The sequence below is a fragment of the Schistocerca piceifrons genome, chromosome 8 (genome assembly GCF_021461385.2).
Source record: "Schistocerca piceifrons isolate TAMUIC-IGC-003096 chromosome 8, iqSchPice1.1, whole genome shotgun sequence".
In the NCBI taxonomy this organism is placed as follows: domain Eukaryota; kingdom Metazoa; phylum Arthropoda; class Insecta; order Orthoptera; family Acrididae; genus Schistocerca; species Schistocerca piceifrons.
This window is the reverse complement of record NC_060145.1, coordinates 86,026,052-86,098,140: the sequence shown is the minus strand read 5'-3', so window position 1 is coordinate 86,098,140 and position 72,089 is coordinate 86,026,052. Positions and strand designations below refer to the sequence as shown.

General features: G+C 41.5%; 1 protein-coding gene across 1 annotated transcript; it reads left to right on the top strand.

Annotated features, from left to right (window-relative positions):
- Positions 1 to 48,489: 48,489 nt before the first annotated feature.
- On the top strand, positions 48,490 to 64,433 carry LOC124712089 (cytochrome P450 6k1-like). Its single transcript, XM_047242385.1, has 3 exons — positions 48,490 to 48,679; positions 57,573 to 57,824; positions 64,261 to 64,433. The coding sequence occupies exons 1-3, from the start codon at positions 48,490 to 48,492 to the stop codon at positions 64,431 to 64,433; spliced, it is 615 nt and encodes a 204-aa protein (XP_047098341.1).
- Positions 64,434 to 72,089: the final 7,656 nt, after the last annotated feature.

The following is a 72,089-nucleotide window of genomic DNA, read 5'->3' as shown; positions in this document are numbered from 1 at the left end:
TGCATGTATACTCTTTTCCTTTCTAACTGCTTGAGCTTTATTGGGGACACCTTCAGTGAGGTGTCTGAATGTCTGAACTATGGGAGGTGATGATACTGGGACACAGGGAAGGCCATTTCAGGAATTTTGCTCTCCACAAACCCTTGTCTCAGAGATGGTGCATTTGTTACAACACTGTACCTTGTCATGCTCTGAAGAGTTCCTCCACAGCACGCACTACACAGTGTTGTAAAATACGTTCATATCCTTCCAAAATTACAAGTTTCTTAGCCGCTGTAAGGGGAACCACACTTCCCTGTTGGGACTCCAGAGCATGACAGGTAACGTTATCTAGGCATTCGCAAACCCAAACATTTCCCTCGGATTGTAACATGGTATAGCGTGATTCTTCATCCTAAATCATTCTTTTTCAGTCATCCACTGACCAGTGGTGTCCACATCAAGCATCAGTAAGTATTTGTGAGACTCCCCCATCCTTTCAGGCTTGTCACCTGGCTGATCTGACCTTTATAATTACTTACTATTAAAAACAGTCTTGATCACGATTTATTTTATAAGGTGACCGGTTTCGACCACTACTGTGGTCATCTTCAGACCATTGAGTGGAAACCCCTTTCTGTTGTGATTCTCCAACAGAAAGAGGTTTCCACTCAATGGTCTGAAGATGACCACAGTAGTGGTCGAAACCGGTCACCTTATAAAATAAATCGTGATCAAGACTGTTTTTAATAGTAATTATTTACAAGACATTGATCACTGCTGTTCCCATAATGCATTCAAAAGTAATTCTTTAAAATTACGGCTAGAGATCACTCCTCAAGAACCAGTGCTGATTAAAAAAGTTACGCAATGGAATGTAATAAAAACGAGATCCGTTACAGACAGCCCTAAGCACTGTATCCTGAGTGTCACACTGAACTTTCTGTCATACCTGCCTCTGGACAAGGGATTCGTGTGTTATAACACAACTCAAGCCACTTATAACACCACTAAAGAAACTTGTTCTCCAGCATCTTCATTCGTTCAACCGTATTCTTCAAATTTCCTAAATGAAATGGAACCTCCACAAAATTTGTTCGTGTGCCCCTCTCCAGACAACCGCAACAAGACCACAGAAACCTCTATGCGCAACATGGTTTTGCAGTTTTCTCATGAAACAAGTTCGCCAGTTTCGACTTGCAGTAGTGATTTTCTTGATGTATCTGATCAGTCACCCCCATGAACCATGGACCTTGCCGTTGGTGGGGAGGCTTGCGTGCCTCAGCGATACAGATAGCCGTACCGTAGGTGCAACCACAACGGAGGGGTATCTGTTGAGAGGCCAGACAAACGTGTGGTTCCTGAAGAGGGGCAGCAGCCTTTTCAGTAGTTGCAGGGGCAACAGTCCGGATGATTGACTGATCTGACCTTGTAACAATAACCAAAACGGCCTTGCCGTGCTGGTACTGCGAACGGCTGAAAGCAAGGGGAAACTACAGCCGTAATTCTTCCCGAGGGCATGCAGCTTTACTGTATGATTAAATGATGATGGCGTCCTCTTGGGTAAAATATTCCGGAGGTAAAATAGTCCCCCAATCGGATCTCCGGGCGGGGACTACTCAAGAGGATGTCGTTATCAGGAGAAAGAAAACTGGCGTTCTACGGATCGGAGCGTGGAATGTTAGATCCCTTAATCGGGCAGATAGGTTAGAAAAACTAAAAATGGAAATGGATAGGTTGAAGTTAGATATAGTGGGAATTAGTGAAGTTCGGTGGCAGGAGGAACAAGACTTCTGGTCAGGTGACTACAGGGTTATAAACACAAAATCAAACAGGGGTAATGCAGCAGTAGGTTTAATAATGAATAGGAAAATAGGAATGCGGGTAAGCTACTACAAACAGCATAGTGAACGCATTATTGTGACCAAGATACATACGAAGCCCACACTTACTACAGTAGTACAAGTTTATATGCCAACTGGCTCTGCAGATGACGAAGAAATTGAAGAAATGTATGATGAAATAAAAGAAATTATTCATGTAGTGAAGGGAGACGAAAATTTAATAGTCATGGGTGACTGGAATTCGAGAGTAGGAAAAGGGAGAGAAGGAAACATAGTAGGTGAATATGGATTGGGGCGAAGAAATGAAAGAGGAAGCCGCCTGGTAGAATTTTGCACAGAGCACAACATAATCATAACTAACACTTGGTTTAAGAATCATGAAAGAAGGTTGTATACATGGAAGAACCCTGGAGATACTAAAAGGTATCAGATAGATTATATAATGGTAAGAAAGAGATTTAGGAACCATGTTTTAAATTGTAAGACATTTCCAGGGGCAGATGTGGACTCTAACAACAATCTATTGGTTTTGACCTGTAGATTAAATCTGAAGAAACTGCGAAAAGGCGGGAGTTTAAGGAGATGGGACCTGGATAAACTGAAAGAACCAGAGGTTGTACAGAGTTTCAGGGAGAGCATAAGGGAACAATTGACAGGAATGGGGGAAAGAAATACAGTAGAAGTAGAATGGGTAGCTTTGAGGGATGAAGTAGCGAAGGCAGCAGAGGATTAAGTAGGTAAAAAGACGAGGGCTAGCAGAAATCCTTGGGTAACAGAAGAAATATTGAATTTAATTGATGAAAGGAGAAAATATAAAAATGCTGTAAATGTAGCAGGCAAAAAGGAATACAAACGTCTCAAAAATGAGATCGACAGGAAGTGCAAAATGGCTAAGCAGGGATGGCTAGAGGACAAATGTACTGATGTAGAGGCCTATCTCGCTAGGGGTAAGATAGATACTGCCTACAGGAAAATTAAAGAGACCTTTGGAGAGAAGAGAACCATGTGTATGAACATCAAGAGCTCAGATGGAGACCCAGTTCTAAGCAAAGAAGGGAAAGCAGAAAGGTGGAAGTATATACAGGGTCTATACAAGGGCGATGTACTTGAGGACAATATTATGGAAATGGAAGAGGATGTAGAGGAAGATGAAATGGGAGATATGATACTGCGTGAAGAGTTTAACAGAGCACTGAAAGACTTGAGTCGAAACAAGGCCCCCGGAGTAGACAACATTCCACTGGAACTACTGACGGCCTTGGGAGAGCCAGTCCTGACAAAACTCTACCATCTGGTGAGCAAGATGTATGAAACAGGCGAACTACCCTCAGATTTCTAGAAGAATATACTAATTCCAATCCCAAAGAAAGCAGGTGTTGACAGATGTGAAAATTACCGAACTATCAGTTTAATAAGTCACAGCTACAAAATACTAACACGAATTCTTTACAGACGAATGGAAAAACTAGTAGAAGCCAACCTCGGGGCAGATAAGTTTGGATTCCGTAGAAACACTGGAGCACGTGAGGCAGTACTGACCTTACGACTTATCTTAGAAGAAAGATTAAGGAAAGGCAAACCTACGTTTCTAGCATTAGTAGACTTAGAGAAAGCTTTTGACAATGTTGACTGGAATACTCTCTTTCAAATTCTAAAGGTGGCAGGGGTAAAATAAAGGGAGCGAAAGGCTATTTACAATTTGTACAGAAACCAGATGGCAGTTATAAGAGTCGAGGGACATGAAAGGGAAGCAGTGGTTGGGAAGGGAGTAAAACAGGATTGTAACCTCTCCCCGATGTTGTTCAATCTGTATATTGAACAAGCAGTAAAGAAAACAAAAGAAAAATTCGGAGTAGGTATTAAAATTTACGGAGAAGAAATAAAAACTTTGAGGTTCGCCGATGACATTGTAATTCTGTCAGAGACAGCAAAGGACTTGGAAGAGCAGTTGAATGGAATGGACAGTGTCTTGAAAGGAGGATATAAGATGAACATCAACAAAAGCAAAACAAGGATAATGGAATGTAGTCTAATTAAGTCGGGTGATGCTGAGGGAATTAGATTAGGAAATGAGGCACTGAAAGTAGTAAAGGAGTTTTGCTATTTGGGGAGCAAAATAACTGATGATGGTCGAAGTAGAGAGGATATAAAATGTAGGCTGGCAATGGCAAGGAAAGCGTTTCTGAAGAAGAGAAATTTGTTAACATCCAGTATTGATTTAAGTGTCAGGAAGTCGTTTCTGAAAGTATTCGTATGGAGTGTAGCCATGTATGGAAGTGAAACATGGACGATATATAGTTTGGACAGGAAGAGAATAGAAGCTTTCGAAATGTGGTGCTACAGAAGAATGCTGAAGATTAGATGGGTAGATCACATAACTAATGAGGAAGTATTGAATAGGATTGGGGAGAAGAGAAGTTTGTGGCACAACTTGACCAGAAGAAGGGATGGGTTGGTAGGACATGTTCTGAGGCATCAAGGGATCACCAATTTAGTATTGGAGGGCGGCGTGGAGGGTAAAAATCATAGACGGAGACCAAGAGATGAATACACTAAGCAGATTCAGAAGGATGTAGGTTGCAGTAGGTACTGGGAGGTGAAAAAGCTTGCACAGGATAGAGTAGCATGGAGAGCTGCATCAAACCAGTCTCAGGACTGAAGACCGCAACAACAACAACATCTGATCAGTAATGTAAAATGGCAACAACAATTGTTGAATGAAATGATTCTCTTTATGTATCTAATCAATAATGTAAAGGGCAATAAAAACTGTTGAATGACATAATGTGTGCTCACCTCAAAATCACTGATAAGCGCTCCTAAGGTGGTGTACACTTCCTCCATGTCGTATCTTGTTTTGTTATATTCGGTCTTACTGTCTGAAGCAGTGTATCATCACTATTCTTACTCATTAGATAGTATTGAAAGAATTTATGTGGGTGATTTTGTAACTCTTCGTGTAATTTGTAAAACTGCCCTTTCACTAGTCTTCGACTTACAATCGGATGCACCCAGTAACGACATTTGCGCTGTTTTCTCGCTCTTCTTCGTAGTAAAAGCGCCACCAAACAAACTGTTTCGATGAAATCCATGTTGGTACTGAGAGTAGTTGCGATTTTCCTGCCGCTGTGTGCGCACTACAGTGTACTTCCGCGACAGTAATTGTTAAGTCGCGCCGACTGAAAAATCGCCTGTGCGCGCGTAGCCTCAGTTTGTAAACGTTTTTCTGAAGCAGCCATGCAACAGCTTGAAACTGACTTTTCCGTGAATTCCGAATTTGTGATTAGAGCTGCAGCGTCCTGTCAGCACATGCGACAGTTTCGTAAGACAGTAACTTCTCCGTAAGAGAGCCATCTGTTTAATGTTCAAAAAAGTAAGTCCTAGGTTCTGAAAACCGTAACTTCTCCTAAACTGCCTTTTTATGTGACACGGTAGGGAATTCGTGAAACGATTTACTGATCTGAGATACTATCTTTCACGCAGCGTTGTAAGCACTTCTAGTATGATAAAAAAATTATTAGGTTAAATATATTTCAATTCTTTCAGTTTAAATCTGTGTTTCATACTAGAATGTCGTGTTCCCAGTTTGGCACAGCTTTGCCACAGGAGACACGAAAGCGGTCGAAGATGTCCGTCTTCCGGTCGGCTCCTGATCGTTGTCAAAAGGAGGCTAGTTTTTGATTACGCAAAGACTTACATTATTTGGAAAAGAACAACCCGGATTTCTTTACGTAATCAGTATGAATTTTATAATTACCTAAGGGACCTTTAACAATGAACAGTAAAAAAAATTGCATTTGCAAATGAAATCATTAATAACTCCACCACTGCCGGTCCCAAGTCCGGGGCCTCATTTCGCAAGTTATGAGGAAGGAGGAGGGGGAGGAATAACACCTCGTTAAAAAAAACCTGGGTCCATCTGGCTCCGGATGGTAGCACCCTGTAAGGGCCCATGCCTAGGGTTACTAGGTGAAACCTGGTCAACGGTCTCAAAGGCGGAAGAGGAAGTTCAGATTTCCAACGGCGGAGACAGCGGAAGAACTACCTCCAGGACTCACAATCGTGGTTGCACATTTTGTGGCCTTTGGGCCACACCCAAAATAACTTTCATCAATCATGGAAGTGTGTGATGTAAACTATTTTACCCCAGGTGGACGATCCACCGTACGCCAGTACGTCAGCAGACATTCGGATTCTGGGGAGTCTGCAACATTGCACAAAGACAAGTCGGAGTGTCTTGGTATCTCATCCAAATTTCAATATAGGCAATCAACGTACCTAGCAACTTTCAATGCAAACTCATTGTTGAAAACCGGAAAACTAAAACATCTAACAGATACGCTAAAGAACCACAACATACTCATAACAGCCATTCAAGAAACACGATACATGGATACAGATACCTTCGATTCCGAAGGTTTTAGGATATTCAAAAGGGAAGTGGGACCGAGAGTAATGAAAAATGTACCACATCTTGGTACAGCCTTTATAATCAACAAACAAATCTTGAACTCAATAGTTGGCTTTGATTCCCAATCAGAAAGAATCTCAAGTCTTACATTCACAAGCACAAACAAAATCTACACAATTATCAATGCACATGCCCCTATAAACGAGGATAACAGGAAAAACAAAGAAAAAGTGGAGGCCTTTTGGAATCATCTAGATGACATTATTCAGAAAATTCCAGATAAAAACATCATCATTCTTCTTGGAGACTTTAATGCACAGATTGGTAAAGAAAAAAGATATAAGAAAATAGTTGGAAAATATCCTGCACACAAGAGAACAAACAGAAATGGTGTGAGACTAATAGAACTTTGCCAAGCACACAATTTAATTCTTAAATCCACAGCTTTCAAGAAACTACCACGAAGACAAAAAACATGGGTATCCCCAAATCCTAGCCTTGGGGAATTTCAACTTGATCATGTGGCAATTAAGAAGATTTCTAGCAACGAAATCATGAACGTTAGGGTACTCAGGGGTGCAAACTTGGATTCACACCATTACCTTTCTAAAATTAAGTTCAAAGTCATCCCAAACAGGAAACGCAGCGTGAAACAAATTAAGGGTCAGAAGTATAGCACAGAAAAGATATTAATATCAGATGAATTCACAAAAGCAACAGAAACCATTCAGACACAAAGCTGGGGGGATATCAAGGAAAACCTCATTACTACAGCTGAACGGATAGCATCTAACAAAAAAAGTAAAAAACATGCCTGGTGGTCGCTGGAATGTGATGCCCTCATTGAAACGAGAAAACAGGCATGGCAAAACTGGCAATCACAGAAAACAGAAGAAAGTAGACTGAATTTCATTACAGTTAGAAAACTGGTAGGTAAAAATATAAAAAGGATTAAGAAGACACATGAAAACAAAACTCTCCTCCAAATAGGTGAAGAATTTGCTAAAAACAACACAAGGAGCTTTTACAGAACTTTCAGACAAAGGTTATCAAGATACAAAGCACCCACCCTCCAATTTCGAGATGTAAATGGGACCATCGCTCACAACAACACGGAAAACTGCAAAATACTAGCAGGCTACTTTGAGAAACTCTTGAATTGTGAACCCATCCTTGAAAAATTTGAATCCATTCCAAACAACCGTGAGAAGCCGGATTCAGAACCACCGACGACTGAAGAACTACAGAAGGTCATCTCAGAACTTAAAAACAACAAGGCGTCCGGAGAAAATCAAATAGTGGCCGAACTATGGAAAAAGGCTGACAAAAATGCAGTTACGTCCCTAAAGTGTGTTTTCGATCAAATCTGGAAAGAAGAAGAGATCCCCACAGAATGAAGAACAGCTCTCATCCACCCTATCCACAAGAAGGGTTTGAAGACAGACCCCAACAATTACAGAGGAATATCACTGCTGGATATAACGTACAAGATTCTTTCTAAAGTCCTTTTGAACAGGGCAGAGCCGCAATTGGATCCGCAAATCGGGGAATACCAGGGAGGTTTTAGAAAGGGTAGATCATGTTCGGAACAAATACTAAACCTCAAAAACATCATGGCTTACCAAAAATCAAGGGCAAAGACATACGTAATCTCCTTCATTGATTTCAAAAAAGCATATGATTCGATTGATAGAGAATCTCTGTTATCAGTCCTGGAAGAAATGGGTTTGGATAAGAAAACAACTAATATTATAAAAGCGACCCTTACAAATACATTTTCGAAAGTAAAATATATGGGCGAACTATCGGAACCCTTTGAAATAAAAACGGGAGTGCGACAGGGCGATGGGCTCTCACCGTTGCTGTTCAATTGTGCTCTTGAGAAAGTAGTCAGAGAATGGAACACAAATATTAAGAGTGGTATAAGACTGGGTTGCAAATAGAAGAACCTTAAAGTAAATTGCATTGCTTTTGCAGATGATATGGCCCTGTTTGCTGAAACAATGGAAGAAGCATGGGAGCAAATCCTTGAACTAAAGAAACAAGCAGCTAAAATTGGTCTTCACATCTCCTCTGAAAAAACTAAGATATTGACAAACATCAAGCACTCATGTAAATACCTCAAAGTTCAAGAACAGAAGATTGAAATAGTAAAAGAATTCAAATATCTCGGAGAATGGATTACTTGGAATGCTGGGGAAAGTAAAGCAATGGAATCCAGAAAAAATAAACTTGAATTGGCCTTCCAACTAACAAAAAATACATACAACAAAAAATCCCTTTCATGGGGGTCCAAAATTACACATTACAAGACAGTGATTAAGCCATAAGCACTGTATGCAGCAGAAACACTTAACATGAATTTCAAAGGCCAATTGGAGAAACTTGAGATAAAGGAAAGAAAAATTTTAAGAAAAATCATTGGGCCAAAATTTCAAGACAATAAGATTATATACATCAAAAATGAAACTCTCTACAAGAAAATTGAAAAACTTTCAGATCCTATGCGAAAAAGGAGAATAAATTTTTATTGTCATCTTCTCAGAATGAATTCAAACAGATTAACTAAACAAATCTTTGACTTCTTCCGTAACCGAAAAACGAAGCCCAACTGGTTTAAAGAAACTGAGAAAGACCTAGTGGAATTAAATATTTCAGAAAATTCACTTATTGATCGAACTGCTAAATTAATTACTAAAGATTAAATCATAAGGTTCCAAGACAAATCCACACAAAAGTCCAAATCCTTCATCTCGGAAGAAGAGAGGAGAAGAAGATCATAAAGAATGAAGAAATACTGGGCCCTAAGAAAAGAACAACACACAAAGAAATGATTGATCCAGCGTACCCCAAAGAGGGTGAAACGAAAGAAGAAGAAGAAGAAATCATTAATAAATGGGACAGCTATGAGTTGTATAGAAGACAAGGGGCGGCCTTCTGTACACGACCAGGATGCCGCAGTATTCTCTACTGTGGTAAAGGCTGTTTGACATTTATAAAAATAATATGGCATGGAGATTAAAAAAGTATAAAGGAAAAGAACAGAATAAGAAATCTGGTAAACACTAAATATATTCAAACAATTCTCACTAGCAAATCAGGGCTTATTTATAAACAATATAACTTACATAAGTACTTTTCTAACTGTATGGTGCGATAAGATTTCAGCCTCCCCTGTGCTGTCTCCTCTGTTTACGTTTTCGTCACAGATTACAGTCATTACTTTTCTCCTTCGTTAAAGACAATTCTTGCACTGTTCAGCACCTTCATAACAATAACTTGCCGATTTACAGTTTCGAACATAAATTACTCGAATTTTATTAATTAATAATGCTGTCTGCACGCTGGCAAGACCGCTCACTTTTCTAGCTTAAAGTCGACCTTCTTTTACGTTTTCACATTACAAGCAGAAGTACATTAAAATCTGAAGATCTACAAAAGTTTTTTACTATCATCTTTTATTTAGATCGAAGCGGAACGTCAGTTCAGCTTCTGTTAAAATGTTTCTTTGACTGCGCAATCGATGTGTTAGCGTCCGCGCTAGATGCGCGTCTTTCCAGTTACGTAAATTATATAAAACAAATGTCCTTCAAAGAATAGGTCTCATCTCATAGGTTGATCATTTAATATACAGATAGATGAATGCCTTTCCATGGGTACTCACAGCTTTCGTACTACGGAAATCCCAATAATATTACATCGCTTCTCGCGTGAGGAGTAATGATTCTGAAAGATCGTTACGACTCTCGCGCAGTCGTAATATTATTGGATTCACGTACTTAGTGAATGAAGTATTTAAGGATCTCTCCTTGTAGGGAGCAAAACAAACATAACATAAGGCATATAGAATTATATGTTTCACACTAAGTCATCAAAGCTACTCACAGTTGCTTGATCATTAACAAACTTGGTTGTGGCATGATGCCATCATAAGTGTTCAAGGATCTAACATTGGTTCCTTTTTTTGCATGTTCTCAAGAATTATTCTCATTCAATCAATAGAAACATTGAAATACTAACATAGATACAAGTACAAATCAAATACACATACAGATACATATATACATAAATATTGACAAGAAGAAAAAAATTCTATTACAGTTTTGGTGCGTTTCCGCCAATTTTGAACAGAACATAAAACTTTTAGCAGTCTTTCTCGTAGCGACGTAACTCTTCACTTTGTAGTTGGGAGTATTTCTCATGAACTCGGGTGATTTTCACAGGGGAATTCTTTCATCACCTATCACTTTTCACTGCACTAAAACTGGGGATCACCTTTTCACATTCTGGTGGAAAGCACTGGGAATGTCACTATGTGATGTGGGAAGTGATATTTCTTGACTCGACGGTCCATCGGGTCATGTCGGGAAACTGGAAAGCTGATGACTGGTTCTATGACGAATGAGTCAGTTTGGTGGCTGTCTTAATCTCATTCCAATTCATGTTTCAGCACATGAAAATACAGGAAAAAATCTGTATTAGGACTTGCTCATTAACTAGCATCTTAATCTAAGGGCATATAGAGTAAGAATATAAGACGATAAAAATTACTACATAGACTATGTTCATATACATTATATATTATTTATGTTTTGTGTCTGGGTTTTATATTCTTTCGTTAGCAAATACTAGCAAAACACGTTTTGTCTTGTACAGGTCTTTCTTAAGCAATGTATTTAGCAATATTGCCGTATCAATTTTCATAGTTAAGGAAAAGTCATCATTAGTGTCCTTTTCGTGTAAATATAGTAAAATCGTGCGTAGTTTATCAACGTTTTATTATTTTTATGTCCATTTTCATCTCAAATCTGGAGCACGCTCGCGCCCGTTATGGAGAGGAATGCTTATTGTTGAGTACTGGCCGGCGAGCAGTCATTGAATGTTGCCACAGTGCTTCACAGTCACGTGGTAACGAACTGGCGGTTTAACAGCGTTGGTAGTCCGCGTCCTGCACGAGGCAGATAGTTCAGTGGCTACCAATCCTTTTTTTTTTTTTTTGATTTGTGCATTTTGTTGAATCATGGGTACTGGAGCAGTTCGTCAAGGCGACATGGTCAACCTAGACGGTAAATTGACTGCACCAGCGACGAAGAACAGTCATCGATGAAAATGACTACTGTCACCTATTACAGTGAGTACAATAGCTTGTCTATCCTTTGACTGATAGTCACTGTATCGTCGTTACAACGTGAGAATACTTGTTATGCTATTTCACACACGGAACATCACACGTGTCCATAAGTTTATTACAGTTTTGATTCACACAAGAGATAACTAGTTTTTCATGTCCATACATGTGTCAAATTACGATTTTTCACGCACCAATATATATATGTGTGTGTGTGTCTATCATTTTGTCACTAAGTGAGTCACACGCAGCAATCCATACGTGTCCGTATAGGTGTCTTTATACCACAGAGTAGCACAGGTAATGCTAAAATTACTTATCATAAAAGGATCATTTACAAAACATACATAGTTATTTTTAATTACTGTCCAAGACCTAACGAAAAACGTGTTTGCTATTCTGAATGCTGCTTCTGAAGCACGTTAGATTTTATATGTATTTTAAATCTGATTTTTTTCCTTTTCTTATTGTTCAATAACAGCCTTTTCTTTAGTTACTTTGTTCATTTACTCGGTTACATCAATAATCATTAAAATATACCCTCTTTGGCGTGCCGAACAGTTCACGTTCAAAACTTCATCTAACAGAAATCGGGAAAATTATTCATATTTCCTAGGATGCTTTTGCTCAGAGCAAATCAGATTTACATCACGTTTCGATAGGTAACTGCAGATACGTATTAACCAAAGAGCCACGATCGTCAATACACACAATATACACACGACAAGTCTTTTGAACTAATTTACAAATTTCTTCCCCTACCGGGTAGGGTAGAAAGGTAAGAATGCTAAAGAAGAAAACTACAATAGGGTAGTGCAAGGAAATGAAAGATACGAAGATAGATAATAGGTGAAATAATCAGTTGAGCAAATTCATTCTTCGGCTCCACCGTTTTTAGTGTCATCCACGTGGCATAATTTGACTTCAGTATTAAAATGTCGCACAAATCCGCTTCCAAAGCATCTTCAAATATATCTCAAAATCACGGCATGCGGACATAGCAGAAGAATATAAGCAGATTATCTCAGTCCTCAACTAGGTATCTTAATATCGAAGTTTTCTGCATGATACTCATGACATAGGAATAGTCTCTCTAAGTTTCTCCAATACAGGACCTAATTATCATTATAAATGCATATTTCTTGACTGGTTGACTCATAGTAATAAATAAATTAAAGTTGCTCTCCAGTTGCGAGTACCATTATTCATTTCTTTGTACATTAACTATATGTTGCTGCTTATACTCGGTGTAATCTACGGATTACAATGTATCCGTTTTTCATCGTACATGGTTCTAGCGACTTAAAATATCAATCCTTTGAAAGCTTAACTTAGGTTATTACTTCACATATACGGATATTCGGGTATGAATGAGGGATTTAAAGAAAACCTTTACTACTTGGTAAAAAGGAGATTTGCCGTAACTTAAAACTAAAGCAGCAGGTGGCACTTTGCCACATCCCTTACTCAGTTCAACGACTGCAGCCCTCTATTGCTCAAGGAACTTAAAACTACCTTAAAACTAAGGCAAATCTTATTTTCCAAATACGTAGAGTACCTTCTTCAGTCACTTAATATCCTTCCAGCTCCATCATTACTTTGTGTCCACCTCACTCAAATGATTACGTCACCTGCAGAATACATGTACATGCTGCTGACTCACATACTTTCTAAACAGATCACACTCTTCTTTCATGTTGCAGCTTAACATAATAAATGATATTTTTTAACGTTTTTCATGGTACTTCCTTACGACTACATGGTGGTAAAGTCCTTTTATTCGTCCACTTACTGGATCTGCCAACATGTAGCAACCAATATGTGGCTTCCTGACTACAAAAAACGGTCCTTCGTATAGGTGTTGCCACTTACGATTTTTACGTAAGATGAGAGATGGTTTGAAGTGTGTGCTCAGAAGAACACGATCGTTCAAGCGATACGACTGAATTTCATTGATATGTCTGTCAAATGCCTTTTTTCTTAAATTGGCATGAGTTGTGAGAGAGATCAGGGCTTGTCTTAACTTATTATCTAGGTTGACTTCTGGACCTTCTACCTTGGGGATAGGATCAGTCATTCATTGCTTTCCTTTTGCCTGGAGATTAATTCTGAAGGTGTGAAACCGGTCGAAGTGCGCAGAAGATTATTTACAATCTCTTCAAATGGAGTAACGAAATCGACCCACCGTGTTTGCTGGTTCGGTACAAAGGTGCGAATAAATCGATTAAATTCTTAGAAGACTCGTTGTGTCGGGTTACTTTGCGGTCTAAATCTTGAGATTAGAATCTGTCTAATACCATTATTTGCAAGAAACTGTCTCCACTCTTTTCCAACGAAGTTTGAAGCATTATCAGACACCATGGTTTCCGGCTTACCAAAACGAGGAAAATAATCCTTTTCTTTTCGTCTTATTAAAGATTTTGCACTGGAAGACTTCATCGCGTATAAACGCACGTGCTTAGTGAAGAGGTCTAGCAAAACAGGAAGGTATTGAGCACCTCCTCTTCCTCTAGGAAGTGGACCGTCATAGTCGAGACTGACTATTTGGTTAGGACGCTCAGTGTAGATGGGATTCAAAGGTATGACATTCGAAAGATTGAAGGGCTTTGCCTTCTGACAGATTAAACAAGTGTTTAGCAGTTTATGAATTCTCTTATGCAGATTGGGTACGTAGCAATAAGCACAAATCTTTCTTTTACACTTCTCTTGGCCATAATGTCCCCAGGATAGGTGAATGTACCGTATTAGATATTCAATGTACTCCTCAGGAATACAAACACACCATTGCTCCGTCAACATAGATGTACAATGAAACACACTATTGTGTGATTTATAAAATGTTACAAACGATGATTGGGATTGTCTTGTGGAAGCTGTTTGACTCTCTTCCATTTACGGTCACTTTCTTGCAGAGTACCCATCTGTCGGCAAAGACGTAGAAAATAACTACGATTCAAGGGATCTTTCATAAGGAGCATCTCGTGATTGGAAATTTGTTCTACAAGTTCCGTAGGCTCCGGCATACCTTCCGGCATGCGTGACAGTGCATCTGCAACGATGTTGTTCTTGCCTTTCACGTAAACAATTTCGAAATTGTACTCCTGTAGAAATAGGCACCAGCGAGTAAGCCTCGGATGATAGAGCTTACACGAAAGGAGAAAGCTAAGAGCTTGATGGTCGGAATACACTTTCATCGGATGGCCATAAATGTAATAATTAAAACGGCGGAACGCCCATACAACTGCCAATCCTTCTAACTCTGTAACAGAGTACGATCTCTCGCACTCCGTCAGCACACGACTGGCGAAACTAACTATCCTAATCTCTTCTTTATCTCCAGTTATCTTTAGCTGTAATAAACAAGCGCCCAAGCCTTGAAATGAAATGAGGCGTCACAAGAAATGCAGAATTCGGAGTTCATATCCGGATGACTGAGGATATTGCTATTCAGAAGAGCTTGTTTGATTTTGCCAAAGGCTTCCTGACATTCAGAGGTCCATACCCAATGAACGTTTTTGTTTAATAGATTGTGCAACACTGGACTGTTCACGGATTGATTTGGTATAAAGCGACGAAAGAAAGACGTTAACCCTAGAAACCCTTTTAATTGTCTTTTGTTGCAGGGCACAGGGAAGTTCCTTATTGCACACAGTTTGTTAGGGTCGGGAGAGATTCCCTCAGAAGAGATAATATGACCAAGGAATTTTACTTCCATTTTTACAAACTTTGACCTCTGTAAATTGGCAGTAACGCCAAAGTTAGAAAACCTCACGAAGATTTTCCGAATCAAGTCAAGATGTTCCTCCCATGAAGTCGAGGCTACTAAGATATCATCGACATGGACAGTTATTTTGTCCAGTAAATCATGACCTAAGACATGGTCAAGTGCGGCAATAAAGACACCTGAGCTAATATTCAAGCCAAAGGTTACGACACGAAATTGATATGACCGACCCTCAAAGATAAAGGCCGTGTACTTCCTTGAAGATGGCGACAACTTCACCTGCCAATAGCTACTTCGAAGGTCGATGGAGGTTAGAAATTTCATGCCATAAAACCTTTGCAGTTGCTCCTCCAATGCTTCCGGTCGGATACACACAGGAACAATAATTTTGTTGATGTTCCTAGCGTCTAGAACAGGCCTAACACTTCCGTCCTGTTTAAATATAGACAATAATGGGCTCGAAATGGAGAGTCAGAGGGCTCAATTATTTTCCAGTTTAACATTTTGCGGATTTCCTGTCGTACTGCTTCCTTGCGGGATTGCGGAACTGCATAGGTGGTTTTACAGTAGGTGCTGTGGGGCTTAACCTTCATGTCGAATACATAGTTGGCTATGATTCCCGGTTTCTTAGAAAACACATTGATAAATTGCGTCAACAGGTCGTATAGTTCCTTTCTTTGTCGGTCACCTAATCCTTCAGATTCATTAGCCTTCGTCAGTAATTCTTCATGTGTTGGTAATAAGTCAAAGTCTTCGTCCGCATCTCCTGACTCGTCTAAATATTGTTGTCGAGATGTGAGGTTGTGGAGCTTTACTTTATGTTCTTGGTTGGACAACTTAACTTTGATCCTCATAAATCGAATCACTACACTCTTATCACTGCACCTGAGAGTACATGTACCTTCATACAAATCTATGATGACACGATTCTTACGTAGAAACTCCATTCCTAGGAGGCAAGGTACTGACAGATTTTTAACAACTAGAAAAGTACATGGTACGGGGTCTGATGCAAATCTCACTGGTACATGAATTTGTAGCGTCACGTTTTGAACTAGAGAGCCTACAGCTCGGGATACAGTACACCCTTGTACTGGAAATGACAGAACTTTTGCTACAGAACACACTTTCTTATATACACATAAAGACAAAACATTGATACTGGCACCAGTATCTATTATAGCGACAAGTGGTACATCATGAATATGAATCATAGTGGATGCCTGAACCTGGTTTTCCCATAAATCCTCATCATTCAAAACGTCATTCTCCTTCAGCAAGTCATCACGTAAGTCACAGTCATTGTCATATCGCATAAGGTTGATCTGCCCTCTAATGAAATCGCCCCCAACATGTTCCGTAGCTTCCCCAAGGAGGCAAGAAAAAGAAGCTGCTTATAGTTTTCCGCATGTTCATTACATTGAATTTCGCTCACAATTACTTTTGTAGTACCGGGTGGTACGCTCGGTACGAAGTTTGCTTCCGTATTCCACCTAAGTTGCGAGCTACACTCCTGGAAATGGAAAAAAGAACACATTGACACCGGTGTGTCAGACCCACCATACTTGATGCGGACACTGCGAGAGGGCTGTACAAGCAATGATCACACGCACGGCACAGCGGACACACCAGGAACCGCGGTGTTGGCCGTCGAATGGCGCTAGCTGCGCAGCATTTGTGCACCGCCACCGTCAGTGTCAGGCAGTTTGCCGTGGCATACGGAGCTCCATCGCAGTCTTTAACACTGGTAGCGTGCCGCGCTAGCGTGGACGTGAACCGTATGTGCAGTTGACGGACTTTGAGCGAGGGCGTATGGTGGGCATGCGGGAGGCCGGGTGGACGTACCGCCGAATTGCTCAACACGTGGGGCGTGAGGTCTCCACAGTACATAGATATTGTCGCCAGTGGTCGGCGGAAGGTGCACGTGCCCGTCGACCTGGGACCGGACCGCAGCGACGCACGGATGCACGCCAAGACCGTAGGATCCTATGCAGTGCCGTAGGGGACCGCACCGCCACTTCCCAGCAAATTAGGGACACTGTTGCTCCTGGGGTATCGGCGAGGACCATTCGCAACCGTCTCCATGAAGCTGGGCTACGGTCCCGCACACCGTTAGGCCGTCTTCCGCTCACGCCCCAACATCGTGCAGCCCGCCTCCAGTGGCGTCGCGACAGGCGTGAATGGAGGGACGAATGGAGACGTGTCGTCTTCAGCGATGAGAGTCGCTTCTGCCTTGGTGCCAATGATGGTCGTATGCGTGTTTGGTGCCGTGCAGGTGGGCGCCACAATCAGGACTGCATACGACCGAGGCACACAGGGCCAACACCCGGCATCATGGTGTGGGGAGCGATCTCCTACACTGGCCGTACACCACTGGTGATCGTCGAGGGGACACTGAATAGTGCACGGTACATCCAAACCATCATCGAACCCATCGTTCTACCATTCCTAGACCGGCAAGGGAACTAGCTGTTCCAACAGGACAACGCACGTCCGCATGTATCCCGTGCCACCCAACGTGCTCTAGAAGGTGTAAGTCAACTACCCTGGCCAGCAAGATCTCCGGATCTGTCCCCCATTGAGCATGTTTGGGACTGGATGAAGCGTCGTCTCACGCGGTCTGCACGTCCAGCACGAACGCTGGTCCAACTGAGGCGCCAGGTGGAAATGGCATGGCAAGCCGTTCCACAGGACTACATCCAGCATCTCTACGACCGTCTCCATGGGAGAATAGCAGCCTGCATTGCTGCGAAAGGTGGATATACACTGTACTAGTGCCGACATTGTGCATGCTCTGTTGCCTGTGTCTATGTGCCTGTGGTTCTGTCAGTGTGATCATGTGATGTATCTGACCCCAGGAATGTGTCAATAAAGTTTCCCCTTCCTGGGACAATGAATTCACGGTGTTCTTATTTCAATTTCCAGGAGTGTATTTGCCGGAATTTCAGCCGAGATGGTGTGTGTTGGCTGGTTTGCTCGGTCATAATAGATGCGAGAATTATGAGGTTCATGTTTCTAACTTGATTGTTAATAAAAGGTGGAGGACTATTCCTAAAGTTTGGAGCATACCGTTGTTTGTATTGCTTGTAAAAATCTGGAGCACTTCTCCCTTGAGAACAGTGCTGGAATCTACGCTGGTTACCATACTGCTGTTGACTGTTGGTGTTAATCCAACGTCCTTTTCCACTGAAATTACTATTGCCTTGGCGATCGTTTTTGTAGTGATAGCGATCATTGTAATTAACTGGTGAATTACCGTATTGATGTTGTGTTGTCTGGTGTATGGGGTGGTACCTGTTTTGATCCTGGAATTTATGTTTCTTCTTCCCGTTACGGCGATAGTAGTTGTTATTATCACACGGAACGTCCTGTCCTTTACTGTTGTTGGGTTGGTATGACATGCAGGCCAAGATTACAACTACTCCGCGCACTAGCACGCACGTCTTCTTGAATCATGTCAAGGTTGTCAAGTACTGACAGAAAAGCCTCTGTGTCGTCGTCACTGACATTTACTAACTTCTCCCTGATTGATACCGGTAGCTTTGACTTAAGGATCATATTTATGTCGTTAGTGGAAATGGGCGTATCCCAACATTGTATTTTTCGCAGATATTTCTCGAAGTACCTACGGAGACCAGCACTTCTCGTGTTAAACGGTTCAGCATTATATACTTCCTTTCTAAGGCGTTGTTGTATACCTGAACACCAGAATTTGTTCAGAAATTGCTTTTCGAAGTCAGCGTAATTATTACATCTGTCAATTACTTCTGTTCCCCAGACAGAACTACTATAAAGCGCATACGTTGCTTGTCATCCCAGCTCTCAGGAAAAACACCATTAAATGACTTCAGAAAAACCATTGGGTGGATGTTGCATTTCTCTGGCAGAAAAGGCTGGAATACGCTGTGCTTGAGAACGCTTTCTTCTTTCATGAGCTCGACAAGAGTTACTTGATCACTCTGGTTGCGTACTAATGGATTCTTACTGCTGTGACCATGTACAAGTGGAGAGAATTTTACACGAGACACGGGATTATTATTGTATTCATGTTATGAAGAAAGCAAGTGTGAATACTCACTTCTACTGTCATTAGGAAAATCATTGACTTGTTGTTTCAACTGCTCGATTTCCTCAGTGAGGTGTCTTTTCCACTTGGGAAGATCTCGGTGAAAAACTCTACGAATCTCTCCAAATTCAGTGAGAATCGTATCTCCAGATGTACCTGGAACAGCTAAACCTTCAACTGTGGCTGACTTAACGGCTTCTTTTAAGTCGTGTTGAACCTTGTTTTCTATGTACTGTTCCTTAGTCTCGACCCATTCTACAAATTCTTTTCCTATCGTGGAACGTACGTTTGCTGCAGCATCATTCACCCTCTTTTCAATGTTAATTTCGGATAGCGCCTGTGTCAGGTCATTGACCTGGCCTTGCAGAGTGATGACATTGTCTGCAAGCTTGTTTACTTTAGCTCCGACCTCAGCGGACTTCTTTTAAACTTCCGTTGTAACTGCCTGGCAACTTTCGATTTGTACTTTGATGTCTTTGTGCGCGTTACCTACTGTGCTCTCACATGCATCTACCTTCTGCAGAATACCTTCTATCCTTTCATTAACTTTAGTACTTAATTCCGAGATATATTCCACCGTGACTGTCCTTATTCTTGCCTCTTAAGTTGGCACCAATATTATCTAACCTATTTTTCACTGTACCAATCATGGTATTTAGGTCAAACCATTTTCGCTCTGTCTCCCGTTCCTTTTCCCCTTCTTTTTGTTCCCTTTCATGTCTATCTCGTAGTTTTTGTAATTTATAAGCTTCCCTTTCCGGTTTCTCCTGTTCTCTATCACGTTGTTCTTGTAATTTATAAGCTCCCCTTTCCAGTTTCTCCTGTTCTCTTTCTTGAAAAAAAATTCTCATCATTTCAACCATCGAATTTTCTCCCGCTTGCTGTGAAGATGATTGCTGTGACGATACGTCACGCACACTGTCATCGTCTGCCGTTCTCTCCATTCGCGAATCGGGTATGCCTGTTCCCGTTCACGAACGTAGTGGGTATGACTTGACAACTGTGACATCACCGTCATCCACAGTGTTTGTCGGCATTACTTTGTCATCTGCCATGTTTATTTTCAAGTTTGTGACGTAACTGCTCAAAGAAATCTTTCGCAGCACGCCGATCGTCAACTCTCAGATGCGCACGCTGCGACGTTCATGATAGTCAAACGTCACACCGCGGTAGCTGACAATTGCAGAGCTATACAGCGTAGAAGACAAGATGGGAGCTAACTTTGAAAATAAGTGACAAACACCTACTAGACACTTAATCCTGCTATTGTGGCATCCATATTTTGTTCTTAACCGTAGCAACAATGAAGATGCTAATAATGCTAACAAATAAACTTTGCATGAAGAGATGATCAGAAATGAATTCAAACTACCTAAATAATCAACTCTGCAAGGAAATAACAGCGATAGGATAAAATGAAGCATTAAGGAAAGAAATTCCGGAAATCAGTTTTTTTATACAAGACGCGAGATTTTATGCGTAATGAAAACCGTACTCACATCAGTCGTTTTTGCACTGCTGTTATTTTTCGATTTTTTTTTTACTTCCACGGTTTTGTTCAGTACTTCCTTTACGGCTTCCCGATGTCCACCGGATGATGTCATGAAACAATAACAGAACAGATTAAAAAAAGTTTATCAGGTCCCTGTTCGGGCGCCACATCTAGTATGATAAAAAAAATTATTAGGCTATATAAATTTCAATTCTTTCAATTTAAATCTGTGTTTCATACTAGAATGTCGTGTTTCCAGTTTGGCACACCTTTGCCACAGGAGACACGAAGGCGGTCGAAGACGTCCGTCTTCTGGTCGGCTCCTGATCGTTGTCAGAAGGAGGCTAGTTTTTGATTACGCAAAGACTTCTATTATTTGGAAAAGAACAACCCGGATTTCTTTATGTAATCAGTATGAATTTTATAATTGCCTAAGGGACCTTTAACAATGAACAGTAAAAAAATATTGCATTTTCAAATGAAATCATTAATAAATGGGGCAGCTATGAGTTGTATAGAAGACAAGGGGCGGCCTTCTGTACACGACCAGGATGCCGCAGTATTCTCTGCTGTAGTAAAGGCTGTTTGAAATTTATAAAAATAATATGGCATGGAGATTAAAAAAGTATAAAGGAAAAGAATAGAATAAGAAATCTGGTAAACACTAAATATATTCAAACAATTCTCACTAGCAAATTAGGGCTTATTTATAAACAATGTAACTTACATAAGTACTTTTCTAACTGTATGGAGCGATCAGATTTCAGCCTGCCCTGTGCTGTCTCCTCTGTTTACATTTTCGTCACAGATTACAGTCATTACTTTTCTCCTTCGTTAAAGACAATTCTTGCACTGTTCAACACCTTCATAACAATAACTTGCCGATTTACAGTTTCGAACATAAATTACTTGAATTTTATTAATTAATAATGTTGTCTGCACGCTGGCAAGACCGCTCACTTTTCTAGCTTAAAGTCGATCTTCTTTTACGTTTTCACATTACAAGCAGAAGCACATTAAAATCTGAAGATCTACAAAAGTTTTTTACTATCATCTTTTATTTAGATCGAAGCGGAACGTCAGTTCAGCTTGACTGCGCAATCGATGTGTTAGCGTCCGCGCTAAATGCGCATCTTTCCAGTTACGTAAATTATATAAAACAAATGTCTTTCAAAGAACAGGTCTCATCTCATAGGTTGATCATTTAATATACAGATAGGTGAATGCCTTTCAAAGGGTACTCACAGCTTTCATACTACGGAAATACCAGTAATATTACACACTTCACGACTACCGCATGCTTCTCTACGTCATTGGCATGAATGGAGACGGCGAGAAGAACTGGGTCACCGCAGTTCAGATATTTTAATCATACATTTCCGGCAACTTAGAATAAATCAGTACTTAGATTAGATGGAATTCAGTGAAACTAGCGACCACAGCTTCAAGTTCTTGTCACCTTGATCACACCACACCGAGGGGATGGACGTTCGGTAGGTCGCTGGAGAGCCGTTAATGATAGCGCCGAAAATGTTGAGACAAAACCCGTTAACGTATTTCTTTATCGGTATTTTATGTCGCTGATAGAACCATGGCATGACGTAGAGTAGATCTGATAGTCGCTCTAACATGCTGATAAAATTTTCCTCTCGTTCCTGATTCTCAAAAGTTTCACTAAAACGAAAGCCCTTTACCAGCTATACTAGTACTAAGAGCGCTTATTCATTGATGGAGGGAACAAGACAGATGCTGCTCTAAGCCCTGTGTTACGAATAGTAAGTTTCGCTAGACAGATTAGATTAGCAGTTATTAACATCTCTCTTACATAGTGGATTGGCATCACTTCCCCATGAACCATTGACCTTGCCGTTGGTGGGGAGGCTTGCGTGCCGCAGGGATACAGATGCCCGTACCGTAGGTGCAACCACAACGGAGGGGTATCTGTTGAGAGGCCAGACAAACGTGTGGCTCCTGAAGAGGGGCAGAAGCCTTTTCAGTAGTTGCAGGGGCAACAGTCTGGATGATTGACTGACCTGGCCTTGCGACGTTAACCAAAACGGCCTTGCTGTGCGGGTACTGCGAACGGCTGAAAGCAAGGGGAAACTACGGCCGTAATTTTTCCCGAGGGCATGCAGCTTTACTGTATGGATAAATGATGATGGCGTCCTCTTGGGTAAAATATTCCGGAGGAAATATAGTCGACCATTTGGATCTTCGGGCGGGGACTACCTAAGAGGACGTCGTTGTCAGGAAAAAGAAAATTGGCGTTCCACGGATCGGAGCGTGGAATGTCAGATCCCTTAATCGGGCAGGTAGATTAGAAAATTTAAAAAGGAAAATGGATAGGTTAAAGTTAGATATAGTGGGAATTAGTAAAGTTCGGGGGCAGGGGGAACAAGACATTTGGTCAGGTGAATACAGGGTTATAAACACAAAATCAAATAGGGGTATTGCAGGAGTAGGTTTAATAATGAATAAAAAAAATAGGAGTGCGGGTAATCTACTACAAACAGCATAGTGAACGCATTATTGTGGCCAAGATAGACACGAAGCCCACGCCAACTACAGTAGTAGAAGTTTATATGCCAACTAGCTCTGCAGATGACGAAGAAACTGAAGTAATGTATGATGAGATAAAAGAAATTATTCATGTAGTGAAAGGAGACGAAAATTTAATAGTCATGGGTGACTGGAATTCGAAAGTAGGAAAAGGGAGAGAAGGAAACATATTAGGTGAATATGGATTGGGGCTAAGAAATGAAAGAGGAAGCCGCCTTGTAGAGTTTTGCACAGAGCTTAACTTAATCGTAGCTGGCACATGCTTCAAGAATCATGAAAGAAGGTTGTATACATGGAAGAATCCTGGAGATACTAGAAGGTATCAGATAGATTTTATAATGGTAAGACAGAGATTTAGGAACCAGATTTTAAATTGTAAGACATTTCCAGGGGCAAATGTGGACTCTGACCACAATCTATAGGTTATGAACTGTAGATTAAAACTGAAGAAACTGCAAGAAGGTGGGAATTTAAGGAGATGGGACCTGGATAAACTGACTAAACCAGAGGTTGTACAGAGTTTCAGGGAGAGCATAAGGGTACAATTTACAGGAATTGGGGAAAGAAGTGCAGTAGAAGAAGAATGGGTAGCTCTGAGGGATGAAGTAGTGAGGGCAGCAGAGGATCAAGTAGGTAAAAAGACGAGGGCTAGTAGAACTCCTTGGGTAACAGAAGAAATATTCAACTTTTTGACGAAAGGAGAAAATATAAGAATGCAGTAAATGAAGCAGGCAAAAAGGAATACAGACGTCTCAAAAATGAGATCGACAGGATGTGCAAAATGGCTAAGCAGGGATGGCTAGAGGACAAATGTAAGGATGTAGAGGCTTATCTCACTAGGGGTAAGATAGATACTGCCTACAGGAAAATTAAAGAGACCTTTGGAGAAAGGAGAACCACTCGTATGGAAGTCAAGAGCTCAGATGGAAACCCAGTTCTAAGCAAAGAAGGGAAAGCAGAAAGGTGGAAGGAGTATATAGAGGGTCTATACAAGGGCGATGTACTTGAGGACAATATTATGGAAATGGAAGAGGATGTAGATGAAGATGAAATGGGAGATACGATACTGCGTGAAGAGTTTGACAGGGCACTGAAAGGCCTGAGTCGAAACAAGGCCCCGGGAGTAGACAACATTCCATTAGAGCTACTAATGGCCTTGGGAGAACCAGTCCTGACAAAACTCTACCATCTGGTGAGCAAGATGTATGAGACAGGTGAAACACCCTCAGACTTCAAGAAGAATATAATAATTCCAATCCCAAAGAAAGCAGGTATTGACAGAGGTGAAATTTACCGAACTATCAGTTTAATAAGTCACAGCAGCAAAATACTAACGCGAATTCTTTACAGACGAAGGGAAAAACTGGTAGAAGCCGACCTCGGGGAAGATCAGTTTGGATTCCGTAGAAATATTGGAACACGTGAGGCAATACTGACCTTACGACTTATCTTAGAAGAAAGATTAAGGAAAGGCATACCTAAGTTTCTAGCATTTGTAGACTTAGAGAAAGCTTTTGACAATGTTGACTGGAATACTCTCTTTCAAATTGTAGAAATGGCAGGGGTAAAATACAGGGAGCGAACGGCTATTTACAATATGTACAGTAACCAGATGGCAGTTATAAGAGTCGAGGGGCATGAAAGGGAAGCAGTGGTTGGGAAGGGAGTGAGATAGGGTTGTAGCCTATCCCCGATGTTATTCAGTCTGTATATTGAGCAAGCAGTAAAGGAAACAAAAGAAAAATTCGGAGTAGGTATTAAAATCCATGGAGAAGAAATAAAAACTTTGAGGTTCGCCGATGACATTGTAATTCTATCAGAGACAGCAAAGGACTTGGAAGAGCAGTTGAACGGAATGGACAGAGTCTTGAAAGGAGGATATAAGATGAACATCAACATAAGCAAAACGAGGATAATGGAATGTAGTCGAATTAAATCGGGTGATGCTGAGGGAATTAGATTAGGAAATGACGCACTGAAAGTAGTAAAGCAGTTTTGCTATTTGGGGATCAAAATAACTGATGATGGTCGAAGTAGAGAGGATATAAAATGTAGACTGGTAATGGCAATGAAAGCGTTTCTGAAGAAGAGAAATTTGTTAACATCAAGTATTGATTTAAGTGTCAGGAAGTCGTTTCTGAAAGTATTTGTATGGAGTGTAGCCATGTATGGAAGTGAAACATGGACGAGAAATAGTTTGGACAAGAAGAGAATAGAAGCTTTCGAAATGTGATGCTACAGAAGAATGCTGAAGATTAGATGGGTAGATCACATAACTAATGAGGAAGTATTGAATAGAATTGTGGAGATGAGGAGTATGTGGCACGACTTGACAAAAAGAAGGGACCGGTTAGTAGGACATGTTCTGAGGCATCAAGGGATCACTGGGAGATGAAGAAGCTTGCACAGGATAGGGTAGCATGGAGAGCTGCATCAAACCAGTCTCAGGACTGAAAACCACAACAACAACAACAAGCTCAAGTTAGATGGGTGCAGAGCAATTACGGGCAAAGTTTAAGCAGATTGTAAATCTTGGTCTGGAGAGTTACGGACCTAGTAAATGGATAATTTATGGCTAAGGCCCACCATGGTTTATTAACGAAATTCGGCATATGCTGAGGAAGCAGAGGCTGTTGTCATCTCGGTTCAAATGGGAACTCATAAATGACGACAAGCGAATGTAAATACAGATTCGTGCTTCTGTAGAAAGATCTGTGCGTGAAGCAACAACAGTTACCACCGTCACACCTTAGGAAAAGATCTGGCAGAGACCCCACGAAAATCCTGGCCTTGAGTAAAATCGTTAAGCGGGTCTGACGCTTCCAATCAGTCCCCGTTGGCCTGTCTGGTATGGCAGTTGATGATGGTGAAACCAAAGCTGAAGTTTTAAATTTCACGTTCAAGAAATCATTCGCACTGAAGAATCGTAAAAACACACCATCATTTGAGCATCGGACAGACTACGGTATGGACGACATATTAATAAGCGTGTCCGGATGGAATCCCAGTTCTTACCAAGAGTACTCTACGGCACTAACCTCTCACCTAGCTTGCAATTATCGTGAATCTCTCGCCCAGCATAAGGTCCCAAGCAACTGGTAAAAGCGCAGGTGATTTCAGTATATAAGAAGGGTAAAAGAAAGGACCCTTAAAATTACAGACCAGTATCCCCAAATTTTGTTTGCTGCAGAATCCTAGAACATATTCTTATTTAGAATATAGGCGTATGTGAAGCTTATGTGCACAAATCAGTATGGTTTTAGAAAGCATCGCTCGTGTGAATCTCAGCTTAAGCCGTCGGCACACGGACCGTGCATCCGAACGTTGAGCGTTGAGCGTGCCGAGTTTCTGACGTCGTAGCGTGGAGTAGCACGTTCGGGAGTCTTTCCGAACGTGCAGAGCAATATCTGGCATATCAGATATCCTGAGCGTGCGTCTGAGCTTTGACCAATGAGGTGGCACAACGCTACCTACGTCACACGCACGCCATCTCCCTTCAGTACAGAGTTGCAAGACGACATATTGGCATTCATTTCATTCTTATATGTACATATGCCATTTCTGAGCATCAGCAAATTGAGAATCACTGGAAAGCCCGTTGTTAACTGTGTGATTCGTACCAATAAAATAATGAGAAACGTCATATTCGTGGCAAAAGAATTAGTGTAACTTCAGTATTATGAGAGTCGGCTACTTGAAGGCAGTGACACACTGAAGATCCTCCCAAAACGCATTGTTATTGGTCAATTTGTTATAATTATATTTCAATTAGCAACATATCTACGATTAAGGTTTTCAGCAACGGTAAAATAATATGATTAGATGCTCTAGCAGTGTAGTTGGTTTAGCGTAATGAGAAGCGTCGCTGTCCTGTACTGATTTGTCTGTTGGGGTCATGGTTCGCGTCTTGACGCTTCTGAATTTTTTCCCATAACATTCGCGTTTTTATTAGGTTCTGATTCTTTATTATTAGTTTAATATAAGTATGTACTATAATATTTGATGTTATGTAAATATAAGCTCACCTTCTTTCGAGGGGTGAGTTTATTCGATTGGTTTAATCTACAGGACAGGATGCGCTACTTGTATATAGATATTTTGCTCCTTTTTCTTTTACGCTTCGTAATTCATATGCTGCAAAGATTCTGCTACTGGGTAGGAACAGTGATCAAGTAAGACTGACCTTGGGGTTTTACTAAAATGTGGGAATGATGAAATAATATTTATCTTATGCGGAGAACTATTCCAAATTTGTACCGCACTGTTTGTAATGGAGCTTTTATAAGCCTGTGTCCTTATTGATTGGACATGGTACTTTCCTTTTCGTGGGCGATGGAGGAAATGTGAGTTTTAATAGAGCTAACGTGGGAATCTTACACGCGCCCGTTGCGTAAACAGTGTGGTTTACGAACTAGAAACATCCCTCAACTGCCGCTGGAGTGCGTTGCGATCGCGTGTACCACGTTGGGGCCCCACGTACCATATGCACAAGTCGCATCGTTCCTGAGCGTTCAGCAGCACGTTGAACTTGGCACGCTCAACGTTAAAGTTCGACAGCACGGTCCGTGTGCCGACGGCTTTACTGTTTTCTCACATGATGTACTCAGAACTGTGTGTCAAGGGCACCAGTCAGATGCCTTATTTCTAGATTTGCGGAAAGCATTTGACACGGTGCCCTATTGCAGATCGTTAACGAAGGTACGAGCATACGGAATGAGTTCACAGTTATGTGAGTGGCTCGAAGACTTCTTAAATAATAGAACCCAGTATGTTGTCTTCGATGACGAATGTTCATCAGAGACAAAGGTATCAACAGGAGCGCCAAAGGGAAATGTGATAGGACTGCTGTTGTTCTCTATAGGCATAAATGATATGGCTGACAGGGTAAGCAGCACTCTGCGGTTGTTTGCTGCTAATGTCGCGGTGTGTCGTAAGGTGTTGAAGTTGAGTGATCGTAGGAAGATACAAGATTACTTAGACAAAATGTCTAGTTGGTGTGATGAACGCCAGCTAGCCCTAAATGTGGAAAAATGAAAGATAATGCGGATGAGCAGGAAGATAAAAGCTGTAATGTTCGAATAGATTTGTTACTGGCAGGTTCGAAATCGAACAAGGCGCAAAATATATGGAGATCCTCCGGGAAGGGACTGATGACCTTAGCAGTTAAGTCCCATAAGATTTCACACACATCCTCCGGGAACTCAAATGGAAATTTCTGGAGCTAACGCGATGCTCTTTTCGAGAGATGCTATTCAGAAAATTTAGAGATCTGGCATTCTAAGCTCACCGGCCGAACGATTCTACTGCAGCCAACATACATTGCGCCTAAGGACCACGAAGTAAAGATTAGAGAAATTAGGGCTCATACGGAGGCATGCAGACAGTCCTTTTTCCCTCGCTCTATTTGCGAGTGGAACAGTAAAGGGAAAGACTAACAGTGGTATAGAGTACCCTTCACCACGCACCGTACGGTGGCTTGCGGAGTATCTACGTAGATGTAGATGTACCACACGGCCCAATCATTTTCTGACCGTCTGCGTGACGGTTTCCACCTATAGGCTCTTTCAGGTACCAGGAAGGTGACAGTTATTTGTTGTGTGCGGGTCGTTGGTAGTTTTCTCGAAAAGAAAGATTGCGTGCTACTTAGCGACTCCATTAGTCTTTAACATTTACGACAGAAGGACCAAGTAAAACATTTGTTTAAATGAAACTTCCTGGCAGATTAAAACTGTGTGCCGGACCGAGACTCGAACTCGGGACCTATGCCTTTCGCGGGCAAGTGCTCTACCAACCTTTTTTTTTTTTTTTTTTTTTTTTTTAAAATCTCAATTTGTTCGTTATAGTTCGTTGCAATTGTTCGTGGCGGACGTCCCCAGACGCCCGTTGAAGTTCGTTATTGACCCATTCACTCAGTTTTTTTATTACAGAGGACAACTAACCCTCTGACCGAACACGCTGAGCTACCGTGCCGGCACCAACTGAGCTACCCAAGCACGACTCACGCCCCGTTCTCACAGCCGTAATTCCGCCAGTACCTCGTCTCCTACCTTCCAAACCTCTCGGTCCGGCACACAGTTTTAATCTGCCAGGAAGTTTCATATCAGCGCACACTCCGCTGTAGAGTGAAAATTTCATTTGTTTAAATGTTTGATATAAGATAGCTGTGATATGACGGATGACAGTTTCCTTTTAAATAGATCATCATCAGTACAATAACCTACCAGGAGTCATTCAAGTTTGAAGCAATAGTTCTAACGATGCCCAAAGAAAAATAATTCATTTGACAGCAAGATGAACTAGTTTTATGTTTTATCCCCAGCCTGTCACAGCCCGCAGGTAGCACAGGACATAATTTTCGAATGTCTGAGAAAAGAGTGGCCAATGTAAGCCCGCTATTGGTTTTTAAGTACCATACATCAGTAACCAAACTAAAAATGATGACAATCGATAGTGAAATTTCATAGCCGCAGCGAAATGATGGAGTTGTCATATAAACACTCCGTTGAAGTATAAAATTATTTTCGTACTGTTTTTCAAGTATATTTCTTCTCCTTCTTCTCCGCCGCACTCCGTCAGGTTGCTTGCGGAGTATAGATGTAGATGTAGATGTAGAATTTATGTTACAAGCCATGGCACCTGCTACGTCTTTCTTTGTAACACTATCGTCACGTCAGTGGTCAATAAATATCAGGGAAGAGCCATTATGCGATTTTTATCGCAACACTGAAGAGTGTTCTGAATTGTATGGACGCAGTCTCATGGCCACGAAATGTGGTCATCATGAAACGCAAGTCTCAGAACGAAGGACAAAGAAACTTTTCAACTTTTCACGATGACTGAAAATTCGGACACACAGCAGAGTCATCGTGAGTAGTAAATTTCGTGATCTCTTTATGTCAAAGTGAAATGCTCCGAGTCACTGCTTCACGCAGGCTGTAATCCCCACACGCAATTGATGATAACGGTAGATAGCCTACACGTGAATCTCTGTCACAACAGCAAAAAAGCAACGACGTTATCGTAAGCTGATTTATCTCTGAACTCTGTCTCATGGCCACCCGTGCCGCACTTTCGAGGTCTCTGACTTTCATAAGGACTTCTGCGCCTGTGTTATGTACACTTCAAAATGTCCCTTGTCGCGTGTCATACTCTTTGTTATATTTAACTTTCGGCACAGTAAGATTTTTCAGTCATCCTGTTTGTACACTGGCATTAGCAATTTACGTTTATGATACTGTACGCAAATGAAAACACGAAACATGTCTTAAAATACTATGAGGTTATTAGATTTAAGTGAGCCAATTAAAATTCAAAACAAGCGTGAATACATAAAGAGTTAACTCCCTTCCAGCTTTACAACATAGTCCGTCCTAATGAATGAACGCTAGAAAATTTTACGGTTCATTTACACACAGAACTCCTGAAGATAGAAATTGACTGTGGATATTGTATCACAGACACAGCCCTTTGACTGTTCAGAGATGTAACTAAACCCGCTCAAAGATGGAGTGATGCAAAGCGATGTTGTTCAATCATTGAGGAGATACAGGGAGACAGGAAATGTCGATGACATGCCTCCCTCAGGCCGCCCAAGGGCTACTACTGCAGTGGATGACCGCTACCTACGGGTTTTGGCTCGGAGGAACCCTGGCAGCAACACTACCGCGTTGAACAATGCTATTCGTGCAGCCACAGGACGTCGTGTCACGACTCGAACTGTGCACAATAGGCTGAATGATGCGCAACTTCACTCCCGACGTCCATGGCAAGGTCCATCGTGGCAACCACGACACCAGGCAGCGCGATACAGACGGGCCCGACAACATGCCGAATGGACCGCACAGAATTGGCATCACATTCTCTTCACCAATGAGTGTCGCATATGCCTTCAACCAGACAATCGTCGGAGCCGAGTTTCGAGGCAACCCAGACAGGCTGAACGCCTTAGACAGTCTGTCCAGCGAGTGCAGCAAGGTGGAAGTTCCCTGCTGTTTTGGGGTGGCATCATGCGGAACCATCGTACGCCGCTGCTGGTCATGAAAGGCTCCGTAAAGGCTGTACTATACGTGAATGCCATCCTCCGACCGACAGTGCAACCATAACGGCAGCATATTGGCGAGGCATTCGTCTTCATGGACGATAATTCGCGCCCCCATCGTGCACATCTTGTGAATGACTTCCATCAGGATAACGACATCGCTCGACTAGCGTGGCCAGCATGGTCTGCAGACATGAACCCTATCGAACACGCCTGGGTTAGACTGAAAAGGGCTGTTTATGGACGACGTCACACACTAACCACTCTGAGGGATCTATTCCCAATCGCCGTTGAGGAGTGGGACAATCAGGACCAACAGTGCCTTGATGAACTTGTGGATAGTATGCCACGACGAACACAGGAATGCATCAATGCAAGAGGACGTGCTACTGGGTATTAGAGGAACCGGTGTGTACAGCAATCTGGACCACCTCGTCTGAAGTTCTCTCTGTATGGTGGTACAACATGAAATGTGTGGTTTTCATGAGCAATAAAAAGGGCGGGAATGATGTTTATGTTGATCTCTATTCCAATTTTCTGTACAGGTTCTGGAACTCTCGAAACGGAGATGATGCACAACTTTGTTTGGTGTCTGTAGAAAGAAGTTTCGGATTGTCTGGTTGAATATTGACCAGTTATTTTCAGGAACTGAAAACGTATTTGTCCAAGTTTAGAATGAAATTATCTCTCGTATATTTTTACTTGATGCAAGAGAGGAAGAGACTGTCTTTTCTTGGTGTTATTCTATGTGGAATGTGATAGAACATCTTCGAATTAGGTCTCAGCTTGGATAGGAATCTACACGTTCGTTTCGTGACTTCTTCTAACAAGTTTTGTTAAATACCGTTGTTCACGTCATTTATACACAATTCTCTAGTCCAGGTAGATATAAAATTAAGAAGCTTAAATTTTAGACGTCACTCTTTTCTGATAGCCTCATTTCCCAGAGGTAATCTTTATCGTTAATAACTTAAAAATGGAGCTGAGCTGTTAAGTAATATATCTGCCAAAGAACGGTAGCTGGCGCAAGACATACCTTCTCGAGAGGATCTCCTGACTTCGCGAACGTTGAATCAAACCTTCCAAACAATCGCTCTCCTGAGAGCTGTATGGCAAGATATACCGGACATAGCCTCCGTAGTCGCCGACTGATTACTGAAAGACTAACCAGATCAAAATGCGAAACTTCGCATTTAATTCTCTACAAGAGACGCACATAAGTAATGCGACTGATCTTAAGGCAAAATGCAGTACACCAGGACAAGAGGTACCAGGTTCTACATACTACCATGCACACGACTGTGCCACTTATATTATCGGCAGAAAACTCTCAAACACTGTCATCTGGCATTGACAATGACGTTCTCAGTGTGACCATAAAAGTCGAAGAGGTTTCAATAAGTAATGTTTACAAGCCATGACTTACCCAATGGCCTGTCGAGCTACTACTGCCAGCTACATACCCACATCTCAAGATTGTAAATTTCAACAGTCGACATACAACGTGGAAATACTACACCAATGAACATAATGGCCTTGTACTTACACACTGGATGTAGGAAAAGAGCCCAAAACTCATATTTATTGCAGAGAACAAGGGAACTTCCACGTAAGCAGCACGGGACAGAGCTCCAGTCCGAATCTCTGCTTCTCAATCCATAATGAAAACTGGAAATCGGTAAGCATATCCAGAAATGGCCTGTCTGATTTTCCACGCAGTCAACATCAACATATATTATATGAAATCCAATTCAATATCTAGACGGAATTTCAAAAATTGAAATAGGGACAAATTTTCTCAAAAGGTTGACAGTTTTATAAGATGGTTCTCAGCGACATCTGAAAATTACAAGGAATTCATAGGTGCAGTGATTACAGCATAAAAAAGTATCACTCGGATACCGGGATGGAACAAAGTTGTGAGTAACTTTTAGAAACCTACACAAAGAATGGCGACTACAGAAATTGGACGAAGCACGAAGAAACAGATTGATTTAGACAAATAATGAAATGGGTTTTAAGAAGTCTAGCAGGCAAGCATGGAGTTTACGGAAGCAGTTGAGGGGAAACATCCGTTCAGCATCACCAGTATCACAGATAGCAAGTAAAACTGTATCACTAACCAGACCACCACAAGACAAAAATCACACAGAAGTAGTAAAGAGGGAATACAGATGTACACAACGAGTAACACGAGAGGAAACTGAGTACTCTCGGAGCTACACTACTGAAGAACTAGAAACGGCTCTCAGTGATGTTAAAACGGGTAACGCGCTTAGTTTTGATGGGATACACCCTGAATTCCTCACGAGGCTTTAGAAGAGAACTAAAAAATGGCTGACCAAATTCTAGTCTTGCATCGGGTAGTTTGCCAAAAGCTTTTAAAATTACTTTAGTAACTGCAGTCCTAAAATCAAACAAACCAGTGAATAAAGCTGAAAGTTATGGCACGATAGATCTTCTCAGCTGCTGAAACATACTTTTTCAAAGATTGCTTTGAATAAGATGGGTCCACGAATCCTAGAAGCCTTCCAACAACAGCATGCTGATTTCAGCGAAATAGAAGTTGTAGAGACGAGCTTTTGAGACTAAACGTATAAAATGAGGCCAGTTTTCTAAAACAAAAATAGACAGTGGTAGTTCTCACAAACCTAACACCTGCCTATGACACTGTTTGAAAGATAAGGCTTGTACACAAAACTGATAAAAATAATCCTGTGCCAAGCGACACTGAGGCTTACCAGCATCATGCTTTCGCATATGCGCTTCCAGGAGACGCAGGGTAATAACATAAGTAAACAGAGGAAACTGAATAACGGACTGCCTCAAGGATCAGCGTTACAGTCGGTGTTTATTAACCTCTACATCCCTGACTTGCCTGAAACCGTGTGAAGGAAGTTCAGCTATGCTGAAGATATGGCTCTTGCTATCTATCCAAAACAAGCAGTTCGGAGATTCTAAAAACAATCTGACTCTTGACCTACACAAAATGCTCGGGTATTTCACTAAAAGGAAGCTAACACCAAATTGCACCACGACTGATATCAGCGGTTTTCATTCGAACTACAAAATGGCAGGATAGGAGCTGAACATGTATATGAAAAACACTGAAGTCCCTATGAACAAATCCAAAGTATTTTACAGTTATTACAGATAGAAAGTTATCCTTCAAAGACATTTTGAATATGTATCCCATAAAATAAGTTCTCGCATTAATGTCATTCACAGGCTCTGCAGGATCAAATACAGCCTGGGATCACAATTAAGTAATGATCAAAAGTAGATTGAAGTTTAAGAGAACCGCCTGAAAAAATAAATGGAAAGAACATTTGGAATAAAGCATTGTATGACAATTGGGGACTATTCTGAAAACCAAGGAAGAAGAGAATCGAAGCGTTTAAGGTGTGGTGCTGTAGGAGATTGAAAATTATATTCACTGATAAGGTAAGGAATGAAGAGGTTCCAGAGGAATAGGCGAAAAAAGATGTGGAAAACTCTGCCAAGAAGACGAGGCAAGATGATAAGGAATGTACAGACGTGAAGGAATAATTTCTTTATTACTAGAGGAAACTGTAGAGAGTAAAAACAGTAGGGAAGGCAGAGATTGAAATACTTCCAACAAACAATGGAGGGAGTGGGGTGCTAGCGCTACTCTGACTTGGAAAGGTGTTCACAGGAAAGAAATCTGTGGCAACCCGCGTCAAACCAACCCCTTCGAGAGAAACAGGCCTACGTACAGCGGCCATATTGACGTCTCCAGCTGTGGACTGCTTGTTATTTGAATTTTCATTTCACGAGTGTGTGATACGGTAAGCGTGCGGCACTTCCGAATGGTATATTTCCTACAGTATACGCCTGTAATTCTTATTTAAAACGTGACATACAATGGCTGTGTTTCCTGTAGCCAAGAGAATTATAAATCCCAAGAAGAGATGAATCTGCAATGTTACGAATTTATAAAAACAAGAACCTGAGCAATCACAGGTTTGCTGCAATACCCAGATATGATCTGGCACCTATACATCATGTAAGCAGATGATGATAAATTTGTAAAGGCTTATTTGTCTACATTGCTCCGTATTTGTCAGGTGTTTCTAAAAGCGATTTTATATGAAGTAGAAGGGTGATTTGTTTCTTAATCCAACACTGTAGCTGACAAAATTAGTACGAAGTTGGCTGTAGAATGTTGGTCATTAACGTAGATGAACCAACAAAGTATAGGAGTATTGATTTTCGTTGTACTGTTACAGATTTATCACAAATGTTCCTATCTGAAAAGTATTGTTGGGACAGCAAGCTACCCTTACGACGAAACAGGATGTATTTTAAACGTAAATCTCGAATGAGCGAGGACAAGGAAGACCTAGTCCCATCGATATTTTCTGATTGTACGTCCTACTTCTCTTCGCAGTTTGCTTTCCGGGAACCGCCTGATGAAAATTAAACGTGTTCTGGGAGCAGCACATCTTCAGCAAGCTGTGAATGAAAGTGTGAAATGAGCTGAGAAGTATGGAAGTGAAAATAAAATTTCGAGTATAGCTCAATTACTGTAGAGGTTGGGGAGGGGGGGGGGGAGGGGGGGAGGGCGGCGGCATTTAATCAAGTTTTCTTTGTTCTGGACCGTCATCAGAAAGACAGACAGCATAAGTTTTTTAATATATACACACCAAGATCTGTAACTCAGCTGTATTACTCTATGGCTACTAATGGAAAATTGAAAATTCCAGTTTTTTTAAGGGAACTCGTGTATACAATGAATCATATACCAATTTTCTATTTCCATTTTCATAATACTTGAAAGTATACTGAAGTCTGTTGAAGACCGTTCATTTTCAGATTTTGAAGATAAACATAAGTTATTAGAGACAATGCAAGGTATTCTAGATATGCTTACAGAAGACACTCATAATAATGGCTATTTTTCAGTTTGTAAAGCCTCGGACGCAAAGATACAAATCACGGGGCTTGCTGTTTTTCTCTCTTGTGCAAATTAGTTCCCCACCCTACTTATCGGTTCGCTATGGAATGTGGAAACTTGTTAATGGCCCATCCAAGTACATTTCCTTTTTACCTGCCTCTCCAATAATACATCTACAGACCTGACTGCTTCGTGTGGTTTGTGAACTGCTTCAGTGGTGCCGTATTTTCTCTTGCTATAAAACATTTCTTTTGAGGGGGACCCGATTGTGCATTGAAGTGTTCATGTAATTGCCATAAAATACATTTCAAGTTTTCAGTTCATTAGTACACCACGTTTATTCTTGCAGTAGTTTGACCTGTGTTATGACATGCTTGCAAGACATTTCCGTGGATAGATACAGTCGTATTTGGTTTTAATGGTGTGGAAGAATCCTTGAAACTCAGCAGCTGCTATCATTTCCTATAATCCCGCTCCCAGTCTACTGCTGTTTGAAAAGCACTTAATGTTTCGTTAATTATAAACATTTTTGTGGGTATATAATTGGAATGCCAAGAAACGACAGACTGATTATTGACTCTTTTTGTGTAATATTCTATACCTAATGACACTTCACCAGGTCACTTACCGCTGCTACATATTCTGCTGTGATGAAAACAGATTCTGTATAATTGTATTTCATGAGTGGGTTTCTTACATTGCTGAGTTTTAGGTAGTTTTCGTCTTATTGTCTTAATACATTCATTGATACATCATGTTCCATAAGTCTCATACTGCTGAACAAGTCAGGAATACATTAACAACCAGGTGGAGGCACTGTAGGCTATTCACAAATATCAAATAATGGCAGTAGAAGGGTAGCTGCTTTGAAAAGAAGGAAAGTCACTGGATTACTTTCGTAATATCCAGCTGCTGTTTTCATTTACTACTTCACACTAAGTATTTAGGCAACTCTACTCACTTTAGAGACCATCATCATCTGTCTACACTCTGGAATACGAGTAATTGACTAATTAATATCAGTAACAGTGTGAACTGGAAGTTACACTCCTAAAGGTGCTGATAAAATATGGGAGTGGCTGGTAAGGTATTCTTTTAGTTACTTTTGAATATCTTGGGATTTCTGATTTTCAGCCGGATGTCTTCCAGTGATTGTTTAGTGAAAGATGACAGCAGCTGTTACTCTGTTTCGACTTCGTGTATCTGTAAAATGTTGTAAAGGAAAAGAGGATTCATAGCACTGAAAGAATGTTTTTGGAGGTAAATTTAATTCTCATCTCCTTTGTGTCCTTAGTAAGCTACTTTCGGCTGTTCGAGTAGTAAAGCCTCTCACAATGGTGTAGCTGAGTCAGCAGTGATTGATTCTGAGTGACGTTACTGTCTCTCTTCTTCAACTAAAAGCGAGTGACGAAAATGGCATACTGCTGCCATTTTTTTGAGTCATCAGTCTTCTGACTGGTTTGATGTGGCTAACCAATAACTCCTGTCGTACCTCTTCATCTCAGAGTAGCACTTGCAACCCAGATCCTCAATTTTTTGCTAAACGTATTCCAATCTCTGTCTTCCTCTACACTTTTTACCTTTTACAGCTCTCTCTAGTACCATGGAAGTTATGCCCTGATATTTTAAAGGATGTCCTATGATCATGACCTTTCTCCTTGTCAGGGTTTTCCACATATACCCTTCCTCTGCGTTTCTGCAAAGAGCCTCCTCATTCATTACCTTAATTTTCGACATTTGTCTATAGCATCACATCTCAAAGGCTTCGATTCTCGCCAGTCCAGGTTTTTCCACAGATCATATTTCACTACCATAAAGTGCTGTGTCACAAACGTAAATTCTTAGAAATTTCTTCCTCAAATTAAGGCGTATGTTTGATACTAGTAGACGTGCCGTAGCCAGGAATGCCCTTGATCTCAGTGTTAGTGGGCTTTTGATATCCTCTTTGCTCTGTCAGTCGTTCGTTGTTTTGCTGAATAGGTAGAGGTATTCCTTAACTTTGGCCATCAAACCTGATATTAAGTATCTCGCTGTTGTCAATTATTCTCAAAATGGTTCAAATGGCTCTGAGCACTATGGGACTTAACATCTATGGTCATCAGTCCCCTAGAACTTAGAACTACTTAAACCAAACTAACCTAAGGACATCACACAACACCCAGCCATCACGAGGCAGAGAAAATCCCTGACCCCGCCGGGAATCGAACCCGGGAACCCGGTGTCAATTATTCTACTTGTTATTATTTTCGTATTCCTACGATTTACTTTCAATCCATATTCTGTACTCATTAGATTATTCATTCCATTCACTTTCACTAAGGATGTAATGTCATCAGCGAATCATATCTTTATATCTCTTCACCATGAATTTTAATTCCACTCCTGAACCTGTCTTTTATTTCCGTCATTGTTTCTTCGATGTACAGATTGAACAACGTGGCGAAAGGCTACATCCCTGTTTTACCTCGTTTTTGATCGGGACACTTCGTTCTTGGTCTTCCACTCTTATTATTCCCTCTCGTCTCTTGTACATGTTGTATATTACCCATACCTTCCTGTAACTCATCTCTGTTTTTCTCAAAATTTTGGACATCTTGCACCATTTAGGATTGTCGCACGCATTTCCAGGTCGACAATTCCTACAAACGTGCCTTGACTTTTCTTTTGCCTTTCTTCCATTATGAGCCACAATGTCAGAATTGCCTTTATCTTTCCTAAAGCCAAACCAGTCGTCATCAGAATCCTCCCCGCACATGTCAGCTCTCGCAGTCTTCGGAATTTTTCAAAAAGTCGGACAGTATACAGCTGGAGTCTTAGAGTCTTCACACCAACGTGAATAAGCGTTCTGTTCTCATTTTCCCAAATGATTTTAGAAACTCTGATGGAATGTTATCTAACTCTTCTGTGTTATTTGATCTTAAGCCTTCCAAAGCTCTTTAAACTCTGACTTTAATACTGGCTCCCCTATCTCTTCTAAACCGTACCATGTTCCTTCCTCTATCACATCAGACAAATCTTCCCCCTCATAGAGGTATTTAATGTACTCTTGCCACCTATTTACTCTGTCCTCTGTATTTAACTGTGGAATTCCCATTTCACGTTTAGTATTACCACTCTTACTTTTCAGTTCACCGAAGGTTCTTTTGACTTTTCTATTTGCTGAGCCAGTGCTTCCGACAATCATTTCTTTTTCGATTTCTTCACATTTTTTCTAAATCTATTTCGCCTTAGGTTCCCTGCAATTCCTATTTATTTCAGTCCTAACTGAAATCTAGTTCTGTATTCCTGAATTTTTGTACGTACTTCTTCCATCGATCGCTGAAGTATTTCTTCTGTTACTCGTATTTTCTTCGCAGATATCTTCTTTCTACTTGTGTTGGTCTTTCCAGTTTCTGTGATTGTTGCCTTTCGTGATGTCCATTTCTCTTCAACCAAACTGTCAATCTAGATATTTCTCATCAAAGTATATACGGCCTCAGCGAATTCTAGGCATATCTCCTCATTTCTTAGTACCTTCGTATCCCACTTCTTTATACGCTGATTTTTCTTAACTGTTCTCTTCAGTCTGCTCTTCATGACTACTTCTTTGTGATCAGACTCTCTATCTACTCCTGGGAACGACTTACAATCCAGTCTCTACGTGATGTAATCTAACTGAAGTCTTCCAGTATCTCCCGGTCTTTTGCAGGTACTTGATCCTCTTGTGATTTTTGAGCAGAAATTGCTGAAACTTATTACAGAACTCTATTAGTCTTTCGACTCTATCATCCTAGTACCAAGCAACAAAGACGATACCAATTGCCGTTATATAGGTTTATTTCGAGGCAATCAGTTTCGACTTTTCACTACGTCATCTTCATGCAAAAACTGCTCCAATACAGTAACCTTCGTGCTACAAATATAGCAGTGCCTTTAACGCTAAGGTTACTGGATTGGAACAGTTTTGGCCTGAAGATGACTTAGTGTAATGACGAAATTGCTTGCCTATAATTAAATCTATATAACGGCGATTGGTGTTGTTTCCATTGAACATTGAACAGCCGTAGTCCCATACTCCACCAGAATATGGAGTTACATATAGAAATCCTTGTCTTCTTTCCACTTCACTTGATTGAACCCTAATACATCCAGCTTGAGCCTTGGAATTTCTCTTTTTCAGATTTTCTAGCTTCCCTACTACGTTCAGACTCCCGACATTCCAAGCCCCGACACGTAGAACGTTATCTTTTCGTTTGTTATTCAGTCTTTTTCTTATAGTCACGAGGCCCTTGGCAGTCCCCCACTACTCTCCCGGAGATCCGGATGGGGGACTATCACGGAAACTTTTGCCAATGGGGAGATCATCACGATACCTTTTCAGTTACAGGCCACATGTCTTGTGGATACACATTATGTGTCTTTAATGCAGTGGTTTCCATTGCCTTCTGAATCCTCACGCCGTTGATCATTGCTGATTCTTGCACCTTTAGGGGCAGTTTCCCACCGCAAGGACTAGAGAGTGCCGTGAACCTCTGTCCGATCCGCTGCTCTCTGTGACAAGGCCGTTGGCAGAATGACGGCCACTTCTTAGGCAGGGTGGATTCGACTGCCAATGCTAGCGCAGCTATATGTCGGCGACGTTCTATGCCTTGCTTTGTTGTCATCCTAGTCGTACAGTTCACCATGGCGAGAGTTTCTGCGGTATGTCTTCGTGCTTGCTATCCCTATCTTGGCCACCGAATTCCCCGGATCTCTCTCCAGTTGAGGACGTTTGGAGCAATATCGACAGGGCCCTCGAACAAGCTCGAGTTTTTGACGATATAACTCCGCAGTTGGGCATAATATGACAGATATCCGCGAGAATGACATTCAAAATCTCTATCACTGAATGCCAAGCCTAATAACTGCTTGCATAACGATTGTTAAGCTTCTCCTCAAGTATAAATCATATATTTGTTCTGAAATTGCCCTCCTTTGTTTGTGTGTACATGCACATCACACATACCGATTTCCGTCCCATTTGGTTAATCTACACGTGGTGCGTCCTTTTTTCTTGTCTGAGAGTATATTTTGGAATTCAAGGGGTCGGTGGAAGTAAGTAATAAGCCTCAGTTCAGATGCAGTTGGAATAATCAGTTCATCTGTCATACTGATAGTAACTTGTGTTTTCGTCGACAGGAATCAGCCAGGTCTTTCAATCATTGCATATATATTTTGTTATTCTAATCATTTTTTTCCCATTTGTTGTGTTTTGATTCGGTGCATCTGGTTTGAGTGCGCGAGACGAGTGTTTTCTCTTGTATGAAAAGCACTTGTTGCCTGCGAAGACAGTCCTCAAAATGTAGCGTGGTTACATAGAAGTTAGAAGAGGTTTACAAGCAGGTTGGGACTGTTGTTTCCGTATGAGATTTTACACGAGGGTTGGTATCGGATAACAATGGTTTTTAGCTGAGAGCTCTTCCCCTCTCTCGCTTGCGTGTCAGCTGGTCACAACAGTCGCTGGACTCTTGTTCAACTTCTTGGTAAGTCAGGTTGTGCCTGTTGTAGATACTCTGAGAAGTGAAAAAGAAACTTCACCTTATTTTTTAGACTACAATTTAGTATGTAGTCGAGTGTTTCAGGTTTTTTCATGAATGGTACTTTGTCACTAGGCCGTTTGGCTACCAAGAGGGTTGGTAACACGAAGGAACCATACTTAGTTAGGTATTTCATGAAATTATTTCAGCTTCAGTGCTATAGATAAATTGAAGGGTTCTACTTGCGCTTGGTGAGGCTTTCGAATTAATAACTTCCAGATTTTTTGAATGGACTTTTAATTACATCATTGTTTCACTCAAGTTTTCGCTAATCAATGTATTTTGCTTTAGTAGTCCTTCGTCAGTATTCGCACTTTTGTTGCTTGTCTGGAATTCACGCAATATTCCATTAAGATGTGGTGTTTCTGCCTAAGTAATTGTGTTTCACAGTCCGCATATTTTGGCAGAGTTCTACCACGTGTTTGTTCTCTAGACTATATTGAAATGCTTATTCGTATACACTATTAAACTGTGCCACATCGTCTTTATAAAATGAATAACAATTCGTGTAGTTAAATATTACCTTTCCTTATTTCGGTCATTTTTAGGTGATTGTTTGTGCGTGCCCATGTGCTAGTCAGATTACACTGTGACTGGCTAAAGATTTCGGTAATTGATTGCTCTCCATCATCGATGCGCTATGAGAACCTTTATGTGTAGTGGGATTTTATTTAATTTAATTTTCTTTTTCTATGTGAACAATTTTCTCGACATTTAAACCCATTCGTTATGATGACTTGCTTCCCTCCCCAGTCAGCAGTAGTTTCACTTGATACAGTGGTGTGCAAACTTCTCTCTTGTTTGACCTATTTTTGTGGGAATGATCAGGTGTTTGATATCGTACTTAATCGTTTTCCTTATGAATCCTTGAGTTCTCTTTCCCGCCCTCACATGAGAATTCAGTGGTTCCAGTTTCCATTTGAAATAAACGGGAGGACATTCCCCATAATTCCACGTCTACGTTTAATCTTATTATGACTGCACATTATTGCCTTACCAGTATTGAGTTCACATGAAGATTTCCATTTCTGTTGGAATTGAAAATAAATTTGATTCGTGATATCTTAAGCAAACCCTCTGTCTCTACTTTTAAGCCAATTCCCACACTCTCATTCAGATGCTATTAATGTAAAACGCATTTGGCCAAAACTTAAATAAACTAATGTTGCGTTTCCGTCATGTAAATTAAAATTGAATGTTGCAAATCCTTGACGTATGACTAAAGATAGTGAATTTGTCCCCCAGTAGGACAAAGTATTGTACATCTGTCTGAGTTCCTTACAAGGAACAGATAACATCCAACGAAGGGCTCATGTTGCCACGGGATCATTTAGTCGGTGCGAGAGCGCTACCAAGGTGCCCGACAAACTAATGGCAGACGTTTCAAGAAAGACGTGTGCCTCACGGAGGCATTTACTGTCGAAATTTCGAAAGAGCGCTTTCCTGGAAGAGTCGGGCAACATATTACTTCCTCCAACATATATCTCGCGAAATGTCCACGATGGGAAAATGGAATGGATGAGTTCGTTTCAGATTGTATCGAGCGGATGGACTTGTACGGGTATGGAGACAACCTCAAGAATCCATAGATCTGCATATCAGCAGGGGATTTTTCTATGTAGTACAGGCTCTGTAATGGTGTGGGGAGTGTGCTGTTGGAGTGATATAGGACCCCGATACGTCTAACGTCCGGAATTGCTACAGACTGGCTCCAGGATCACTCTTCTATATCTACATCTACATCCATACTCCGCAACCCACCTGACGGTGTGTGGCGGAGGGTACCTTGAGTACCTCTATCGGTTATCCCTTCTATTCCAGTCTCGTATTGTTCGTCGAAAGAAAGATTGTCGATATGCCACTGTGTGGGCTCTAATCTCTCTGAATTTATCCTCATGGTCTCTTCGCGAGGTACACGTAGGAGGGAGCAATATACTGCTTGACTCTTCGGTGAAGGTATGTTCTCGAAACTTCAACAAAAGCCCGTACCGAGCTACTGAGCCTCTCTCATGCAGAGTCTTCTACTGGAGTTTATCTATCATCTCCGTAACGTTTTCGCGAATAGTAAGTGATCCTGTAAGACGCGCTGCTCTCTGTTGGATCTTCCCTATCTCTTCGATCAACCCTGTCTGGTACGGATCCCACACCGGTGAGCAGTATTTAAGCAGTGGGCGAACAAGTTTGCTGTAACCTATTTCCTTTGTTTTCGGACTGCGTTTCCTTAGGATTCTTCCAATGAATCTCAGTCTGGCATCTGCTTTACCGAAGATAAATTTTATATGATCATCCCATTTTAAATCAGACCTAATGCCTACTCCCAGATAATTTATGGAATTAACTGCATCCAGTTGCTGACTTGCTATGTTGTAGCTAAATGATAAAGGGTCTTCCTTTCTATGTATTCGCAGCACACTACACTTGTCTACATTGAGATTCAATTGCCATTCCCTGCATCATGTTTCAATACGTTGCCGATCCTCCTGCATTTCAGTACAATTTCCCATTGCTAAAACCTCTCGATATGCTACAGCATCATCCGCAAAAAGCCTCAGTGAACTTCCGATGTTATCCACAAGGTCATTTATGTATATTGTGAACAGCAACGGTCCTACGACACTCCCCTGCGGCTCACCCAAAATCACTCTTACTTCGGAAGGCTTCTCTCCGTTGAGAATGACATGTTGCGTTCTGTTATCTAGGAACTCTTCAATCCAATCGCACAATCGGTCTGATAGTCCATATGCTCTCACTTTGTTCATTAAACGACTGTGGGGAACTGTATCAAACCCCTTGGGGAAGTCAAGAAACACGGCATCTACCTGGGAACCCGTGTCTGAGTCTCGTGGATGAATAGCGAGAGCTGGGTTTTTTCACACGATCGTCTTTTTCCAAACCCCTGCTGATTCCACAGAGTAGATTTCTAGTCTCCAGAAAATTCATTATACTCGAACATAATACGTGTTCCAAAATTCTACAACTGATCGTCGTTAGAGATATAGGTCTATAGTTCTGCACATATGTTCGACGTCCCTTCTTGAAAACGGGAATGACCTTTGACCTATTCCAATCTTTTGGAGCACTACGCTCTTCTAGAGACCTACGGTACACAGCAGCAAGTAGGGGGGCAACTTCCTTCGCGTACTCTGTGTAAAATCGAACTGGTATCCCATTTTGTCATATGTTCGACAATCTAGAGAGGGAACTACAGTGCAGTCTTCCTCTGTGAAACAGCTTTGGAAGAAGAAATTTAGTATATCGGCCTTTAGTCTGTCATCCACCGTTTCAGTACCATTTTGGTCACAGATTGTCTGGACATTTTGTTTTGATCCACCTACCGCTTTGAAATAACACCAAAATTTCTTACGATTTCTGCCAAGTCAGTACATAGAACTTTACTCTCGCATAGTCCTCCTCGCACTACATTTCGCTTCGTGTAATTTTTCTTAGTCTGCAAGGCTTTGGCTATATTTATGTTTGCTGGGAAGTTCCCTTTGCTTCTGTAGCAGTTTTTTAACAAGTTTGTTGTACCACGGTGGCTCTTTTCCCACTTTTGCAATCTTGCTTGGCACATACTCATCTAATGCAAAATGTACGATGGTTTTGAACTTTGTCCACTGATCCTCAACACTATCTGTACTTGAGATAAAACTTTGGTGTTGAGCCGTCAAGTACTCTGAAATCTGTTCTTTATCACTTTTGCTAAACAGAAAAATCTTCCTACCTTTTTCAATATTTCCTTTTACTGCTTCAGCTGGCCACCATGCTCCCCAGACATGAACATTATTGGGATGTCTTGCAACGTGCTGTTCAGGAGAGATGTTTACCAGCTCGTACTCTTACGGATTTATGGACAGCCCTGCAGAATTCATGGTGGCAGTCTCTCCAGCATTGCTTCAGACATCAATGGAGTCCATGCCACGTCGTTCTGCGGCGCTTCAGCGTGCTCGCGTGCGCTCTAAACGAAGTTTACGAGTTACCTGATCGAGGAGTGGCGGCACCGTTATCGAAACCTGACAACGGCCAGGAGAGCAAATTGCTGACCACATACCCCTCCGTATCCGCATCATTGGACACGTCAGGGCTGAGGATGACACGGTGACAGGTCGGTACCGACGGGCTTTCATGGCCTTTTCGGAGGATGTTTGTTTGTCCTAGAATGTATAAACATTTAACTGTTTGTTTGAGTACTTGTACCGCTCAGATTACGGCTTTCAGGTTGTCGTGTGAGGTATGTCACTTGTTACAGTGAAAATACACGCACTAGCCCGTAATAATCCATTGAGGTACACATGATTGCACCAAGTATTATGATAATTGTACCACTATTATTAGAGAATAATGAAAGAGAATAAATTGGAAGAGAGGAGGAGGAACACGGATGTAATATTTTTAAGATTATTGGTATCAGATATTAAATTTTTGTCGATCGCTGTTATTCACACACACGAAAGGTGAGAAGCGAAAACTGGGCTATTGTTATTTCAAGAAATGAAGTACTACTAATTGTCTGACGTGATGTGGCAGTTCCATAATCTAATGTTGAAATCACGCAAGGGTCATTGTAGCTGTAATCCATAAACGTTGTAGGGACTAACATTAGAGTGGATGTAAGTAGTTTAGTCATAGAAAATTTAGTGCCACGCTGGCATTGATGCAGGTAATTTTGGAGTGCTTCACTTGTGAACGTATTTTTGTTTCGCGTTGTTGTGGATGAGGCGAGGACGAGTAAAATAAAACCTGTAGCTACACCCCACCCCCCCATCCCCCCACCCACGCACACTAAAATCTCAGGTCAATCCGAAATTAAAGCAGATATTTTATTTTTTTGTGGTAATAGATATTCTAACTTGTCAAATCTGGCCTAAAAAATATCACAAATTATTTGTTCTTCTTCTGCAGTTTTTGCTCTCTACGGCTATCTGTGCTACCATGGAAGTTACTTCCCGGTGTCTTATAACACATATCCCGTTAAAACAGCCGGTTTCATTTGCTTTTAATATTTTCGTACTTCACACCTACATTTCTTCGCGTAAGCACATTAATACAAGTATTTTTCCAACCTAACTTTTTGCTCCTTCTGTCGAAAATTTTCCTCTCGTAACTACAGTACCAGCAATATTATTACTAAGTACGGAGAAGTACAATGCAGCATGAGAGGTTACAACATCGAATTGTTGGATCTTAGTATCAAACAAAGGCCGTATTTTCAGGAAGAAATTTGAGAGTGTATGTATGGACTAATATATGTATGGTATTTAAACACAAACTGCGGGAAAACCGGGAGAGATGAGAAAAAAATGTTTCAGATCTGGTGTTGTAGACGAATGTAGAAAATTAGGTTGATTTATCAGATAGGAAACGAGGTTGTTCCCTACAGAATAGGCGAAGGAATGCGGGAAAAATTCTGACTAGATGAAGGAACAGGATGATGGGACATGTAGTAAGTTAATAGGAAATAACTTCCATGGTATGAGAGGATGCTGTAGAGAGTGATAACAATAGGGAAAGACAGAGATGGGAGTACATCGAGCAAAACACAGGGCGTAGGATGCCAGCGATACTCTTTGATGAAGAGGATGGCATACGGGAGGAATTAGTAGCCATGTGCAGCAAACATGCCAGAATACTGATGACTCGAAACAGAAACCAAGGTGATGAAACCACCAGAATCTTCTTATACCAGTATCAGGCGTCTTTCTCCATTAAACAAATTTAAGTAATCCTCTACGTCTGAAGAAAGACGGGGTCAGAGCCAAATTTCTACGCAACGCATTCTTAAAGTAGCCACAGATCATAACATTCCTTTTACTAAGGCATGCAATACCTTCCTACTGTGAACTATAACGCTCTTAGTTTAATGATAGATACACAAGATCTAGCAAAGCTAGCTCTGACTTTATTTGCTGCATTGAAAATGCCTAATAGATTAAAAATGCCAATTAATACTGTGATAGGAACGTAGTTGTCAAGACGTAGCCAATATACCAAGCAAATAAAGATTTTCTGCAACAGAAACTCAGCAACTCGAGTGAAAAGGGAAGGGTTATGTCGGGACTACAGTTTTCAGTTAAGAAAGTACACTTCTATAATTGTTATAAAAGTATGTATTTGTATTTTTCAGGAATGAGAAAGAGAGAGACCGCCAATATCGATTTATGAACTGAAATCATTGTCTCCAGTAGGAATGTTAAAACCGATCGTAGGCAAAATTGAGAAGATTTTAGTAAATGGAGCGTATTTTCATTAATAAGAATTTTTATTATTGCAGCTAGATGAAGTAATGATGAACGCTTTCATACTCGTATAATTTCTATATTACAAGTGTGCTATTTTCATCAACAACTCATGGATGACCGGAAGGAAAAGCGCATCGTACGGAATGATGCGGTTGATCTCCTCTTGAAAATCAAGGAAAGTCAACTTTCTGGTGACGTGGACTCTAAGCAAGAGATGGAAAACCAAAAAGCGGTGACAGAAGACAAAACACTCAGTAAGTTAGCCATTCGTTACAGTCACTCTTTTAGTAGCGTTCTTTTTCGATTAATGGCTGTTTTTCTTTACGTAGTATTCAAGTAGTCACGAGACGTAGTAAATTGTTTCATGTGCCGTTCCTGAAGGTCATCTGGAGATCTAAATCCGTAGTAAATAACATTTTTTTTATCAGCAACGTTTGGCGGTTCGGAAAACGTCTTCTTTGTCAATATTCTCAGAAGCTGAATCAGTAACGTAATACGCTTTCCTGCAGAGCTGACATGAACTCTTGGCCGGCCAGCTGATGTCCTTCCTGGGTGCCGGCTTCGAAACCTCGTCCTCGACGCTTTCCTTCTGTCTGTACGAGCTGGCGCGTAACGTCGAGCTACAGGAAGAAGTACGCCAGCACGTACGGCAGGTGCTGAGAAAGCACGGCGGTCGGCCCACGTACGAGGCCCTCAACGAGATGACGGACCTCACCAACGTCGTCAACGGTGAGTACCACAAAACGAAAAGCACGCGGCAACTTTCACTACACGATTTTGTGTCAGGTAGGTCAATTCGAGGTTCAGTCTTCCTGCCCATACTGTCGTTTTTGATATTACCTTCCTTCTCAAGTGCCGGCCGGTGTAGCCGAGCGGTTCTAGGTGCTTCAGTCTGGAACCGCGCTACTTCTACGGTCGCAGGTTTGAATCCTGCCTCGGGCATGGATGTGTGTGATGGCCTTAGGTTAGTTAGGCTTAAGTAGTTCTAAATTCTAGGGAACTGATGACCTCAGATGTTGAGTCCTATAGTGCTCAGAGCGATTTGAACCTTCCCAGGTCTGATTTGATGCACCTTTCCACGCTAATCTGTCCAGTACGAATATCTTTATCTCTAAATAAGCACCGCAGCCTACACTCATTTCAACCAGCTTGTATGTTCGAGCCTTACCATTCCACTAAAACTTTTTACCACTCACACTTATCTCTGTTGCGTACTGACGATGTCTAAGCGCTTTAGGATGCGCTCTATGAACTGATCCTTCTTTTTTTCTAATTTAAAGTTAAAGCAATTACAGCCCTCGCTCACAAAATTTAATTTTATTATTCTTTTTCTCTTTTTCATTTTACTTAAGTTGTGTCATAAAACCACACTGGGTGGTCGTAATTGAACTCTTTTCCGAGTGGTGCAGTGCTGGATGTATACATAGCAGGACGCTGGAACATCGTAGGTATGTTCGTCAATCGGAGCGCTCGCCGAGTATGACGAAAAAGTAAGTGTTCTACTTTCTGCCACCAGGTGAAAAAATGGCGCTGTAAAGTGTCAGAATGTGTGTTTGGTGCAGGAAAAGAGGAGGAACGATCAAATACATGATAACTGTGGTTCTGCCACATTTATTAGGATATGGACGCAAGTTACAACATGTGTTGAGTATGGTCTCCCAACTCAGCAACATGCTGCTTCCATAACATGCCATGTTATGTAGCATATCCAATGTAATCAGAGCGCTGTCCTTCAATCTGGAAGATACCGGGTACGTCCTTGATAGAAACTAACTTTCATATACCCCCACAACCAGTAAACAAATGGCTTTAAGTCGGGAGATTGTTGAAATTGAGTAGAGATTATTTAGTTATTACCGAAGGTTTTTCGAAGGTAATCTTTCACCTGGTGACATGTATTGCTGCCCAATCTTGCATGAAAATATTTTTGTAGACACTGTTTCATATTTGCAAAGATCGACTCATACGTTCCCCACGGAGGTCCTTATAACGTGTAGATGTCACTCTACACATAACAAGTCCACGAAGTGTCATCTCCTCGAAGAAAAACGGATTACAAATGAAGGAAGAAGTGGAACCACACTACACAGTCACATGAGATGAGTGCAGAGGAGCCGGCCGGAGTGGCCGTGCGGTTCTGAGCGCTACAGTCTGGAGCTGAGCCACCGCTACGGTCGCAGGTTCGAATCCTACCTCGGGCATGGATGTGTGTGATGTCCTTAGGTTAGTTAGGTTTAATTAGTTCTAAGTTCTAGGTGACTGATGACCTCAGAAGTTAAGTCACATAGTGCTCAGGGCCATTTGAACCAACTGAGTGCAGAGGATGCTCCTCACAATCCCACATATGATAGTTATGTGCATTCACGATGTCGTCTAGAGTAAAATGTGCCTCGTCCGACCAAAGAATATTCCCCAGCAACATGTCATCCATTTACATGCGTGACAAAAAGCGGAGGGTAGAGCCCTGTGGTTGTTTCTCAGCTTGAGGTTTCACTAGGTGAACGTTCTGAATCTTGTCGGGACACCAGTGTAAAACGGCCCTCAAATTGTTTTGAGCTGTTGATCCGGGGAAAGACAATTCCCGCGACACAGCTCGACCACTGGCTACACGGCTTGAAGCATGTGCTGGACGGGAAGCTATAGCTATAGCAACTTCATCAACAATTGCTATGAGAATAGGCCGTCTCCGTCTCCTTGCCCAACCACTTCATTCAGAAATTTCTTCAAATACTTGATCATATTATTTAGCCTATTTATTGACGTGAGGTCTCATCACAGCTGTTTTGTCGGCAGTATTCCCGAAATGGAGCACTACCGTTGCTGCTGTTCTGATAAAACAACTTTACCAACAGTGCACGGCCTTTCTTCTCAATAGCCATTGCATGTCGGATGGAAAACTTGAACATCCTTAATGCTTTACGCCATCGTTCACTACGCAAAAGAAACAAACACGCATCGCCAAGCGATAAACAGCATACTAATGTCAAACCGTGAAACATTTCGCATTGTGACTGCTTGCGGCTTGAGAGGCGTAGCGTATTCATATAATTGAGTCGCCTCGATGGGTTGTAATTCCAGCAGTTTCAGTGTGAATGCACGATTACGTTCGACTTCCAGCGGCGATCTCAAAGTAGCGAGAATGGAGGACATGGATGGGGACTGTGGGTAAGTGGCGCTAGATGGGAATGTGGGGCGGCTGAGGCAGTCCGCGCAATGGCGATGAATACTTTGTCTGGGTGGCGCAGTGGCTGACGCAATTACCTAGTAAGCAGGAGTCCCCCGGGTTCGAATTCCAGCCCGTCGCATATTTTTACTCGGCTCCACTGACTCCGCATAAAATCACGATGGAGCTGACGTCATGAGTTCCTGCCCTTCACTCTCCCTCCCTCCTCTTCCCCCTTCTATTTACACAATATCATACTCCGTGTGCGCTCAGATTGGCGACCGTACCTACAATGGTACCTTGCCATTTCTGAATGTGGAAGTATACAGAGCTGCCGAAGGTAAACTGGGACACAAAGTGTACCGGAAACCAACGCGGAGAGCCACCACCACCCAGCTCAAAAGTATTCTGTTCGGCATACGTTAACCCTTTCGTGAGCCTTGGGAAACATGCTTCCCACTACAATGAACTCGCTCCTAGTCCCATGGGATTCACAGTTCCCATCTATGTACGGTGCTACCACCCAGTGAACAGTGTAGCGTACTGTTTCCAATCGAAAGTTCCCGCCGTTTTTGCTGTATCTTCGCGCAGAGGCATTGTATAGCTGAGTGTTGCTCTGTAGAGGAGCCTTTCACTGCTGTTTGCGTGACATTTTGTGATTTTTTCCTCAAAGCTATAGTATAAGGTAAATACTTTTGATTTTCCCAAATTTATGAAGGGAAACGTAAAATTGGAACGAGAAGAATTCCAGTTTGAAACAAAAGGAGCCATTTCTGCATAAAATGGATGGATAACCGTCCAGTCTCTTTCCTGTCCACAATTCATGACCCATGAGAAACAGCAAGAGTAAAAAGGAAAAACAAGGATGGTACTAATACAGAGATTTCTTGTCCTGAAGTTGTGGCAGAATACAACAAAATAATGGGTGGTGTCAATAATTTTGATCAATTACGAGAAAGTTATGCCATTGGCAGACGTTCTGTAAAATGGTGGCACAGAATATTTTATTTCCTGGTGGTCGTTGCTGCAGTGAACAGTTTTATCCTGTGGAAAGTAAGTAAAAGAGAAAGTGGACAGCATGATCAGCTCACATACAGGATCCATCTAGCCAGACAGTTGTCGCTGGCTTCTCATCCCAAAAAAGGCGTGTACAAAAATCTGTCTTTCTGGCAAAAAGGGCTAAAGTACCTGAAGATTTTCGTCATGTTTCTGTAGGGGAGCATCAACCCATTTTAGGAGAAACCTACTGGACGTGCCGTCATTGTAGTACCAATGGTGCGGAAAAGAGCACTCGCTGTGTTTGTACATATTGTCAAATACCACTTTGCATAGACCCATGTTTCAGAAAATTTCATGGCAAGTAATTGTGAACAATCATTGTAACAAGAGAAGTAAATTTATCAAATAAATATGACATATATTGAAAAAGTTGTTTTTGTCATTTGACTCCAAGGCAGGGCAGCGGGAAGAATATTTCTCACCTTGTGTGACCTCACTTTCACAATTGGAGCAAATTTGATATTCTGTATGATAAATATACCTATCTGTTAACTACTATCTGCTCTCTATTCATTAAAAAAAAACTGCTCAATAATTTTGCCCACGAAAGGGTTAACTGCCCGACCCTACCGGATAAGCGATGAAAATAACATCAAAGAAGAATTAAAGGAGCTACAACACACGTTTCGCGCCAACGACTATGATGACTACATCATAAGAAAGGTATCTAAAACCAAAGGGAGCAGAACACGAGAAGAAGGCAAAGAAGAGAAGCTTCCACTGATACACTTACCATATGTAAAAGGCGTCAGTGAACGGCTAGGCAACGTCCTCCGCCGACGAGGTTTCAAACCGATTTTTCGAAGCGGTCACAGGATCCACGAAATGATAGGTTCCACCAAGGTTGTGGTCAACAGTCTTAACACTGCAGGTGTTTACGAACTACGGTGTGAGTGCGGAGCTACCTACATAGGGGAAACAGGGAGACCTGTCAGATTACGAGTAGCAGAACACGAACGCTATGTACGATTATAACAACATAACAAATCGGCGATAGTGGAACACCACCGGGACTGAGGACAACCTATCAGGTTCCAGGAAGCCCGAGTACTGGCGAAAGAATCGTGGATGCGAGGACGCAAAATACGAGAGGCGATCGAAATTATTAAGCAGCCTGACAATATCGACAGAGAAGATGGCTTCAAACTCCCGGCGTCCTGGCTGCAGGCCATCCCAGTCCAACGGGCCGCGAGCGGTCGCGGGGCAGAAGCTACATGGGACACGGACGTATCTGCACAAACAGCAGTACAGCAACTGTCAGTCCACTTCCACGCACACCAGGAGGAAAACTTGCCGACCAGAAGCCGAAAGCCGATTGGCGGACAGCTACCAATCGTTGACGACATGGACATCCATGAATAGCCTTTTTCCTTCTATCTTCCCTTATGTCAAGACTAGTCAATCATATTAGAGGGCCAAATAAGAGTTTTACAACAGTGACGTCAGACATCGATAGTCTGTAATAAATACAAGCACCTATCCCCATGCAAAACCAGTCGTGCCCTGAGGAAGGCTGTTGCAATTCGACCGAAACGTTGGTTTTAGTTTACTATTGTTGTTAGTTTTTAGCAATAACGCGCCATAATACCCAGAAGAATTTTAATCCCTATGACACCGGCCGCGGAAGCCTACGTTCCTTTATATACCTACAATTTTTCAGCGTCATGTTATGGATCACATCCCGCATTGCAGCAGTCCGAACGCCTTCAGTTTGATTGTAACCACCTGGTATTTCTTCAGTTCAGTTGTGTGGTTCTGTATGTCAAATTTCTCTATTGTTTTCTTGTATGAACTGTTTAGCGTTCACATTACGCTTACGTACGTAGCTACGCTCCATACACATAGCTTCAGAAAAAACTCTGTACCAATCAAATTTATATTGTATGTTAACAGACTTCTCTTTTTCCCGACTACACTGTGTACTATCCCTACTTAAGCCCTATCAGTTATTTTGCCGCCAAAATAGCTAAAAATTATCTATCATCGTTAGTGTCTCAATTCCGAATCTAGTTCCATAGTCATCGCCTGATTTAATACTACGGCATATCGTTACTCCCGTTTTGATTTTGTCGACGTATGTTCACGATAAAGTCCATTCCGTGCAACTGTCCTTCCAAGTCCTTTGCTGTCTCACGCCAAATTACGATGTCTCTGGCAAACCTCGAAGTCTTTATATCTTCTCCCTTAAAGTAATTTTGTGCATATGAAAGCCGACAAGAAACGAGATCTGGGGACTTAAATGAACGATTTATTGACTGACGATGTGCACTGCAAACATGCATACGTGTTTCGAGCATCGACAAGGGGGATGTCGTTCTGTTTGAGCTGATACGTCATAGTGGGGACGCTGCTGGCGCGCCGACCTGTATTCAAGCAATACAGCAGACAATGGCTGCTGAACGGGATAATTGGAGGGTGTATCCGATTGCAGAAAATAGCCATCAGTAGTTCATGTCTGGAAAAAAAGAAAAAAAAACGGTTCTCATATTACACAGCTCCTCTTGCTGCGATATACCGCAGTTTAGGCGCTCGCTTTGAAACGTTCGCTTAGAAAAATTCGTGAATTACTGTGCTGGTATACCCCTTACGTTATTTGATTTTCAAACAGCGGAGCAGAACTGAACGTACTCAGACATTTCGCTTTTTACATATTCTGATCAACACTAAACTGACACTCAATATATTTAGCGCGACGCAATCTGACTTTCAAAAATCCCTACAAAAGAATGGCCCTGACCAACAATGACCTATACCTTTCATTAAACACTTACCTCACAAAAATCTTCGTTACTCGAACTACTGCAATACAGCAAGTGCCACTACTACCAGCAAAATAAAAGATTCTAACTACTGACGGGACTAACTACTGATAGGCATAGTTAGCAAATGAAAGACTTTGATAAAGAACAAACAATGTTATTACCTTAATAGTGTTCAAAAGTCATTTTATATATATATATATATATATATATTATGAACTGATATATATATATATATATATATATATATATATATATATATATATATATATATATCAGTTCATGACATCCAGTGTTACAAATTTACTGTCTCTGATGGACACACGTCCAGATCATCCGCTCTCAAAACTCCGCCATCTCTCTCCGCACATCCACCACTGCTGGCGGCTCACCTCCAACCGCGCAACGCTACGCGCTGGTAACAGCCAACTGCCCAACACTACAATAGCAAATTCCAACAATGCAAACCAGCCACAGGCTGCACACAGCACAGTCAGTGATTTTCATACAGAGCGCTACGTGGCGTTACCAACATAAAAACCTAAACAGCCTACTTACAGCTTTAGCAAAATACATCTCCGCTGTTGAGTCATTTTCACTTGTCGCTCACGAATGATGGTACAAACGAAAGTGAAGAGCAAAATGGATCCCTTCCTGCGCCGGTACGATAGAGTGGACACAACTCAAAAACCGCTTTCTTAATTACAACTGCTTACACTGATTCTATTTTGAAGGCATAGAAGTAGCTGTCTGATTAGCAACAAAGCGGAGCACAGTATATAAGGTGCACAATACGGTGACCTCGATGAACGTACAAATCTGCGAATCGTAGCAACTGTTCTCAGAGGAAAGTAGTTTTTATTATTTTTCTTTTCTTGGTCTGTTTCACATTTTTTAGTACTAGTACGTAGCAGATAGTGGTACATATTATACACATAACTGTTACACATGCTTTATCTGAGAGTAACCTATTTTAGCTATCGTATAACAGGCTATAATGAAGATGAACAAATAAAAAAATACCAGTCAATACCAAAAAAAATCTCTTCGCTAATAGTGTCTCATAAGTTCCAAGTGCCTTCCTTGCCCAAATAACGAAATACATCGAACGCCTGAAGTAAGAGGGATTATTACTCACATTTCGTTAATGTGTGTCCAGATTTGCGCAAGGAAAATAGCTACTTTAGCACACACGGTCGTTACGGAAACTAACTCGTAATTTGTAAAAGCAAAGAAGTGGCGTAAACTGATCTCTTTCTTATGAAACAGTGCGCACTTGGAATGACTTACTTACTTACTCACTGGTCGTACCGGACTCGAGAGTCCATTACTGCAGCAACGTATTTTTGCCATCTGTCCCTGTCTTGGGCTATTTCCTTCCATTCACCTTCAATACCTAGGCTCCTCAAATCAGCCTTCACATAGTCCTTCCATCTACGCCTCGGTCTCCCCACAGGACGTTTTCCTTCTAGCTGCCCTACCAGTACTCTGCGCGCTGCCCTGCCCTCATCCATTCGAGCTACGTGACCCGCCCATCGCAGCCTACGTGATTTAATAATACTGATTATGTCAGGGCTTGACTAGAGTTCGTGAACCTCTTCGTTAAGCAGTTTTCGCCGCTCTCCGCTAATGTCATCCCTTTTTGCTCCAAAAATTTTCCTCAAAATTTTGTTTTCAAACACTCGAAACGGCTTTTCATTTTGCACAGTGATAGACCAAGTCTCACACCCATACAGCATAACTGGTAGAATAATAGTTTTGTATATTCTAATCTTAAAACTCCTAGACAATATCCCTGATGAAAGTAATCTATTCAGTGAGAGTTAGCACGCATTTCCCGCCCGTAATCTCTTCTTCCGTTCGGAATGAATCTCATTTCTAGAAGTGATGTCCACGCCTAGATACTTAAATGTGTTCACTTTTTCCAACTGCATGTCTCCAACTCTTAACATTCCCTGATCTACTGCTGTTGGCATTCTAGTAGTAACCAGGTATTTAGTTTTGTCTTCACATATCCTTAGACCTACATCTTCACTAGCCGTGATTAACGCATTCGCATTTGATGTTACAGATTCTTTCCTATCGCTAATGATGTTTAGATCATCCGCATACCCTATTAAGATGTTAGGGTATGCAGATGATCTAAACATCCCTATTAAGATGTTAGGGTATGCAGATGAAGTAAACATCATTAGCGATAGGAAAGAATCTGTAACAGCAAATGCGATTGCGTTAATCAAGGCTAGTGAAGATGTAGGTCTAAGGATAAGTGAAGACAAAACTGAATACCTGGTTACTACTAGAATGCCAACAGCAGTAGATCAGGTAATGTTAAGAGTTGGAGACATGCATTTGGAAAAAGTGAACACATTTAAGTATCCAGGCGTGGACATCACTTCGAGAAATGAGATTCAATCCGAACTGAAGAAGAGATTCCGGGCGGGAAATGCGTGCTACCTCTCACTGAAAAGAGTACTTTCATCACGGATATTGTCTAGGAATTTAAATATCAGAATACTGTTCATAATGTAAACATATGTTAAATATGGTCCCCAGGATCCGAATGTGTCGACGAGGCCCTTCTCATCCATTCGGGCATGGCATGAGCAAACCCTACAGTGCTCTGCTTCCCCTGTTGCAGAGACATTGAGGATGTACCCACCTGTCAGCTTCCTCGACCGCGAGGCGGCCCGCGACTACAAGATCCCGGGCGCGGACATCGTTCTCCCGAAGGGCACTGGCGTCGTTATCTCAGTGCTTGGACTGCATAACGACCCACGGTACTGGAAGGAGCCCCAGAGGTTCATGCCGGCTCGCTTCAGAGAAGAAAACTCCAAGGACAGGCCGAGCTACACCTTCCTACCGTTTGGCGAGGGACCCAGGCTCTGCCTAGGTGAGTACAGTGCTGTGTTTCCCTCTTGTATCTAGGTCAACCCATTCCCTAGATCAGTTGCACGGTATACATGATAATTATGTGCAACAGGCCAAGCGTGCAAATGGATATTCTGATACTAAACCAGGGGAGTCGGTATCATCAACACGTATGCAACACTTTTGTAGTAACATCAGAAGTATTAGAGCTTCAGTATGAGGCGACTGGAATGCAGTTGTAGGGGAAGGAGTAGAAGAAAAGGTTACAGGAGAATATTGGCTTGGGACAAGGAATGAAAGAGGAGAAAGACTAATTGAGATCTGTAACAAGTTTCAGCTAGTAATAGCGAATTCCCTGTTCAAGAATCACAAGAGAAGGAGGTATACTTGGAAAAGGCCGGGAGATACGGGATGATTTCAATTAGATTACATCATGGTCAGACAGAGATTCCGAAATCAGATACTGGATTGTAAGGCGTACCCAGGAGCAGATATAGACTCAGATCACAATATAGTAGTGATGAAGAGTAGGCTGAAGTTCAAGACATTAGTCAGGAAGAATCAATACGCAAAGAAGTGAGATACGGAAGTACTAAGGAATGACGAGATACGTTTGAAGTTCTCTAACGCTATAGATTCAGCAATAAGGAATAGCGCAGTAGGCAGTACAGTTGAAGAGGAGTGGACATCTCTAAAAAGGGCCATCACAGAAGTTGGGAAGGAAAACATAGGTACAAAGAAGTTAGCTGCGAAGAAACCATGGGTAACAGAAGAAATACTTCAGTTGATTGATGAAAGGAGGAAGTATAAACATGTTCCGGGAAAATCAGGAAAACAGAAACACAAGTCGCTGAGGAATTAACTAAATAGGACGTGCAGGGAAGCTAAGACGAAATGGCTGCAGCAAAAATGTGAAGACATCGAAAAAGATATCATCGTCGGAAGGACAGACTCAGCATACAGGAAAGTCAAAACAACCATTGGTGACATTAAAAGCGACGGTGGTAACATTAAGAGTGCAACGGGAATTCCATTGTTAAATGAGAGGAGAGAGCAGATAGGTGGAAAGAATACATTGAAAGCCTCTATGAGGGTGAAGATTTGTCTGATGTGATAGAAGAAGAAACAGGAGTCGATTTAGAAGAGATAGGGGATCCAGTATTAGAATCGGAATTTAAAAGAGCTTTGGAGGGCTTACGGTCAAATAAGGCAGAAGGGATGGATAACATTCCATCAGAATTTCTAAAATCATTGGGGGAAGTGGCAACAAAACGACTATTCACGTTGGTGTGTAGAATATATGAGTCTGGCGATATACCACCTGACTTTCGGAAAAGCATCATCCACACAATTCCGAAGACGGCAAGCCCTGACACGTGCGAGAATTATCGCACAATCAGCTTAACAGCTCATGCATCGAAGCTGCTTACAAGAATAATATACAGAAGAATGGAAAAGGAAATGGAGAATGCGCTAGGTGACGATCAGTTTGGCTTTAGGAAAAGTAAAGGGACGAGAGAGGCAAATCTGACGTTACGGTTAATATCGGAAGCAAGGCTAAAGTAAAGTCAAGACACTATCATAGGATTTGTCGACCTGGAAAAAGCGTTCGACAATATAAAATGGTGCAAGCTGTTCGAGATTCTGAAAAAAGTAGGGGTAAGCTATAGGGAGAGTCGGGTCATATACAATATGTACAACAACCAAGAGGGAATAATAAGAGTGGACGATCAAGAACGAAGTGCTCATATTAAGAAGGGTGTAAGACAAGGCTGTAGCCTTTCGCCCCTACTCTTCAATCTGTACTTCGAGGAAGCAATGATGGAAATAAAAGAAAGGTTCAGGAGTGGAATTAAAATACAAGGTGAAAGGATATCAATGATACGATTCGCTGATGGCATTGCTATCCTGAGTGAAAGTGAAGAGGAATTAAATGATCTGCTGAAGGGAATGAACAGTCTAATGAGCACACAGTATGGCTTGAGAGTAAATCGGAGAAAGACGAAGGTAAGGAGAAGTAGTAGAAATGAGAACAGCGAGAAACTTAACATCAGGATTGATGGTCACGAAGTCAATGAAGTTAAGGAATTCTGCTACCTAGGCAGTAAAATAACCAATGACGGACGGAACAAGGAGGACAGCAAAAACAGACTCGCTATGGCAAAAAAGGCATTTCTGCCCAAGAGAAGTCTACTGATATCAAATACCGGCCTTAATTTGAGGAAGAAATTTCTGAGGATGTACGTCTGGAGTGCAGCATTGTATGGTAGTGAAACATGGACTGTGGGAAAACCGGAACAAAAGAGAATCGAAGCATTTGAGATGTGGTGATATAGACGAATGTTGAAAATGAGGAGGACTAATAAGGTAAGGAATGAGTAGGATCTACGCACAATCGGAGAGGAAAGGAATATGTGGAAAACACTGATAAGGAGAAGGGACAGGATGATAGGACATCTGCTAAGACATGAGGGAATGACTTCCATGGTACTAGAGGCAGCTGTAGAGGGCAAAAACTGTAGAGGAAGACAGAGATTGGAATACGTCAAGCAAATAATTGAGGACATAGGTTGCAAGTGCTACTCTGTGATGAAGAGGTTAGCACAGGAAAGGAATTCGTGGCGGGCCGCACAAAAAAAAAAAAAAAAAAAAAAAAAAAAAAAAAAAAAAAAAAAAAAAAAAAAAATTGAGATCAAGCGTAGCGCCGTATAACGATCCTGTCTTGGAGACGGTTAAGTGGGAGATGTGTCTCAGAGCTGGATAGTGACAGATGGTGACGCGAGACTGGACGCGCACGTAGTTTATGTATCAGACGATAGAGGACAATATTGGATAGGGGGACCGTGATTTTAGTTTCGATTGTGCCCACTAGAGTGCACTAAAGTAATAGAATGTTTTTCATAAATCGTTCTAGTATTTTCGTAAGGTGTTATTATGTCTTTTTGTGTATGTAAAATGTTATAAATGTGTTTTAGCAGTATGAATGATGCGTGAGTGTAGTTTAAGGTTAATATAAAAATAATTGTTCAACGAGGTGTGTAGTAGGATTTTGTGTGGGAACATTTCGAAGAAGTATGGATGTGGAAAAAGGGGATTTTTGTAGAATAGATTTGTAAAGAAAGTTTATGGCAAAGGGAAAGTAAATTCAGGTATAAATAACAATAGTAAATAACTTTATGCATAAGCAAAACTTCGGCGTATTAGATAATTACGTCGGTAAAAAGCGCAGTCGTTTGGTTTACTATTTTGCGATTGGTTATAGATGAAAAGCGCAGACTGACGCGTGAGAATGTTGTTTTGCTATTGGCTATTGAGTAAACTGTCCAATGGTAAACCAATATTCTTCGCGCGCCTTTCTCTGCTGGTAAGAGAAGACTTAGAGAATTCTGAAGAAGAGTGGAAGCCTAGCCATGAAACAGATCGGACGTGTGTAGTAGTAGTTCCGATGGAAATGATAAGTTGCCGGATCTAGCAGTGTTTCATACATTAAAAGTGTTGGAAAGTGACGGCGTAATTATTCCTATGTGTGTGTAGAAATTTCGGAATTTTTAAGTGAGTTTTGTGACGAAAAAAGACATATACTCAGCGTGGCGTATTGAGCAGGTCGGTGGCTAAAAACTGTGGCTGTATTTGGTACCGGCAGACTTAATACTTGACGAGCATTATCAATCAAAAACAATCAGTATTTTTGTAGCTATTACGTTTTCGGGAAATGCAACACCATAAACTTGCTAACGTTGAGTTAAAGGGATTGTGAGTGACTATGTTAAGAGTAGCACAGGCTTGGTAGTGATACTTGTTCACCTAGTTTCAGAATATATTAATTGAGGATAAAATTTCCAAAGTTTCATTTGTGTGAAAACTTTCTCCCGGAACGTAGATTAGTGACTTAAATTGCAGCCTGGTTCACGTCGAAGTACAGTAGGTTTCACTCGGCTTTCCTACTGATGATCTGCTCAGACAACGATCACGGGTAGGTGCAGGTCCGTCGTAAAAGGGACGGAAAGAACCGCGCCGCCGCAAGTATCAGAAGTATCGAATGGTGGAGCGTCAGTATCATAAGTATAAAATGATGATGGAGTAACTAAGAATAAAATGAACACATTTATATTTATATATTTCATGAAAGAATTGTGTGGGAGTTAATGATAAAAATGTCATAATTTCCTGTCCCAGCCAAACAGATACTGACATATTTGTTTGGTTCCATTCACTAGCTTCGAAACATTTTTGGGTAGCTACTGGATATTAACTAACTGTCGTTACTTGCGGAGGCAGCAGCAAAGAGATTGCATCATGAATAATGGAGCCTTAGCCTATTCATAGACAAATACTCCCTTCAATCACTGAATAGTTCAAGTTATGGCGGCTAACGCTGCACTTATGAGGTGCCACAGTCACATGTAAGATTCTTCAGTAGGGCACTCTGTTCAGACTTGGCCTTCGTGGAGGAGAACGCCCATCTGTAGCTCAGTTCCTTACACGTGTATGTCTTTATTGTTTATAATTATTCCATGTTAGTTTTTAAATACCCCTGTGTATTCCGATTTACACAATCCAAGAGTATTATAGTCTCCAACGAGATCACAGTTTCATCTTTGAAACCACAGTCCCTCTGCATGGAAAGAATTAGATGCAAAGAAATAAAATAAGTGGTCGACGGAGATGAAATCATAAAAGATGCATTAACGCGAATTGATATGAATTCTGCCCCCACAATGTTATAAACAGATCGTGTCAATTGAAAGTTTGTGCCAACCGTGGACTGTAACCCAGGTTTACTGCCTATCATGATTAGATACCTTAACCATTAGCCTTTCTCGGTACACCCCAGACCTTACTGAAATCTTCATTGTCACTGATCTCAGCAATGTAATTAACAGGTTGTGTTGATTGGAAGTTAGTTAACCCAGGTATGCCGCCTATCATGAGCAGGTTCCATAACTATTACTCTGCTAAGTAAGCGACCAGGTATTACTCAAGTTTTCATTGTCAATGTAATTAAGAGATTGTGTCAATAGAAAGTATGTCGCAGTCTAGGACACGAATCCAAGTTAACTGTTTATCACGAGCAGGCACTTTAATACCAGCAATATGAAGGCAATTTCCATAATATGCCTTACCAGAATTGGGGGGTGGGGGGTTACTATGTGCCCACATGAAAAACAAAATTCGTTAATTCTTGTTGAATTATGTTAACAAGATACTTTTTAAGAAAGGGTCAGGCATCTGAAAGTACCCTTCAGCGCAGACATAGAAACAACAGTACACTTTCAATAACATTTATTACCGACTCTATAACCACCGAAAATGTAAGAAATGTACATTTCATTTATTGTTCTTGACTTTTACCGTCAATAATTTTCAATAGATATAGATGTGTAACGAAGGCTCTGAACCTGTAAATATTGAATTCGGCCACGTTAGTGGAAAGTGACATTTTATACTGAGAATTAAATTTTTGGGCTAAGTTAACTGAACAATTTGAAACCTATATGGAATCTGGTTGAAGATTTCATAACAAACAAATAGTTTTTAATAATTTTAAAATGTAAAAAACTGAGTACACTCAACTACTTTCAAAAAGTGGGCATTAATTACCATGCCCCCCCCCTTTCATTTGATTTTGCGATATTTAAACATTATCTTTTCTCAACTTACCACCAGGCCTGGCTATAATTTTCATTATCACTATTTCTGCCTATGGTTACTGATCACTGCAAGCAGACGTACTGCCTTGGAAATCTGGCGAACAGCACCACTGGGGGGAATGTTGTTGGTGATCCAGGCTAAACCACAGTCCTCCACGCCAGCCCAAGGGGCGCTACTTTATCTCCACATAGGCGAACGTGTAGAGGCAGTGTTCTGAAATAATGGATAAAATATCAAGGTACTGAAAGTTTCACTGAGAACAGGCACAGTGTTTAGACAATCTAATAATTAGGGTGACTGCATACAGTCAACAGTAAATGAATACTGCAACACTAATATGGCACAAAATCAGGACTATTTGAACGTATTGATTGTTTGTGATTCCAGTTTTCCCTCAGAAAGTTAGCTGTCCTCCCATGCCAACTTGCAGTCAACAGTAAATGAATACTGCAACACTAATATGGCACAAAATCAGGACTATTTGAACGTATTGATTGTTTGTGAATCCAGTTTTCCCTCAGAAAGTTAGCTGTCCTCCCATGCCAACTTGCAGTCAACAGTAAATGAATACGGCAACACTAATATGGCACAAAATCAGGACTATTTGAACGTATTGATTGTTTGTGATTCCAGTTTTCCCTCAGAAAGTTAGCTGTCCCCCCATGCCAACTCCACTTGCGCTCAAGCTATCTGAACAGGAACTAATGTCTGACGGAAGCTATGAGTAATTTCTTTTATGAATGAATCTAACCGTAAATTTTTAGTGTCCCGTCTGCAGAAAATGTAATTTGTTGCAATGTTCCCAGGTATGAGGGTCGCGTACCTGCAGGTGAAGCTAGCCCTCGTCCACATCCTCAACAACTTCGAGGTGCTGCCAACACCGGAGACGCCCAGCAGTCTGCGGTACGAACCTTCCAAGTTAATTGGAACTCCAGCTGGAAAAGTGGCTCTGCGTTTCAGAAAAATTCCTGTGTGCTGAGCGTCCTCCATTGCTAGCAGGCAGAGAGTCGCCATAACGTTTACAATTTACAGAAAGAAAAGACAGTAACTGTATTTACGGCAATTGATACGACTTAACAAAGGCAATTAATTATCTTTATATTTGTATGAGCTACACAGCTGTGCGTGTAGCTCACTAATGTACATATTTATACCAGGATGTGTTACTTTGTTGTTATGTATTAAGAGCCATTAAACTGTACCTCAAAATTTCCAATAAATTATTTTGTTTCACATCTATTTATGGTGTAGCACTCATCCAGCTAACAGTTAACAGAAATATCTGTAGCCTTTTATAGCAAATTATACAGAAATAATCGGCTGACGTATTGTAACTGGGTAACCTCTTTTGATGCTAGTCAGTTGTCAAAATGGTTCAAATGGCTCTGAGCACTATGGGACTCAACTGCTGTGGTCATAAGTCCCCTAGAACCTACAACTACTTAAACCTAACTAACCTAAGGACATCACACACATCCATGCCCGAGGCAGGATTCGAACCTGCGACCGTAGCGGTCGTGCGTTCCAGACTGTAGCGCCTTTAACCGCTCGCCCACTCCGGCCGGCTAGTTAGTTGTCACGATGATCATTACTGCAAAGGGCATTTAATTCTAAATCATTATGTCAGGGTGAAAAAAACACTAAATAAATTACTTTTTCTCTCTTAACAACATGTGGGCATGGTGGGTTCTTCCTTGGCTCGGATATGAGGTAGAATGAAACAGCATTTTTACATAAAATAACTTTTATTGAAAGTTTTGTACAATGGTTCCCTTACTGAATTGTTCTGGCTGGGAGAGCGGCAGCTGTGTCGTTTGCGAAGCCTCTGATGCGTGAGCGGCGGCGTCTGATTACGCCTGGCGGTGTATATCTCGTGTCGCTGTTTCGCCCAGTTGACTGGAGACGCGCATCGTGAGATGGTCCATTTAATTATTGAGAACGAAGTCGTGAATCGAATGGTGATACCTTGCATGTGGCGTCCAAGTGTTTCTCTTCTCTATGCGGCCGCGTGTGACAGTGTTGTGCGTCAGCCAGCGGAGACGCGTGGCGGGGGAAGGCCAGTGTCCCGGACTCGAACAACGGACGCCAGCTTGCCAGTCTTCGGCTGTCAGATCTTCATCATCAGCTCGCAGGTGACTACTGATGTGAGGCCGTCTCCTTCCCATCCTCACGAGTCACCCGGGTACGTAAAAACCAGTCTTCAAATACCTTCTGTCTTCTGGCGGCGAGGCTGCTGCTTGCTATTCCATTACAGTGGTGGACTTGTGCTTCTGTGTACGATGTAGTCTCTTCCTGCAAGACGGTCTTCAGCACCGACTGAACTGTACTGGAACTGAAAATTACTCTGAAAATTTCTGACGGGCCCACAGCGTCTCGCGTATTTATTTACTTCAGTTTACTGGAGGTGAACGACTTCACGGTCATTGCCTCTTCTGTCACGTTGAAAAGCTTCTTGAAGAATCTTCTTAATGTCGGTCATTGGCTCTTGGAATGTAGGCGAGAGCCTTTGAGCTCATGTGACAATTGAGAAACACGTGAGACGGTCGGGCGATGCCCTGACGGCTGGATTGACATCTTCCGGTATGTGGGGAGGGCGATGGCTTCTCCTGAACGTGCTGACTTCACGGTCATTGCCTCTGCTGCTCTGCCCGCTATTTGCTAGTGGTAACTCTTCTAAACTGAACTGAGTTTTTCATTTATTTTTTAATTTCTACTTTACTTCAAATCGGTTTCAATAATTTATTTACTTATCTTAAGTACCACCCAACAGTATATACGCTATATGTGTCTTGGATGCAACGTCGTACGTCGTTGTAGAAACTGTATTATATTTCTAAGGACCAAGTGCACGTAATAAACTGCTGCTGATGTGATTGTGTGCATTTTCTACAACATCTGACAATGGTATGAGCTCTTATTACATGTAGATGTATCGTAAGTATGATAAGTAGGAGCGACTGAAAAATCAACAGTTCAGGGATCTATGCTACTATATAAAGACAAGTCGTCGTAGTTTCACGTTGTTGCCTAAACTCTCGGAACGTCGTTGACCTATATACTTCAGATTTTTACACGTTGCTGTAACAAGTGTTCTGGCAGACACAGGCTACACGCTTTTAAGTATAGTGGAAAAATTATTTAGCAAAACTCTCGAGAATTTAATGACCGATTTGTCTCAAATTTTACTCGATACTCTAACTAACGTCCAGACGAACATATGCTACATATTTTCCATTTGGCAATAATTTCTATAATCTCCTAACTGAATTTCTTCACACGTTACTCTAAAGCACTTTCGGACGCAAAAGTCTCGCGAAGTTCTTCATCAATTTACTTCATATTTTTATACTAAACGCTAACAAACATTTGGACTCGCAAAAGGCTATATCTTTTCCAATACAATGATATGAAAATAAAGACGTTTATAATAGAGAAACAATAAAAGCAAATACATCGATAAATTATTGATCAGTTTACTTCAGATTTTAAGACAAGATTCTAATAAATATTTGGTCATTTCTGTATATTTCTTTAATCCTTTATTTGGCAAATGGTGAAAATAAAAAGAAAAAAATTTTTTCAGTACTTATATTTATTTATTATGCTTAAAGAAATACAATTAATACAGTTTTAGAAATTTTTGACAAAAATGATGAAAATTATGAAATGTTGCTTACAAGCTACATTGCCAGCAGTAGACCACATTTATACATATTACAGAAAAAAAGTGTTTGCCAATAACCTCAAGCAAAACGTTTCCTTTACATGAATAATTTAATTTATAAACACATTTATGCATTTCTGCTGTGTAATAGACCTGTTTCATTTCCCTTTCTAGTTCTTCTTGCAATGGAATTTTTGGAAACAGTTCCTCTTTGGAATGAAGCACAATACTAGAATGCATTTTGAAAATCCAGATGGACAATAACGACAACGACCTTTGGGACCGTATACAGGCCAATGCTCCATTTTATCAAATCGGATATCTTGTGTAGCAGTCGGAGCTGTTGGCTTCCTCCTCTTTTTTTGTGGTGGTGTTATGTCTATTGAGGGCCTTCCAAATTTCCTTTTCCCTGAAAACATCAAACCATTGGCAAAATCTGCCCTGAATGACTTCAGTGGGGTCTTCTTGTCCAGATATTCTCTTCGAAATACCAGCCAGACAATTACAACACTTAGATCTAGCATAAATCCAACTAATCGCATGTACCAACACCTAGTTTTCATTGATACTGTGTAGAGCTCTATCAGCATACCAGCAAGATCAACTCCTCCCATATGCTTGTTGTACTGACGTACAATACTGGGACAGGGCACATCAATTATTCTTTTTCCATTGCTGTCCCATCATTTTACTGTTGAGAGTGGTTTGACACCACAAAATGAGCTTGCAAGTGTCACGATTTTATTGTTTTGAATATCTGCCGTAAGCATATGTAATATACTAATGGCACATGTACCAACTATGGGCAATGTCGCTCACAGGCAACATTAAAGTTTTATACTATTTACGTAATTCAAAACAACATTAGATTGAAATATTTCTGCTGTAAACTCACCTATGGGTATTTCTTGAGGAAATCTGCTAAGATTACTGCCAATTTATTGAAATCCACTCTTTCAGAACCAAAATAAGACACCCCTGTTGCTCACACGAGGAGATCTCTGTAACACCACTGCACAAACTGCCATCTCGTGTGGAAAACCTTGAACTATTACAACAACTGGCATTCGCAGTGTGTAAAGGAACGTTGCCTGGAGGCAAAAATGCCAGTAAAAGACACCGGGAAGTGTTTGTTGTACAATAAGGCCAACGTAAATTTGATGTTGCTTGAGGGCAACACTGCCAAATAAAGGGTTAAACAACAGTGTATAGCATTTCTGCCGGATGTTCGAGTCGTTTTCGCACGATATTTCGACGGACTAACTCGCTGTCTTCTTCAGGTGATACCCGAGGATTGTTCTTGGGTGGATCGAATCCGGAATTTATGCCTGGATAGTGCTGGGCGCTCCGTAACCAGACCGCGGCGAGTGTTACATGGGCCATCCGCTTCCACAAGGCGCGGCTCCAGTCGTCCTCTTTGGTCACTGGTTCTCCGACTGTCACCCGCGCACGGGGCACCCTATGGGGTCGTGTTCGTCATCTGACGTGTGTCAAATCCGATCTGTAACGTCTGGCGCTCTGTCTCATGACTGTATTCCGGGTCTGAACTTCTGCTTCTTGCGATTTACCTGAAGTCCAAAAGGGCGTGATCATTGGATTTCAGGTCCCGGTTGGAAGGATTTCCGAAACGCCTAAGTTTTTTTAAGTGTCTGACTGTAATATACTACGCATAGCAAAATGGCGCTCTCCAAAACCGGCACGATGGTCCATAGATGACAGAGGTGAAAGACGGCTACAGAGATATGTATAGGCGAATGGACGTGCAACTGTTGAGCAACTGACAGCCCAGAGGAACTGAGGGGATACCGACAGCGTCTTCAACGACTGTTCAGTCAGCACTGCTGGGTACTGGACCTCGCAGCAGGCGCCTCGTTCATACACGTGTGCTGACTGCCGTTCAGCGACGGAGAATGATGAAATTTGCACCATCTAGGATGCATCACACTTTTTATTCCATCTGAGAGAAGGCCGTTGGCGTGTACGGCATGAAAGCTCCTGAAGCAAATGCCCTGCAACTACGAATGAGCTTTGGTCTGGAGATGCCTTCATGGTATGTCCTGGCTAATCTGAGCTTTGTGATAGACACAATGGATATATCCTTGGGGAGCACTCCCACATGTAGTCTGTTTTTCCTCGGCTCAATGGAATCTACAATGCAACGTGCCACGCAGCTAGCAGTGTACTTGCGTGGTTCGAAGAACACCTGGCTGAATTTGCCGTACTTACCTGGCCACCAGACTCCACAGATTTAAATCCAGTCGAGAATCGGTGGGACCAACACGTCGGGTTGTTCAACGCCATGGATCCTCAACTGAGAAACCTAGTGCAACTGACCAAAGCGCTGAACTCAGCACGACTCCAGAACCAAATAGACTCTCTTACGCACATACCGCACTGCAAAAGGTGGTTTGCTCAGACTTTTGACAGGTAGTCACATTATTGTGACTGGAGTGTGTATATTGCTGTCCTATATCATTGATGTCTGTTTCACCTCAAAAATCTATTCTTTTCCCATACACAATATTTTTAGAACATTACCTTATAGCCCCGCCCTCCACTCTCTAGTATCTTTCAAGAATGCCCAACTAAAGGCAACATCCCCCACATTTGGTTGGAGAATTCCTCATCGTACCACAGCTGGTGTCTAGCTGACACAAAACGCTCTCACTGGGATTCACGAAATGCAGTCAACAAAACTGAATAGAGTGGCTTTGCGTTACATGAGCAGAGGATAGGGATCTTTCAAATTTGTTCCCACTTCACAAACGTTCTAAGATGTCACTGGGATGAATATAATGTCCTCAGCAGAAGTACTGCAATCGAGATGGATCTGGTTGGAAAAGGACTAGCTATTTGCTTTCGTCGGGTCTCAAAAATGTGTGAAATCTTATGGGACTTAACTACTAAGGTCATCAGTCCCTAAGCTTACACACTACTTAACCTAAATTATCCTAAGGACAAACACACACACACATGCCCGAGGCAGGACTCGAATCTCCGCCGGGACCAGCCGCACAGTCCACGACTTCAGCGCCCCAGACCGCTCGGCTAATCCCGCGCGGCGGTCGAGTCTCACTGTAACTCATTATTCTCAATATTCTCTGAACCCATGCTGCATGAACTCATGGGAAACATTTGTGTGGCCTCTGGAACAGTGACCATGAACAGTGACCATCATAGCAATGTCAATCAGCTGAATACCTACACCCTGGTTGACTGGAGACGCTAATCTTCCTAATATTGGCAGATTTCTCAGAAGTCACTTCATGTTCTTTAAGATCCCCAGTCGGTAGAATCCTCCCAATGAGTCGCTCAGCCGCCAACTGTTCACCTTTGTGTCAGAGATTTTATACAGTCGGGTCCATGGTCGATATCCATAGGTTTGCTGGCGGACATCTACCTGCTTGCCCGACTGCACGCTGCCATCGCACACTCCGTTAGTTGGGGGCAGGGAGGCTCAGCCACACAATTGCAGTGCGCCCATATACATACAGATGGGCGACCCACTCAGCCACAGGGAGGGAGAGGGAGGGTGGGATTTAGCCAACCTGTCAAGCTGTGAATAGGCAGCCGTAGAAGGCATCTCAGCAGGGACTTTAGCCAGCAGCCACTTGGTAGCATGTGCTGGCAGGCAGACCATGCCTCGCTCACAAACTGTTACACTGAGAGAAATCATTGCCCAGCACAGGCTTCTCTTATTTTTGAAGCAAACGCTCAGGCCATCCAGAATCACACAAGAAGATTTACTGTACTCGGCTTCTGAAGACATACCACAGGAAAAAAAATACATTAAAAGCAACTGTCGATACTGAAATATGTTGCTGTTACGAACGGGGATGAAAGCAGAATGGGATAGAAAATTGAAGATGGGTTACATGACGATCAGTTTCGATTTAGGAAAGCAAAGGCACCAGAGAGACAGTTTTGATGTTGCAGCTGATAATAGAAGGCTTTGTCAATTTGGAAAAAGGGTTCAACAATGTAAAATGGTGCAAGATGTTCGGAATTCTGAGAAAAGTAAAGGTGCCCTATAAAGAAAGACGGGTAGTACACAATATATATAAGAATCAAAATGGACCAATAGGCGTATAAGAACAGGAAGGAAGTGCTCGGATTAAAAAGGGTGTAAGACAGGGATGTGCTCTTGTGCCCTCTGTGTTGAGTCTGTATAGCGAAGAAGCAATGGCGGATATACATATAGAATGCAAGAAACTAAATTCTGGTGCCCAACAATGGGATTAAAATTCTCGATGAAGGGATATCAACCAAAAGATTGGGTAATGACGTTGGTCCCACTGTGAAAGTGAAAGGTTACAGTATTTGTTGAATCATCAGCCAGAGTAAATCAAAGAAAGATCAAAGTAATAAGAAGTAAAAGAAATTAGAACGGCGAGAAAGTTAATGTGAACTGTGCCAACTGGTGACGTATACACGTGTTGTGTTCTTTACCACTAGGACAGCACTTTTCGCAAAAAATCTGAAGTGGCTATAATCCCGACATAGAAAAGATTATTAATTGTTCCCGATGCAAAATTCCCCAATCATAACAGAGAAGGGGAAGATAACTTCATCCTTACTGATATCATTAGTGTGATTAACAACAAGCATAAATCGAGGTATCGAAACCTGGCTGTAATTGTGATTAATTGAATTTGGGGAGTCGGCTGTGGTAGGAACATAAATATAGAATGCAAGAAACTAAATTCTGGTGCCCAACTGAATGAGGAATCACACCAAATGAGTATAGAAATTAATTGAAAGCATGGATACTATCATACAACGGAAAGTGTCTTATTTAAATGAATATTTGTTGGATCGGCACGAAACAAATGGGAACCACACAAACCACATAGATATATCAATGAGAGGAGGCGTATTCTAGCTATGAATGTAGACAAATGGACATTTTAACATATAAATTTACTGACTTTTAACATTGAAGCTACCCACTGACATCTTCAAAGCAATCAT

Coding starts and splice junctions, on each gene's coding strand:
- LOC124712089 (XM_047242385.1), top strand. CDS start 48,490: ATGTCCTTCCTGGGTGCCGGCTTCGAAACCTCGTCCTCGACGCTTTCC. Junction 48,680..57,572: donor CCTCACCAACGTCGTCAACG/GTGAGTACCACA, acceptor CCCCTGTTGCAG/AGACATTGAGGATGTACCCA. Junction 57,825..64,260: donor GGGACCCAGGCTCTGCCTAG/GTGAGTACAGTG, acceptor CAATGTTCCCAG/GTATGAGGGTCGCGTACCTG.